Source organism: Carassius auratus, linkage group LG30F (genome assembly GCF_003368295.1).
Source record: "Carassius auratus strain Wakin linkage group LG30F, ASM336829v1, whole genome shotgun sequence".
Taxonomy (NCBI): domain Eukaryota; kingdom Metazoa; phylum Chordata; class Actinopteri; order Cypriniformes; family Cyprinidae; genus Carassius; species Carassius auratus.
In genome coordinates this window covers 1,982,481-2,034,045 of record NC_039294.1, presented here as the reverse complement: position 1 = coordinate 2,034,045, position 51,565 = coordinate 1,982,481, and the positions used below count along the sequence as shown (strand labels likewise).

The window sequence follows — 51,565 nt, the reverse complement described above, 5'->3', positions numbered from 1 at the left end:
CAAATGAGGGGTCGAGTGGAGGTCAGTGTGAAGCACTAATCAAATGCCCTTTACCACTGTGTGTAGATGTGACTAAAGCCAGGGTTACGTAAAAATAAAACAAGTAGGCAAGGCATCATTTCTCATTTAGTTTAACTTAAAATATTAAGATCAACATTACCTGCAATAAAAGAAAATCTAAAAAGAAATGATCAGGTGTGACCAAAAACAGGGGTTTTATTATAAGAAAAGAAAGCTAAAATGAAAACCATAAAAAATATTATTTTTACTTGAAATAAAATAAGCCTTAACTGAATGAAATATAAAAATCTTAAACTTATTTTATTTCATGGAGTAGCCAATGCATCATTCCTCAAGAATTCATAAAATCAAAAACCTAAAAAAAATAAAACCTTGAAATAAAATGTTAACTGAAATAAAATATAATCTAAAAAGAAATAAGACATGCATAAGATTAAGGCTATTATAATTAAAAAATTTAAAACTAAAACCATAAAAAGTAAAAGTAACTTGAAATAAAATAAACATATTTTTTTATTATTATTTTATTTCAGCTAGTTTCCAAGGAATTATTTCTAAAATAACTAAAACTAAAACTGAAAAAAATAAATATATAAATAAATAACTTAATAAATAACTTAAAAAATTAACATTAACTGAAATAAAATATAAAAAGAAATTACCCGATTAAGGGTTTATTCATATAATTATCACAAAATTCTAACTTCAGACTAAAAACATTAAAAAGTAATTACTTGACATCTTGTTACATCAAATAAAATCTTAAATTTTCAGCTAGTTACCAAAGGCAATTTTTCTCATTTTAAGACTGAAAAACTAAAACATAAAAATAAAAATTAATTTCTTTATCACATTATCACATTCATCACATTATCACTATAAAATTAAAATAAACATAAGAAAAATAAAATAAAATAAAAGTATTAACTGAAATAAAATGTAAAAATGTAACTAAAATTGCTCAAAAATTTGACAAATTAAACTGAAATAAAAAATAGAATAATAATGACTATTTCAAAATATGAAAGTAAATACAGAAGTAAATCAATGATTCTAAGATGTGTGGTGTAAAAAAGAAAAGAAAAGAACCACAGCTAAACATTGCAGCGCATGCTATGATCACAGTTTTACCTCATTATTTACAGTAACCAATTATCAGGATAGAAGGAGGATATGTGGAACAAAAATCTGTTGCAAATGGCAATAAAAACTTGTATTTTTAATGACCGTTTCTTTAGGACTACATTATTATATTAATATTATATATATATATATATATGCATGCATGTAGTGAAATAACACAGATTGAGTTGACAGGAGATAAAAAGAAAAGCCCACGGCTGGAGTCATCCCACACCCCGAGCAAATCCCCACCGCTCTCCTGGAACGCTCCTGATTAGCATAATCAGACAGCATTAATTATTCAGGAGGTGTGGTGAGCTGCTCCAGGGGTCAGGCTTTTGGTCCGTCTAATAACCCATGTTTAATATTAACGAGGCAGACAGGCAGTGTGATTTGCATAGCCTTTATGATGCCTGCTGGCTACAGGGCTGCTTTCCCTTACAGTTTCCCACTCTCCATTTTTATAGTCTGCCAATATCTTAGAAATGTAGAAGGACATCTTTTCTTTGGAATATGGGGAATATAAGTTCAGTAATATTAGTAGCAATGCTCGCCTTATCAGACATGACTGAGTTGTTAGTGAACATCATCATGTAAACGTTGCATGCTTCTGATGGCTACGAAAGCCTTTGGTGTTTGATCACCTTCATTTCCTCAATGTATGATGCAGATTTTTATAGCTCCTAGGGAAAGTGAAAAACGCCTGGTTTTTGTTTACTTTTAATGGTGTCATAAGCAGCATGGTGAGCACTAATGAGCAGCTACTCCCAGAGTCTGTGTCCTCAGGCTGGTGTGTGTGTGTGTGTGTGCGTGTAGCATCTCTATTCCACAGAGACTTTCCTTAGCCACAGGGTTGTACAGATAGTCCGCTAGATTTTTGACTGTACAGAAGGTGATCAGATCACTAGTGACAGTGTTGGTGAGTAGGGCCGATACACTGCAAACAGCATTTATATTTTACATATATTAATATTAAAAACCTTAAAACAAGATATATAGCCTATATTTTATTTGTTAACCTCTAAAATGTTGTTACTTTTTATTTTTGTTTGTCCTTTTAGTTATGGTGTTTTATAGTTGTTGTTTTTTTACGATAATAACATTTATTTTGTTTCAAGATCTTATAAATTTTTATTTCAGTTTTAGTTTTAATTATTTTAATATTTCAACACTTGTACCCTTTGAAATAGGTTATATATTTAAAACTAAAATTAATTTGTGACCATTTTTATTGGAACTCAGTTTTGGTCATTTTTGAAAATGTAGTTTTTTTTTATATTACTAAAACACCTGTTTAAAAATATATAACTATATTAACACATTGTGCCTTTGACATTTTTTTTATTTTTTTTTTTACATTTTTCATTTAGTTTCAATTTGTTAGCTTACAGTGGCCAACTAAGTTTCCAAAGAGCATCGTAGTTTAATGTTAGATAATGTTCATAACTCAGTCCCTTAATTCCTTAATTTTTCTGCATCAACAGTGATATTCAGCAATCATTTTTTGTCTTGTTTTGTTTGATTGTGTGGTAAAAGTGTCTCAATAGGACGAGTTGTTGGAAAAAACAAGGGAAATAGAGTCAGTTTTGTTATTATGTGTGGTTTTGCACTTGCAGCTATATCTTCCCCAACACTGCTGTGTGTAAATTTAGCTCAAATGTAGTCCTCTACTGGCAAAAGGTTATTGCTTGTCAAAACTGACGTATATAATTCTGCGAAGGCAACAACTTGAGCTCAATTCACGTCACAAACAAACAAATCTTTCACCCTAAATAGGCTGTTGAATTGCAATTAAGCTGTGCAAAAGATCATATGTGGTTGACGTTTCATCAATAGGCAATTCCAGCCTCCTCTGCTGTTTTGATCGCTATAAGCTGCGAGCGCTTGGGAAATTTTCATAGAAACTTCTCATTAACGCAGCGTTTCTGCCTGACCTCTCGTCTTCAGCCCTCAGCCCTTTAACTGACAGCAGAGGGTAAATAAATAATTAAAGGGCATTTTGCCGCTGTCAGTGAAATTGCATATTGCACCGTTGACATTTTGAAAACAAATCTCAGATTCATGAGCTATCACTGTGAGGGATCGGCAGAGGCTATTAGTTCGACTGACAGAAATAGACGTGAGATCGTGAAATATCGTCCTGTAATCTCACTGATTTATGAGCGTGTGTTGCCGCTTCATCGAGAACCACCGCAGATTTATTGCCACTCAGGTGGAATTATTAATGAAGCCCCGTTTGCCAAAGCTGACGATGCCGTCTGTGTCTTTGTGTGTGTGTGTGTGTGTGGAGGTTTATAGAGATGCTAACCAATCAAACTGAACTCAACACAAGCTTTTCAGAAACTTTCGACTCTGTTTAATCACTTGTACTTCATTTGTATTCTCATAAAAGGTTTTGCAAGCATCATTAGGCCTATATTGCTATTGTTCTTATTGTTTTGACACATTTTATCGCAGGGATTTGCACAACCCCCCTAAAACTAAGTATTAAACTTGAGTTTGAAAACATCATTGCATGATGAAAACAGACTTTCTAGCTATAGCTACCAACCTAAAAATAAAAGATTACAGAAAGAGCTATTCAGATATGATCGAGTAAATGTAAAATTCTAGTTTAGTTCATCTGAATTGCTTTTGTTTATTCACAGATGCTTCACTTGAATCACCTGTGCATCGTCCAGGCCTGCGTCCCAATTAAATATCTCTACAGTGCACTTCCTGCTTTGCTGGTGTACAAAAAAAAAAAAAAAAAGGTAACACTTTAGAATAGGTAACACTTGTTAACTATTAACTACAACATTTCTCTCAATAAATTCTAAATTTGCTGCTTATTAATAGTAAGTAAGGTAGTTGTTAGGTTTAGGTATTGGGTAAGATTAGGGATGTAGAATAAGGTCAAGTAGAATAAGGCATTAATATGTTCTTAATTATCACTAATACATGGTTAATAATCTAGTAATATGCATGCTAATAAGCAACTAATAGCTGTTACCTATTCTAAAGTGTTACCTTTTAATGTTTTTGAGCAAAGGCTGTTTTGCTCATCATGTTTAATAAAATAGCTATTGAAATTATACTGTAGCTGATATTAATTCTGGTTCAATTGTTGCTTGAAATGCCAAGGGTTTGTTTGTTAACATGGTTATATGACGTTAACTACACCATCTTGCTGCCATTTATGCATCTTTCTCCATTTATGCCATTCAAAGCAAACCAATCGATCGTCCTAAATATTGGATTTTGTTTCTGTTTTCTGTGAGGTGGAAAACACATTGACGTTTGTCTGGTACCATTTCCATCTGAATATTGGATAAAGCCAGATTCAGAATTCTTGTATTATTTTACTATATAAATCAATGTTAATGACATATTGACAAATCTCTCAGTAAAAACCATCAGAAAACTGTGAGTTTAGGTGTCTGTAAGTACTGCTTAAGTGGAGAAAGAAGCTCACAGCTTTTAAAGATACTGTATGTACTTTCACCCTGTGTTTTAGGAGTAAAATGTTAAAGAAATAAGCATGAATGATATATGCACAAACCCTTCAGTAAAAATCTCCAGAATATAGACAGGAATCAAACTGTAAGTTTAGGTATAAGTGCTGCTGATGTGGAGAAAGAAACTCACATGCTTTGAACATATGCATTTTCACTATGTTTTTAGGGGGAAATATGTTTATATAAATCAGCATGAATGACATATTAACAAACCCCTCAGTAAAAATCTTCAGTATAGAGACAGGAATAAAAGTGTAGGAAAAACTAATTTTGAGATAAAGAAATGTTACTGAAACGAAGTAGCCTAAAACTTCAAAATTGACCAGTGAATGAAAAAAAAACAAAAAAAAACAACAACATTGGTGTCTTGCCTTAAGATTCAGTCTCATTAGGTCTAAACTTAAAAAGGCAAGGAGATAAATAACAGCTGCTGACATACACTACAACATAAAAAAAAAAAAAAAAATACATATGAATATCGAACAAAGACAGTGCCATTTGTAATGCTTTAACAAGATCGAAAACCTCTGGGACATGTATGTGCAACTTACCCATTAAATAAGAATGAGAAATACACTCAAAAATTTGCATCCAATTAAATATTGTGCATGAGCCGGTAACAATTTCATTTCAAAATGTTTATTGAAACACTTTTTAGGAGGGGCCAGAAACACAAGTATTGCCTTTATCAAAAACAAATAACATTACATGAATTATCCTTCACAGAGCTGCTCAGTTTAAATTATGTTAATACATAAGAACACTTTAAATATTACAACCTCTCAAAACAGCAAACTATAAACTACCCAAATTAACTGGTGAATATAAAATTGAAGCAAAGTAATCAGTGTAGACTGTCATGCAGAGCATGGATGAATAATTCAAATGTGTTGAGTAAGAAAAGAATAACATTCAAAAATGCTTTTTTATGTACAGAACGAGTATGTTTGATGATTATGTCACAGAAGCATATAAAATCACTTCATACAGTACACATTTTCAACATTATTGCCAAAAATCTATTTCTTTATGACATCCACATCTGAATTTGAATATGCACGACTGCAGTGTTGATTTCATATGTAATCATTTGTTAAAGTCTTGGTAAAACCATAATGCCAGTGATATTTATGATGGATAACATTAATGATCAAGTTAAATTGTTAAAAATACAATTTAAAAATCAATGTTGTTGATCTGTACAAGAAAAATCAGCTTTAAGAATGAACAAACTGTACTGTGCAGTTACTGTTACACTTTTACAAATTTAAATCTTGATATATTTTAAAACCTATTCCAAAATTTTCGCAGAGATTATGACAAAAGCATCCATGTTGGACATGTTTATTGAGGTATCACCAGTTCTGGAAAGAAAGCTGGTAGCATCAATCCTCTCAGTTGATTTTTGCAACATGGTGCTGTTTTGGTCAAAGTGAGCGTTTTGTTTTGAGTCTGTTTCATCGTCAGCTCATCTGTCCGAGTTCTCATCTCAGATTTTATTGGGTGCTGTAGGTTGTCCTGTGGGTTAGTTAAAGTTCAGTTAGAGGTGTCCGAGTGAACGCTGTTTGCTCCCTCTATAGGAGACGTCACAGAAGATGGAGTGACAGCATCATGCCAGCCACCGTTACCCTGGAAAGAGGCACAGAAAACACCATTTGAGATGTTCAGTTAAAGTCAGAATGGAAACAATAGCTGCTATTGATTTTTGAGCGCATGATCAGATAAGACGCTCTGTTTGTATATAAACTGTTGAAACAAAATCCAGCTTAAACCACCCTTGTTTTTGCAGGGAAATCATTAGAAACCATTATTAGACCAGCAAGTAATCATTTGCTGGATTAAGCTTTTCGTTTTTGTTTGTTTTGTTAGTCCAAAAAGACATCTAATCTTACTAATATAAAACTAAAATGTTATTTAATTTTATTTTAAAATTATCTGGCTTACCACAAATTAATTAACATTATTTTACATACCCTTGAAAAAGTCATCTCGCTAGATTTTTACATTGAAAATATGGTGTGAAAATAGAATACACTGCAAAAAGTGACAATTATTTTGGTCTTATTTTAAGACATTTTTATTATTCTTTTTATTAGTAATTTATTTTTGGACTAATTGAACTGCACCCACTTTACTTGTTTACACTTAAAACAAGTAAAAAAAATAAAATAAAAAAAAAAACAATTCAAAAACAAGTCTAAAAAAACGGATGCAGTATTATGTACATTTATCAAATTTTTAGATATATTTTAACTGGAAAACAGCTCTTATTCAAAGAAACTGGTTCAGAAATCATTGCTTTTGAAGTGTGGCTAACATTATGTGATGGTTGTGAAAATGTTAAGATGAAATGTTAGTAAGTATCCCTGACATCTGAAGCTATCCGCACTGCCCTTTACTTCTCTTTGTGATATGACTGTTTTCAGTATAAGACAGTAGACATGGCTGCCTCAGTAGATAAATGAACCTTTAGTGCTGTGACTCCAGATCGACTCCATTATAAAGCGTGTCTTATCAGACCTCATCTGGGAAGACGCTATTCACATCTGTACAAAGCTGCAGGCAATTCCAGTTTCATATTTTATTATAGTGATAAGGAAATGGACTGCAAATTCTCTCAGAGAGAGCGAGAGAGAAAGCGTGGTTCAATAAGAAGGCAGATATATACTGCTAAGAGCCGTGCATGTCGTTGTGTTATTAGATGCATTTTGGAAAATGGAAAATGGAACGCATTTGCTTTCTATCCCAGCAAACAGCCCTGTGTGCATGTGTGAATATTAATCTGAATCCATACGTTTATCTTTGCCTTTTCACAGAAGTGCATCACCCCTCCCTGACTTAATCTCAGCTGTCGTCTTTGTCGCCTCATGGAGCGACGGTTTGATCATACAACGTCTGTCTGAATGACTCCAGGAGACCTGCTGAGAAGAGATTATTCCTTCCCGCCACATGAGACGACGGCATACATACTGTATGTGCATACTCAGACTATGCATTTTTGCACCAGTTTTTCATGCGGTTTTGAGTCTATTTGACGTCAGAATTTAGTTGAAAGTATCCAAGCATTCTCATCTACGATTCTGGCTAAAATGATTTTATTTTTCTCCGTCAAACTCACGTTCAAGCCATGCGGGCTGTAAAGCGGGTTTCCCCGCAGACCGTCGCTGTAACCCAACGACTGACCGATGGCGTGACGTATGGAGTCTCCCTGCAGAGAGAAAGACAAGAGATTCAGCGTAAGAGAGTCATGAACCGCTGTACACCATTAAAACCAAATCAGCATATTAGAATGATTTCTGAAGGATCACGTGACACTGAACTGGAGCGTGTGATACCTGTGTCTGTCCTGCGTTGGGGACCTGGGTCGACTGGTATGATCCGTTCAGACCAGACATGCTCATAAACATGTCTCCTGAACCCGGCAAACTATACAAACCTGAAGAACCTGAAGAGACACGGAGAGAAACAGAGACAGAGAGTCTGTGAAGATGATCAGTGACGTTTGATCTGAGAAAAACGGCATTAATTGTTTGCAGATGCAACTTGATTTGATATTCCACTGTATATGTACATACATAAACACACAAAGCTGAACAGTGCTTTTTAAATTAAATTAAATTTTTTAATTAAATTAAATTCTAAATTGTACTTATAAAATTGAATTAAAAAATACTAATTTTACAGACATATTTAAAAAAAGAAAATTAATAAAACTGACAAAAACACAACAATATTTCTAAATGAAAATGAAAATAGAAAACTGAGAAATAATATATTATTACCCAAAATACGAATACAACTATAATAGTATCCCAAATGACACTAAAACACTAAAGACCAGAACATACCAGTGAACATATTGTTTAACAGATTATTTTTATCTTCTGCCGCATCCAGCTGAAAGTCTTCATCTTTCATCTGGAAGCCTGTAGAGAAAACCACAGTACTGAACTCTTTTAAGCTCTTTAATGACTTCTTCCATTAATGCATGTTCATGACCAAACAATCACACTAGATCAACTCTATGTGCATTAAAAGGGAGACCGGGGCAAGTTGTCACATTTTCTATTCTTACAGTACGTCTACATTTCTACTGTTATTGCCTAGTAAACACAATACAGGTAATTTAACTCGGTCACTTAGGTCATTTCTCTGATGATGACTGGCTATTAATTTAATAATAATAACTGTTTTGGGTGACAAATGTTGATATTTGAAACCAGTGTTAAAGAAAACATCATAGTTGTTGAGATATAACCTTTGTGACAACTAGCCCCGGTGGTCTGGTCCCTAGTGTGTGTACCAGAGCTGGGTGTTGCGGGCGAGTTGGTCTGGCTGTTGTGTACAGCGGCCGCCACGGCTTGAGTCGCCGTCACTGCTGTCTTCGCTGCGTACAGGTTCGCCTCTTCCTGGAATTTACCGATGTTCTTCTTATAGCGAATACGTTTATTACCAAACCAGTTTGAAACCTGAGAGAGAGAGGCAAATGAGGAACTATTATAAAAAATATGATATTATACTTCATGAAATTATTATATATTATATATATTTTTAAACCTCTCAAAGGACCAATAATACTCTTGTATTGCAACATTATATTATTTAAATTAATTACCCCCCCCCCACATTGAAAAAGAAAAAGACAGAGGTTAATGTGGATGAATTTCTTTAGGAAATATTACACAAATATTATAGTGTATATTTTAAATTATTATTTTTTTCAAATAAAAGCCTAAATAAATACATGATATATTTGCATAAAGATACAATTAATTTTTATTAATCAAATTTTCCCCCATAATGAAAAAGGAAGAGGTGTGAGGCAACTGTGGCTGAATCTCATGAGAAAATATTATAACATACATTATAAAATGTTATAAAAATATTTTTACCCCAAAATCAAAAAAAAATAAAAAAAAAGAAATTACATTTTGCATGAGGAGAAAGATACATCTTTAACAAGTCGGACCGTTACCATTTTTTTATAGATATAAAATTAACTACATTTCCTCTTCCAAAATGAAAACGAAAGAGAGAAAGCAAATGTGGATGAATCTCATGAGGAGATATTATTGAAATATCCTAATATACATCATAAAATATTATATCTGTTTTTCCTGAGTTGGACAGTTACCACTTTTGCATTTTGACATTATTTTAACTAACCCCCCAACCCACCCACACTGGACAAAAAAACAACCTTTTATATAATTCATAAAGTCCAATGAAATATGTGCTGCAAACCAAACATTCATGCATGCAGTTTTATGTGTTTCACATTTGTAAGACATTATAAATGGACCAACCTTTTGCAAAAGAACATTAACGTTTCTACAAACCCAGACATATTAAAATTACATCCACCCCGAGCAATGGCTCCTTCATAAAATATTTCCAAACAGGCCTTAAACTGCCAATGGGAGGCGGGATAGTTCAAGAAGCGCTATAAAAACACCTCGCTGATGTCATAATCTCAGGATCCAATAAAGAGACAGCCGGAAGACACCATCAAGTGCAGGAAAGCTTGTAACTCTCAGCAGCTGTGAGGAAATGTATGCATGGTTGGCTGAGTGTGTGTGTCTTATGGCCATAAAGTATAATTCCAGCTGCTGGATAAATGACTATATGATGCATCGATTGTTGTTCAGCACACAGAGACACGGCTGCCACTGCAACCAACATCGACAGACAACAGAGCGGACGGACGGATGTTTTAGTGACATACCTGTGACACAGTGATGGTGCTTCCCTTCCCCTGAGGGCACAAAAAGAAGGGGCTTTTTTTTACAGTAACCACTTCCTGTACACACCCACCCGTTACACAAACATAAAACAGGCTGATTATTCATAATGTGTGTCCACCTCAGGCGAGCGCAACAGTCCGTTCTGGAAGTAAAAATTCCCCTTTTATTATTTATTTATTTAGTTTTACTTTTCATGAGCTTCCATGGGCTCTGAGGTTGTTATTGATTCTGCATAAATAAATAAATATAAATAAAATATTTTGCATAAATAAATGTAAAATTTTAATATGTTTAAGTTAAATTACTGAAATAAAAATAGAATAGAATGTTTTTTAAACAAACTAATAAAAAAAGACAAAAGCCAATAACAAAATTACTTAAAAAACTAAAAGTATATATATATATATATATATATATATAAATATAAATATTCATAATAAAAATTTATTTAAGCAAAAATAAGTGAAATATATTTAGAATTTTTTTTAAATGACAAGCACATATCAAAGAACTAAAACTTTAACTAAAATGAAACTGAAAATATAAAACTAAAAACTAATTTAAACTGAAAACTAAAAATACAAAATATTTAAATGAATATGAAAAAAATGAAAAGCACATAAATAACTAAACATTAAACTAAAAAAATAAAAAAATAAAAAAATAAAAGCTAATTCAAAACACTAAGGAAATACTATAATAGTATATAAATAATGTTAAAGTAAAACTACCCAGCAAGTCTCTAGCAACTAGTGTACAGTTATTTTATGTGTCATTTAGGGGTGGATTTTATCCAAAAATATGACTACTATTAGTAATAAACCTAGTAATAATTAGTTCAGTAAACAGAGAATATACAATTCCGCGCATTGTTATCTAACAGTTTATTTGTGACTAATGTAAATTGCTCAGAGGTGTGCAAACAGAGGCAGAGACTAACTAAATAGGTACTTAATGTTAGTTAATAAGGGAAATTGTAGCATTGGAGCATGAAAGACTGTAGTTGTGTTAACAACCAACTAAACTGATTCAGTTGTTTGCAATTCTTTATTGTGGTTGTTCTTTAATTCTTGCAAAAGTACATTTTTGCACATTTTTATACTAAACAGACCTTCTGTCCTTCGATTTTCACACATGGTTTTGCAAAACAAATCTTCCGATGCTGTGAGCCTTTTACTGAACTCGATTTGAACTTTATTGAGAAACTTTCTGAAGGAAAAAATCAATGGAAAAAATACTTCCAGGATCCATGCAGCAGAAAACTGGGCGCTCACTGTTGTGTTTCAGATCACTTCACACTCATGTTGGGATGCTACTGTTACTGAGCCAGATTCCCTGCACCTTCACAGTGTCACAGACCACTTTTAACAAATGTGTTAGTTATTTTGCTCAGATTGTGAATAGAGTCTCCTTGTTTGACAGCTGTAGGCTGGTGAGCGCAGTATCGTCCGAGATCTGGACTGACCTGTGACACAGTGATGGCACACTTCTTGGCCAGCTCCTCTTTGGCCTCCTCGCTGGGATACGGGTTACTGAGGTGAGAGTAGAAATACTCGTTCAGAATCTCTGTCGCCTGCTTGCTGAAGTTGCGCCTTTTCCTCCTGGAGAAAGAGGAAGCATGAGCACTGATAGATCCTCAGCCATTTCAATATTCTTAGGTTCTTACAGGTGGAGTGTGTATTTCCACAGCAACATCACTGCAAAAATGTCTATCTTATTCTGGATTTTTGTCTCATTTTCCAATACAAATATCTAACCATCTTAAATCAATATACAAGTACTTGATGAGCAAAATGACAAAAGATATTACATTTATAATATTATATTTACATTTACATTTAGTCATTTAGCAGACGCTTTTATCCAAAGCGACTTACAAATGAGGACAGTGGAAGCAATCAAAAACAACAAAAGAGCAATGATATATAACAAGTCTCAGTTAGCTTAAACGCAGTACATGTAGCATGGGCTTTTAAATTATATAATAAAAAAAAGAAAACAGATAGAATAGAAAAAGAATAGAGCAATCTAATGATAGAGGTCTTTTTGTAATTGGATAATAAATGAAAAGAAAATAGAATACAAAAAGATTAGAAAGGTAGTTAGATTTTTTAAGACTAGAATTAGAATAGTGAGTGTTAAAGTTAGAGGGTCAAAATAAAGATGGAAGAGATGTGTTTTAAGCCGATTCTTGAAGATGGCTAAGGACTCAGCTGCTTGGATTGAGTTGGGGAGGTCATTCCACCAGGAGGGAACATTTAATTTAAAAGTCCGTAAAAGTGACTTTGTGCTTCTTTGGGATGCACTAGCAGAACGCAAGCTTCTAGAGGGCACATAAGTCTGAAGTAACAAATTTAGGTAAATGGGTGCAGAGCCAGTGGTGTTTGTAGGCAAACATCAATGTCTTGAATTTTATGCGAGCAGCTATTGGAAGCCAGTGCAAATTGATAAACAGAGGTGTGACGTGTATTTTTTTTGGCTCATTAAAAATTAATCTTGCTGCTGTGTTCTGAAATAATTGTAAAGGTTTGATAGAATTGGCTGGAAGACCTGCCAAGAGGGCATTGCAACAGTCCAGCCTGGACAGAACAAGAGCTTGAACAAGGAGTTGTGCAGCATGTTCAGAAAGAAAGGGCTTGATCTTCTTGATGTTGAATAAAGCAAATCTGCAGGATCGTTTTAGCAATGTGGTCTGAGAAAGTCAGCTGATCACCAATCATAACTCCAAGGCTTCTAGCTGTTTTTGAAGGGTTGACGTGCCTAACTTGATGGTGAAACTGTGATGAAACGATGGGTTTGCTGGAATCAAAAGCAGTTCTGTCTTGGCAAAGTTGAGTTGAAGGTGATGGTCCATCATCCAGGAAGAAATGTCTGTTAGACAAGCTGTTGTGCAAGTAGCTACCGTTGGATCATCAGGATGGAATGAGAGGTAGAGTTGAGTGTCATCAGCATAGCAGTGGTATGAAAAGCCATGTTTCTGAATGACACAACCTAATGATGCCATGTAGACAGAGAAGAGAAGTGGTCCAAGAACTGAGCCCTGAGGCACCCCAGTAGTTAGATGTTGTGACTTGGACACCTCACCTCTCCAAGATACTTTGAAGGACCTATCTGATAGGTAATACTTAAACCATTGGAGTGCCGCCCTGAGATGCCCTTTGCCAGTAGGGTTGATAGGAGGATCTGGTGGTTAACCGTGTCAAAAGCAGCTGACAGTTCAAGCAGGATAAGTATTGAAGATTTGGATTCCACTCTTGCCAGTCATAGGGCTTCAACAACTGAGAGCAAGGCAATCTCAGTTGAATGTCCAGGTCTGAAGCATATTGAGTGTAGCTTTCTTAAAAAAAAGAGCAAAATTAAGTGTGTTTATGGTTAAAGCAAGAAAAATTATCTGTAAACAAGTGCAGAAAAATATTCTTGTTTTCTCTTTGAATTAAGTTTATTTTTATGACCCCACTGGTTGATATTTTTCCTGTTTTATCCATAAACTCATTTAATTTTAATCTTAGGTTTGATTTTGCGGATAATTTTGGCAATGTTCACTCAAAAACTGAGTTGCATAAGATTAGACCGATGAGGGCTATGCTCAATCAGATCCAAAAACAACTATAAAACCTGCATGTGCTACTGAAAGAGACGAGTTGAAATTGGAAAATATTGAATCCAATATTTGGTAAAAGTACAGCATAATGAGCATGAGTACAGCATCATTTCTTACTGACAACACCACTGGTGTAACAAAGACATAAGATAAAAATTCATGCATTAAAATATTATAAATAATACTGAACACCTTTTTTATTTAAATAAGGTTTATTAAAGATTCCACCTTATTCACATAATGAAACCTATACTGGCAAAATGCAAGCATTAAATGTTATGCCAAATGTTTTTTGTTGTTGTTGTTGTTGTTTTTTTTATTAAAAAGAAAAAAGAAAAACTTAAAACATAAATAGTAATATAAAAAAAATTAACTGATAAAACCAAAAAATAAATTTACTAAATAAAACATAACCGAAAATACTAAAATGAATGCTTATTTAAAATATGAGTAATTGCCCCCCCCCCCCCCCCCCCCCAAAAAAAAAAAAGATTAATAAAAATGACCTTGTATTTTCGGGAAAAAGAAAATCCTTTCTGGCTCAAACTTTATGAAACACAACATAAAGGTTAAAAATGTTTAGATATTTGTACTAGAAAACAAAACAAAATTGTCAAGTATGAAAATAGTTTTTAAAGCAAAAAAGGTTTATCTGATCAGCATGATCCAACCCATCATGGTATGCAGTAACTATGCCACAATATATAAAGTATAAATTATTGCATGTATATATTATTGGGTATATATTATAGGTCAGATAACTATTAGGATGTATCCAATAAACAGTCCCTGATGTGGCATAAAATCTTATTTTTGGACTAGATTAAATCTGAGTTTAGCAGCCAATCTCTCACGCTCTCTTTATGATGTCATCACTGAGCCCACCAATTGATGTCTGCTTCATTTGCATTCCATCAGCTGAATAACTTTCTGATGAGCAGATCTACAGTATGCATCATTTACTCTTGGATTTAAGTAACTTGTGTCCTTGCTAGCAAACTGGCACTTACTGGCAAATTTCCTTCTGCTAGTTTAAGAGAAACACTCACAAGACCTTAAAATATTACCAAATCACCCACTCGTTCACACACGCCTCGCTCTCAGCACATCCAATACACTCAGAAACAAACCGTAAAAACACAGACTCATCATCAATAACAATTATTCTTTATTAAAAAAAGCAGCTTTATCTAAAACTATGAAAATGAAATTTAATTTTTTTTTACCTAAATAGTAATATAAAAATTAGAATACTGACAAAAGCATATAACAAAAGTACTAAAAAATAACTAAGTTGTAAATATAAAAATAGACCAATTCAGAACATTAATAAAAACTTTAATAATATATAAGTAATAAATACTAAATATTAATACTAAATACCATTTCTATTCAAACGAGGTGTATTGTAGATTACACCTCATTCAAAGAAGCACATACAGTATACTCGCAAAATGCATGCATTAAATGTTTTGATAAAAAAAACTAAATCTGAAAAAAATAAACTGACAAAAGCATATAACAAAATTAATAAACATTAAATATTAAAATGAAAGCTCATGCTAAATATTAATAGCATGTAATGTTATATATGTTATAATAAAAATTCTAAACATATACTGCAAGATGCATGTAATGCATATTATCCATGATGTTTTGGATAACATTGTCTCCCAGATGCATGAGTGTGAATGTGTTTCTGACCTGGCGTCGAGGAAGCGGGACCTGAGGATCATGACGGCCTCGCAGGTGCTCTGCTTGAGCTGCATCTGGATGGAGCTGAACTTGCGGTGGATGATGTTGACCATGCGCTCGATCTCTTTGGGTGAGATGGGCCGCGTGCGAGACTGTTCCCTCAACAGGTTCATCACATGGGTAGTGAACTCATTGCATGCCTGTGGACCAATCAAATTACTCATAACTGATCATGCAAAGTCATGAACTAAAACTAACAGTAAACTATTTTTGGTAACTGAAATTAAGCTGAAATAAATTAAAATATAAATATTCAATGAAAAACTTTGAATGAAAGTTAGAAATGCTGCATTGGCAACTAACCGAAATGTTTAATTTTAATCAATAAAATATTATCTTGAAATAAAATAAATAAATAAATAAATAAATAAAATCAACCTTGTAAAGTTCTTTAAAGTTACTATATAAATAAAAATTATTATTTTTATTAGTATTATTAAACCTAAATTTAATGTTAAAAAAGAGAAAACTAATGCACATAACAAATTTTCAAAAACTCGAACTTAAATGCTAATTCAAAGTTAAATAAAAATTATAATAGAATATAAGTTATACTAAAATAACAAAATGTATGTGCTTTCAGTACACAAAATAACTTACTAACTTAGTGAAAAAAAGACTACAAACGTGATAATAAATAGCAAAATTACTAAAATTTGCTAAAACTAAAGCTTTATTTGTTATTTGAAATAAAGATGAAATAAAGTAGAATCTTAGCTATGTTTTTCCAAGGTACTTCAGATGTGAAGTGTGATTTTTTTTTTTTCAGTAACAAGCTACTTTTCAAAGCAGCAGTGCCAGGATGGCCGATTTATTTTAGCGATACTTATTTTTCTGACACAGCCGAATATTCCTGATGGATTTCTGGTTGTTTCTCAGTGTACAGACCTGCTCGTATTTCTCCAGCTCGGTGTGGTAGATCTGTCTGATCTGGCTGAGTTTGGCTCTGTAGTCCGAGTGCTCGATGGAGTTATCAGATCCCACTCCCACTGCTGCTGTTGCCGTAGCAACCACCGCTGCCCCGCCCCCTTTCTCCGGTCCGGACACGCCCTCTGCCAGCAGCATGTTATCCAGACGCATGAGCTGAGGATCCGGAGGATCTTCATCCTGACTGCCTCGGATACTGAGACCTGACACAACACAAACGGGAAAGCAGGCCATTTAAATATATAGATATGCAATAGACAAGAACTACATCTTAATATTCAGTTATTTTCAGGTGCTTGAAAAGGTTCATATACAGTATATATTCATATGAAGTGGATCAAAACGTTTAATCAAAGTTGTCCTAAAACCGAAACAATATCTGTTCTTGTCTTTGATGAAACTTTCTTTGAAAAGGTTTTGTTTATATAACACACACACACACACATATATATAAAACCAAACAAAGCTGCATACATTTGCATTTTTACATTGCATTATTAAAATGCAATTCAGCATTTTCACAGTAAACTTTTCATCAAAATAAATAAATCCTGAAAAAGACAAAGCATGCTTGCTGAATAAAAAGTATATTTTAATTATAACATTTCTAGAATTATAATATCAATAAAATGTAAATTACAATTGTATATATAATTGTATAAAAATTCAATAATATAAAACACACACACATACTATTATTTTCTAAACTTTATATATATATATATATATATATATATATATATATATTGGTCAGTATGAACTGGGTAAAGTTTTTATTTCTTCTTTGTGTTTCACCCAAAAAAATTCCAGCGCACTGGTTTGGAACAAAAACTATTTTAACAGAAAAAAAAACAACATTCAGTTTAACTAGATATAAAAATGCAGAAATAAGATGAGCAATGTAAACAATGTATTACACCAAGAAAAAAAGGTGCGAGGCAGAGCTGGAGTAAAAACACTATCAGACATGAAAAAGACAATTTCTTGAACACCTGGACCTCCCAGAGCAGGTTTCAGATGGTTATTTCTTCTTATCACTCCACAGTGAACAAGAGACTAGACAGGCCCACGGCAGAACTGCAAGCCCCTCACGTCCTCCACCATTAACACACGGCGCCGCACTAGTCTGCTACGACACGCTGTTTATCAGAGGTCGAGGTGTGTTTGTGCCAGCGAGAGAATGATTGACAGTGGCAGGTCTCTTCACTGAGGTGGGTGGAAGAAAAGCACCGCGAGCCGTAAAGATGTGCTTCAGCAGCCTCCTTTAATTCCACACCAAAGACTTTTTTGGCACTTCACATTTGATTTTTGATTTCAGAATGGATGGTCATGTCAGCACAGGAGATAAAAATATAATATATACTGCATATGACATGTTTATGGATTTACAGTATATATATATATATGATATTTATACAATTTTTATGGATGTTTTTAATTGACATTTTGCAGGAAGTGGAGTGGATGCTTACATGAGCGCAGGAGAAAAAATGCACTATGCTGATATAATGTGTTTAATTTTTATGGATTTTTTATTTTTCACATGTTTTTGTCATTCTGCATTTTAACTCTGCTGATATAACTGATATATTTTTAAATAATAATAAAAAAATACTACTACTAATAATAATACTGTTCCAGGTAGCAGGGTGAATGTTTGTGTGACCCCAGATATAACATACATTTTTATGGAATCTTTTAATTTTTATTTAATTTCTTTATAACTCTTATAGCTTATTTGTATCTATATATTTTTTTATGGTATCTGTGGGATTGTTTTGTTACCTGTTTTCTGGACCAGCAGGTGAAAATGTATGTTTGTTTAAGTAAAGTAAGTAAAGTAACATCACACTTCTCTTATTATTCATGTTGTGAATTGTACAGTAATACTAAATTTGGATTAACAGTGGTGTTTGATTTTCTTATTGCTCTGTTCACTCAAAGAGCTTTCTACAAGTAAAACACTCAAGATATTTTTAGACAGACCCATGGAAAAGAAAACATTTTGGCCTAAATTTCAAATATATGTATTTGAATGGCATAAAATTAATCATTTGCATTGCACATAAACTGAACGTGGTGCATATTTGTCAGTCATCCATAAAAGAAAGTTTCAATAATGGTATTAATATACTGAATGTTTTAAACACACAATAAGCAGATTTATATATTTAGCACCAATAAATCCAATTTTTTCAATCTCATACATGATTGATTATTACTTGTTCGGCAGCTAGCCATATTTGAATCATGTTCATACTTTATAGCTGAATAATTTAAGCTGTTTTCACAGACAGATTTATGCTGATTCCAAGCAATTTAAATCAATGCAATCAAAAGTCACAGATCTCAATATGAACTCAGACATTTCTCAATAAATTCACTCAGGGGTAGGTAATCTGAGCTGCAACATTAATTTTACAGCTCTACTAGATGTTAGCTATTGATTCATTGGTGTCTGTTTTTCTCACAAGGAGTTTTAGACCATGTTGACAAGCTTTAGACAAGCTATGATAGAGCAATCTGCTAAGGAAACATTAAGTGCAATGCCATTATTCTGCAGTTTTTGTGATTTTAAAGATGAAAACCTGAGGACAAGATTGTAGATACACCACAGCTGCTCAGAATGACTAGAATAAGGTCCACACACACACACACACACACACTGCCCTCCAGAAACACACACACACAGTATTCATGAGGTCAATGCAAGATGACATTTAAAGCACAGCAGACAAAGGCAAACAAACGCAAGGAGTGAAGGAGTGAATATGAGAGAAGTCTTGAACATTTGCTCTGCTCTTAATCTAATTTCCGTTCCATCTCATTCTTTGGTGCCGCTTTCATTTTTAATGGCAACAAAACAGTAAAGGTAGCCACATTCCCAATTCAGACCTCAGGCACAGAAATGCTAATTCAGCACAGAGCACATCTCATGAAATGCATCTCTCAGACAGCGGCTCTCAGTTTAAGCAGACGTCTAATTAGTTAACAGTGACTGATCAGGAACAGGATCGACAGAAGGGTGCATGTATATAGACAGACGAAAGTGTTCATGACTGTAGTGATGTTTTAATTATTCTATATATCTGCAGATAGTCATTTAGCAGACGCTTTTATTCAAAGCGACTTAAAAATGAGAACAATGGAAGCAATCAAAATCAACAAAAGAGCACGTCTCAGTTAGCTTAATGCAGTACATGTAGCAAGTTTTTTTTTAAATGATATAATAAATAAAAAGAAAACAGATAGAATAGAAAAGGAATAGAGCAAGCTAGAGTAAGAGGTATTTTTACTTTTGTAAAAGACAGAAGATATATGTCCATAGAAAACAACTACTGTGGCGATATCTTGGTTCAGATGAAGAGACGTGCTGTCACTTTACAAATAATCAGAATTAAACATTTTCACCTTTCCAAAGCTAAATTGGGCAATATACTGAATCCAATTATACATGTAATTTTTTAATCCAGTTTATATATACATAAAATATTAAAATAAAAATATATATTTTTTAATCCTACACACATATACATTTAAAAATATATGTAATATATATTAATATTTATATAATATAAATCACATTTGAATATGAATATGTGTGTGTGTGCGTGTGTGTGATGTACAGTACAGACCAAAAGTTTGGACACACCTTCTCATTCAAAGAGTTTTCTTTATTTTCATGACTATGAAAATAGTAGATTCACACTAAAGCATCAAAACTATGAATTAACACATGTGGAATTATATATTATATACATTACAAAAAAGTGTGAAACAACTGAAAATATGTCATATTGTAGGTTCTTCAAAGTAGCCATCTTTGGCTTTGATTACTGCTTTGCACACTCTTGGCATTCTCTTGATGAGCTTCAAGAGGTCGTCACCTGAAATGGTCTTCCAACAGTCTTGAAGGAGTTCCCCGAGAGATGCTTAGCACTTGTTGGCCCTTTTGCCTTCTGTCTGCGCTCCAGCTCACCCCTAAACCATCTGGATTGGGTTCAGGTCCGGTGACTGTGGAGGCCAGGTCATCTGGAGCAGCACCCCATCACTCTCCTTCTTGCTCAAATAGCCCTTGATGCCTTCAGTGTGACTCTACAATTTTCATAGTCATGAAAATAAAGAAAACTCTTTGAATGAGAAGGTGTGTCCAAACTTTTGGTTTGTACTGTATATGTAAAACAAACTGGAAATTAAGCTTCAACTTTAAAAGCACACTCAGGTCTTCATTAAATACAGTATTCCCAGTGTTATCAATCATAAAAGCGACAGAAGTTGCTATGGTGCTAATCCTCTGTTTGCCTGTGTAATTAGCTGCTGATGACAGACTGAGGTCTGATTGTGAGTAAACAGCTGTGTGCTGTTGAAGCGGCTGCCAATTTAACTTCTCCACCTGACACACAGGCTAATACTGTTTGTTTGGAAAAAAACACAGATTACTGTGCACGAGGACTGTACAGTGATGCACATATTATACATGTATGCATGCTTTTTGATCGTTTTAAAAAATGCATACTTTATTTTAGTGTCTTATTTAGGTTCATTTGACTTGATTGTCAAATCTAGAACCATATTTTATTAGATATTATTACAATTTGGTACCAATCCTAAAAGGATCAAATAATAACCAAGTAAACAACAAATAAGCTCCTACAAGATAAACTGAAAATCCAATTTGTTTAGAATTAAGGGTTTTATTAATGGTTCACTTTTAATTGTTGTTTGAGGTTTAATTTGAATTAGAAATCTATTAGCAGTGTTACAGGATTTTGGAAATGCCCAATTTTTATTTTTTTTATTTATTTTTTACTAGTTGCATGATATTCATAAACATCACTACTGTGTGTTTGTGTGTGTGTGTGTGTGTGTGTGTGTGTGTGTGTGAATATATATATATATATATATATTCACACACACACACACACACACACACACACACACACACACACACACACACACACACACAGTGTATATATTGAATCCAAGTGCATGTATTACATTTTAAAGTCTTTTTTATCTGTGTGGTTGCATATTTTTCATATTTTTCCATTTTCTTTCAAAAAATTTTAATCATCTAAGCTTTTGTACTGAAAAACTGCACAAGAAAACTTTTTCTTGAATCATGCCATATTAAAATGCTGTAAATGAGGAGATGAATGGCAGGTTTTGGGCCTGTGGTGTGTTTTTATCAGAGGATTGCTGTAGATTAGGAAGGTCTTGTTAAAACCTCAGCTACCCTGGGAGAGATTTTACAGAATTAATCCCTGACCTTCATGACCTCACACTACCTTTGTGATGTTTATGTTCTTTTGCAGGATCTACTGACTGCGGGAAGCTCTGACTGGTCACATGAGTTCAAGCACAAGTGCATTAATCTGGATTAGTCAAACAAAGACTTCCGATAGGCATCTTTAATCACTCTTGGAAGTTGCCTGGGCATGTCAGGAATACATCAGCGTCTGTGATTTGATGCTGCGGGGGATATGAGGTATTTCTCTGAGCTGTTTTTCAGTCAGAGAGTTCTGAAGAGACATTCCTGCGGTGTTATGCTTTAGAGACACGCATGGCCAAAACAAAGACTTCAGTATTATTAGTTATACTGTATTATTTATACTATTATAGTAATATTTTGAATTACCTTTTATTTTTACATTGTCGGTTTTGATTTCAGTTTATGTTTTACTAGTTTTGGAATGTGCTTTTGTCATTTTTTTTAATAGTCATTTTAGTACCTAAACTTATTTCAGTTCAATGCCAGAGCAACATTTCTAATTTGTTCTGTATGTTTAAGTTTTAAGAATTATGTTTAAGAATTATTTAAGTTTAGTTTGGTTGAGTTGAGTTTAATTACTAAACATTTTTAGTTTTAGTTCAGACAGGAACCACTTTGGCAAGTTTACTTGAGTTTAATTGAACACAATTTATCTTTGGCGGTATGGTTCCTTATGGGGGTTCTTACTCCCAGAATAATTGACATATGAGAGCTTTAACATTAACCCCCTGGAACCATGAATTTAGAAATACATAACAATTAAGACTTTTAATAAAGTCTTTAAAGCAAACAGTGATAATCATATAGATGTGGCAGTGGTACATCTATCCTGCCTGGTTATGAAGATGGGTGTCTCTCAGCAGTGAGGTCCATACCAGCTAAGATTTTGGAAGCCTTAGTGATCTGAAACAAAGAAGACGACAGCCAGAAGGTGCGCAGTAATGTGCTCATGCTTATAATGGGGAGGGAGGGAGGGTTGTGAGCCGTTGAGCATACTTACAGAGCAGTAGTGCCACGTATAGTATATATGGCTTGTGTCTAATAGGAGAGTGGTAGTGATTGGAGCAATTTGCCTGACTGAACTAACGCTGTGCTCGATTTAAGGATGTGAATCTTTGGGTAGACAGCAAAATTATTTGATTAATGATTCATTGGTTTTTGATTCAAATCAGGAACAAGTTTTGCTAATTCAGAATGATTCGGTTTGATATGATTCCCAATATGATTTAAGTTTGATTTATGGTTATTCTGCAGCATTCATAGGATTATATACATTTTCTACTAATTTGTGTTTACTACTTGCCCGCTTGATCCTATTCTATCTCATCTTCTTCAAGCCATTAATTAACACTTTAAGCCTTTATTTAACACATGCTCCACACTGGTGTTTTTCCCTCATCATTTAGACAGGCTCGTATAACCCCACTCTCTAAGTAACCCACCCTCTACCCATCTCTCTTAGAGAACTACAGACCAGTTTCCCTTCTTCCTTTCATTGCTAAAACACTTAAACTAATTGTGTTCAACCAAGTCTCTGCATTTCTCACACAGAACAACCTCCTTTACAGTAACCAATCTGGCTTCAGAAGTGGACATTCAACTGAGACTGCCTTGCTCTCAGTTGTTGAAGCTCTAAAACTGGCAAGAGTGGAATCCAAATCTTCAATACTTATCCTGCTTGATCAGTCTGCTGACATTTTTTCAAAATTCAGTTTCAATTTTGATATTTTTAGGTCAAACTGTTCTTGTCTGTGACTCATATAATGCAGGTCTTTGGTCACCACCTCAAAGAGGATGCACAGAGAAGTCCATGGTTTACATGGTTTATGGTTTACACACAGATTTCGGAGGTGTTACCTTTCACTGTGAAGATCTAAACATATTTAGACGTACAGGAAATTGATCTCAAAATTTTTATCAGTTCTACATAATGTATAACTACAGAAGACTTGAAATTAAGTGTATAAATACTGTTATGCAATGTAAAAAAAAAAAAAGTAAGTTGTAAATTATGATTATTGGAGTATGTTTTACTAGAAAAATATTATTTCAGTCTTTCTTCAAAATGTTCTGTTTGATTCAATGTGTTACTTGCCATTTCTTTGTTTCTTTGCGATTTTGCAAAGTTAATCCAACACTAGTTTTTTTTTTTTTTGTTTGGATATTGACTTCCGTTCTTATTGACTTTCACTGTAGGAAAAACAAGCCAGGATTTTCTGCTAAACAAAGAAAGTAAGTCATACAGGGGCTGGAATGACATGGGGGGGAATAAATGATAGATTTTTCATTTTGGGGTGAATTATTTCTTTAACAGACCCCCGAAATACATCATAAGACCACTAACTTGGATAAGCCTTCACTAGCGGGGTCCCTCTCTAAAATAAACATAATCCAGAGCTCTGAAATCTTCATAACCCCACATTTACAAGTCTAATTTAATCTGCTCAAAGCCGGTCTCATCGCTGAGCAATGACAGTTTTAAATAAGAGTTTTAAACCCGAGTTACTGTACAGCTGGAGGGAGCGGTGGGTGGTTTTGGATTTCTTCAGAGAGCAAAACCAATCACTGAAATGCATTTTTGATATATAAAGACTCTAATAGACGGCGTTCCCTCTCCCACGACGCGCTCAGAAAATCTTCTCAAAGCCACAGCCTGCTCTTCTGTTCCTAATTAGCACCGGGATCAAAAATAAGTTGGCTTATACCAACGGCAACAGAAGAAAATGAGAGTTTTTCCACATTAAAACTCCTTATGTCAGAAAATAGACGCCCGCTGGGTAGTTTCAAGCATTTAATGTGGTTTTCTAGAGAGCAGTATGGATGTCTTGTCCTGATTTATTCACACTTTGTTACTAAAACATGCTTGTGTGGGTTTAAGCTTCATAATTTGCTAATTAGAATTTGTATTCTAATTAGTCTTTCAGTCATACTGGTTCATTTGGATGAATATAGCTTGAAAATACACTCAGATTAAAGCTTTAATTGCTGCTGCCGAACACCAGCTATATTAACAAATCCTGCGGCAAACTGAGAGTAAGAAGCTGAACACTTGACCAAATCACAGGCTCTGCCAGGAAACAAGTTTGTGTTTACAGCTTTTCTGAGAAAACCAATCGCTGAAAGTTTGCCAGGGCAGTCGAATCAAATCTTTTAATAATATTAACAGTTTTCTTTAAGGCTCTTAACAGAAGAAAACTTAATATCTACTATCATAAACACACATTCAGATGTGTTATGTGACAGAGGGCCCTATCTTGCACCCAGCGCAATTGACTTTGTACACCGACGCATGTGTCATTCCTATTTTGCACCCGCGCAAAGCGCGCTTTTCCCTCCACAGAAGCACGTCGCTAAACTAGTGAATGAACTTGCGCTCCCTGGGCGGTTCAGCGCAAAAAAGTAGGCGTGTTCCGGCGCAAACAATCCCTGGTGCTATTTTGCTGTTCCATTAATCAATTGCGCCACTGACCAGAAAAAACCTAGTCTAAAGTCAGTGGCGCGTTGCGCGTTGTTCATTATGCTATTTTAAGGGCGCAAGCTTGACCATAATGTATAGCGTGCACAACGCGCATACACTTTGCTCATGTAATCTACACAGATGCAACAGTTATTTTTGCAAATCATAAATTGTTACACTAAAAAAATATTAACACATGAGATGACGGAAATCATTGTGAAATCTTGCTTACAAATTATTCAGGCTAATTGTAGTAATTAAGGATCAGACCTGTTTGCCCGATAGTGGCAAGACATATATGTATATAAGGACATCTGACAAATTTGTTTGTCCGTCAAGAACCAGGAAAAAAAAAATCGATGAAACAATTGTGGCTATTTCCTCCCACGCCTGTTTAACCGACGCTATTTTGGGTGGGTTTCTCCCATCCCCATACAACACAACTTCTCTGTCTTTCACTGCTCTTACAAGAACATCAGTCTCCTCGGCTGTGAACCGCTCCTGGTAAATACGCCATAATAATAGCAATCCATAATGGAACTTGCGCACCTGCTTTTAAAGGGAATGTTGGATGACGCTCCGATTGGTTTATTTCACGTTACGCCCAAACCACACCTATGAATAATGAAGCTACTTCAGACCAACCCATTTTAGATTTGCGCCGGGCGCAAGAGCCATTTATCCCGCCGGGAAAATAGCAACAGCGCCGAGACCCGCCCACAAAGTTACTTGCGCTTCGCGCTTTGACACTTGCGTTTCAGATCGTTTAAATAGGGCCCACAGTGTTACAACAAAATCTTAACTTTTTTTTTTTTTTTTAGTTAGTTTGAAAAACTATTTGCCAACTGAGAAAGACAGAAAATTGTCTTAAATTGCACTTGAAAATTTTCTTCTTTGTTCATTCATCATTGTTCATTGTTCATCAAGATTTATTATTATTATTATTATTATTTTAGTTTTATATATGTTTGTTAAATAAATTTTTTTGCTATTTATGGGTAAGAAAAATATATTCCATCACGTCTTAATAGCTTTCATAATGTTGAAAAAGATTACAGAATAAAAGGACAAAAAGTTAATTATATATATATATATATATATATATATATATATATATATATATATATGTGTGTGTGTGTGTGTGTGTGTGTGTGTGTGTGTGTGTGTGTGTGTGTGTGTGTGTGTGTGTACCGCGATTTATTCAAGTAATTAATAAAATAATTAATCAATTTTTTTACTATTATATTAAACAACATTCTTTATCTTTTTATATTTAATGTAAATTTTATACAAAATAATGTAAATTAAATTAAATAAGCGCTTGTCAAGTTCTCCATTCATTAGACTGGATTTTAAAAAAAAATTATGACCAGAGCTGAATTAATAATAATCTATATTTCTCATTTTTACCATTTTACCCACATTTATGGGTCAGTTTATTATACACACACACACACACACACACACACATGTTTGTTTTTGTGAAAAGTGGGGACATCCCATAGGTGTAATGGTTTTTATTCTGTAGAAACTGTATATTCTATGGCCCTTCACCAACCCTACCCCTAACCCTAACCCTCACAGGAAACTTTGTGCATTTTTACTTTCTCAAAAAAAAACTCATTCTGTATGATTTATAAGCGTTTTGAAAAATGGGGACATGGGTTATGTTCTCATAAGTCACCCTCTCCTTGTAATACCTGTGTCATACCCATGTCATTATACAGAGATGTGTCCTGATATGACACAAAAACAAAAGCACACAGACACATGTGCACACACACACACACACACACACAGACATAGACACAAACACACACAGACATAGACACAAACACTGTGGCGACTTTAACCATTTAAAGCGCATCAGTTTCTCTCTTCACTACAGGATGAGGATCCTACAGCTGCAGCTCTAATCACTGTAATTAAGAGATAATTGGCATTAATTATTCTCACATAAGCTCATCACAAATCAACAGGAAAATGGCTACTGCTGGTTTTCACAGGCGACACACCGTGGTTAAACTCTCAAAGATGCTTCGAAGCGTGTGAATTTACATCACAATGCATGTCTTCTTACTGAAGTGTAAATCATCTGTCTATCAAATGCAAGAGTGATCGTTTATATTCACTTCAAACTGGTTTAATATTGGCACACTTGGATGAAATTTGAGCTGCTTGAATCAATCAATTCTATGCATTTATTTTTGACTGTTAGTCAAGCATCAACATTTCTATTGCTCAAACTGAAGGGTAGTCATTTTACACAAATCCTTGGTTACAGAGACTTAAGAATGCAGGACATAGCAACACCCTACAAAACCTTAGCAATCTGGAAGCTCTGTAGCAACCCAGAACACCACAGCAACCACATAGCAACACCCTATAAACAAATCAGAACACCATAGCAACCACAAAGAAATACTGTTTAAACAACCCATAATACCCTAGCAACAACCAGGAACACCATAGCAACACCCTAGAAATAAACTATTTCGTCTAGTTTTAATCAACGAAGACTGATGACATTTAGTCTAGTTTTAGTCAATTAAAATTGTATTTTAGCCTCTCTTTAGTAATGCAATTTCATTTAACCCAGTCAGTAAACTATAAGTACCTAGTAGTATAGACAAAACCAAAATTAGCCAAACCCATTTTAAAAAAGGTTATTTTATTATATTATTGTTGCATTTTAGACTCAATAATACATCCATTCCAGACACGGAAGACTCTCTGATTTGAATTTACAACATTTATTTTACCAACCAAACATGTTAGAAGTACACACATCCGTCCCTTTCTCTGTGTCAGACTTATCTTTGTTCGTTGTCGTCTTCTAAATAATGCCACGAGTGGGGTTTGAGGAAGTGATGTCGCCTGCGTCTGCTGAAGTGAGACACGAGAAACAAAAATACTGCAAAATAATAATGCGACTAACGAGATGAAATAACATTATAACATTTCGTTTCGTCTCCTTTTGGCCAACGGAAGTGAAGATACGTTTTAGCATAGTTTTTATATTGTAAACCACATTTAGGCTAATTTTTATTCATCAACAATATTGCATTATACATTTAATTAAAGCCATAGTCACATGACCAGCATTTACGTTGCATGTCATCACGTTTTCGTCACATGATAAAGGTTCGTTGACGATGATATTTAGTCATAATTTTGGGTGACGAAAGCAACACTGTCAGCATCACACCAGCCTCACGCAGGGACTCAATGCAGCAGCAGCTCAGATAACTGGGCTAATGATGGTTTGTGTGTTAATTGGAGTGCATGGAGAGACTGTAGAGCAGTCAGTGTGTCACGGCTGATTAACAGCAGGACAAGAACAGCATCCTGGGAAGAGACGCATGTTTTTAACAGCAGGCTGGTGCTTCAGATCTTCCAATGAAAAGTTGGACAAACGCAGGAAAGTCCCAGAGTTTACAATTTTCAGAATCGACCAATAAATGGTACACAGTAATAAAAAAATGAAAAAGAGATGACCAAAGTACACTTAACTAGAAAACTGATTCAGTCTAATTCAGTTCTACTCTTTCAAATTTTCACTTTATTTCAGTGCTTTACTTGCCAATTATCTGTGAAATTAAACAGTGAATTTGGATGATTTTTAAATTAATACTTCATTTTAATATTTTTAATTTTATTTTAAAGTCTTTTATGGAAGCCCATTTTCACCACTAAAAAATTGTTAATTGCAACTCCAATTTAGAGTAGTAGACAAAATTATTTTAATAATAGTTCATTCTTTATTAATAATTCAGTAATTACTTCTGAAATATCCCAAACAGGCAATTTTGTAGAAATATTGCTGTGAAATGTTTATAAACCTTACATGATCCTAAGATTTGATTAAAACATTTGAACTAAAACTTTTTCCTTTTAACTTTACCTACCAATCAAATGCAGTACAGTTTTTGATAAATAAAAAAATATGTTATCAGCAACAATGTGAATAAATCTTAATAAAATGTACATTAATGTAAGTCTGGGCAAAGGCAACAAATCAATATCTATATTTAAGTGACCTAGAAATAACAAAGAAACTTTGTTTTTCATTGGGCAAAAGTTGCATAAGTTTAATTAGATTTGTGTGTTTGTAAATCTTAAACCTTTGTTTCTTTCCAGGTGTTAAATGAAAAAATCCCAGCTTCTCAATGCCGTCTCAGACGTTTGGACCTGCTGTGCAAAACAACGTGAATAATGACCAGCTCACAGGCAGCAGGGCATTTTGTCGATAGCGACAGATCAATTTGAAAGTCGCTTTCGCCTCCAAAGTCATTTCGTCTTTGAGGAGTCATTTCATGGCTAAAGCATGTGACCGCTTGTTATCACTGCAGGCAAAAGACCCACAGAAACCTTTCCAAAGGGGTTTGCAGAGATATTATATGTTGTCAAAACACAGCCTGGTGAGAGAAACAGCAGGTTTAGCACTGCAATGATTTTGTGTCACTGAAAGCACGCTTCACTGGAACACATATGCCATGATTATTGAAGCCTGATCTTGCAATTCTGACGTTAGATTTGGCAATTCTAACTTCAGATGTCAAAATTCTAACGATACATTTCACAAATCTAACTTTACATATCTTAATTCTGACTTTAGATCTCGTAATTCTGACTTTAAATCACACAATTTATACTATACATTTTGCAATTCTGATGTTACATCTCGCAATTATATGAAGACTTTATACCTTGTAATTTAGTTTATATAACACTCTTTTACCTTTGCATCTCGCAGTTCTGATTTCACATCTTGACATTTTGACTTTACATCTTGCAATTCTGACTTTGTCTCACAATTTTTACTTTATATCTTGCAATTCTGACTTTAAATCTTAAAATGTTAACTTCACATCTCGCAATTCTGACTTTGTCTCACAATTTTTACTTTACACTTTGCAATTCTGACTTTATATCTTGTAATTCAGACTTTATATAACACAATTGTAACTTTACATCTCACATTTTTGACTTCTTGCAATTCTGATGTTACTTCTCAGAATTCTGACTTTACATCTAAATAAACAAAGACCTCATAATTATTAGTATTATTTATCTTTATTATTATGATTCATTCAGAATCATAATTCAGAATATGTTCAAGATTGTGATGTAAACATTAGTTCACTTTGATAGATGAGAATAAACGAGTCAGTAAAATGATCAGATCTTCCCATCACTACTCTCTTTCTGTTTTAAAAACACATGGGAACTGTTCACAGAAATTAGCTTCCAAAAAAAAAAATCTTGCTTTAGTAAAATCCAATTTATGTATTGATTTACACTCCATAAAGAAACACCGAAATGGGTGGGAAAATGAGGAAGCCGCCAAAGATGGATCTTCATACAGTGCATGAATCATTATGACTAACCTGTGCACACACACCAGCCAATCAGATCCCTGATATAAGCTCATTCATTCAGCCTCATTAGCCAGCTATACCTCGTTAACAACAGCAGACTCTCAGTGGAATGCACGTTAATTATGCTAATCAGGAGAGCACCGCTTAAAGTATTGTGTTAATGTCCCGTTTAGGAAGCATAAATCCAAGAAAAAGAGACACCAGTGTCAGGGTAATGAGGAGGCGCTAATCGTGACGTGTTGGTTTGCTGCATGTTAGAAGCTGTTCATACTGGACATGTTCTTACTGAACAGAAAAGAAACGTTTTTTCCTGATGCAATGATCAAACTACCATAATACACCTCTGACGGGGTCATATGATGGGATTTAAATTTTTCCTTTCTCTTTGGAGTGTTACAACCTCTTGGTGTATAAAGAGGATCTCTAAAGTTGTAAAGACTAAAGTCTCAAATCCAAAGAGATATTCTATATAAAGGTTAACAGTCAACCACACCCCCATAAAACGGCTCTTTCTAACATGTCTACATCACTGTGTGGGAAGATTTGTATTACACTGCCCAAATGTTCACGCAAAGAAAGAAGGCGTAACTTATTCTCTATAAATGTAAATAATTTGTCAATGATGATTTAAACACGAGTTTTGAGCAGTATAGAGCAGTGTTAATTTTGACACGAAATTTTAATTTAGTTTTAGTCTTAGTCTTTTGACTATAATTCTTTTTAGTTTTAGTCAAGTTTTAGTCATCTGATTTGTTTTAATTTTAGTCTTATTTTAGTCGACTAAAATTGCTTGGTATTTTAGTCGACTAAAATAAGACTAAAATCAATAACAGGTTTACTAGACAATTTTTTACAGCTGGTATAGGAAACAAACTTAACCAAAATATATAAAACACAAATTCAACTTTATTTCAACACAACTGTGTCTTTATTTCGATTCAAAAGCTTTTATGCAGCAACAAACACTGTCATGATAATGTAAACAATAACTAGCTGCCAATTGACCATCAATAAAAGAAAAATAAAGTTAGATCCAGGACCTTTAAGCTTACAGCTGAGCTGAACAATAAGTGCAAACATTTAAAGTAAATATTTAATAAGTTGGCAGCTAGGTGGATACAAAAATTAACAAGATTTTATAAGGTATTCATTTGTCTAGCAATATTGTATGTTTTAAATACTACAATATTGCTAGATTTGTATGTATAATGATAGGATGTGAACATTCATGTTTCACATGACTAATATAGAAATATTTGTGATATTGTCAACAAGTAGAACATTATAAAATATACTAAACATTAGTATTAATCAAATGTATTTATCATGATATTACGTATTAGTATTGTGCTCTCATCTAACTTGAAGAAGGGGCTATTTTACAGTACTTTTCAGTTCGTAATATTTAATGCTACAACATCTACGCACTGCAGTCTTCCAATTTTGCTTAGCTCAATAAACAAAAGAACATCGTTGTGAAATTACATTTGAGAAAATGTCCGGGTGGCTCGTCTGTAAATGTCTTTTCAAATTGGTTGTGTTCTTGCCACGAATGAGCTCTCCGCGTGCTTTACACTTTGTTTTGTTTTGTTCGTTGTCAAACGTGAAGTGAGCTGTGGACATTTTGTCACTCTTTTAGACATCACCTCTTCGAATGCCGTCTTCCCGGGAGCTCATTTAAAAACTGAAAACCTTCGCTTCACATCTCAATAAGTCAGGCTCTGATTGGTTCTCTTCTCTCATGCAGTCTCGCCTGTTCCGTTTTGCCGGTTCTTTTGTTCATTCCTCGCATCTCTCCCATCTGCTGATTTGATTTTCGTCACAGTCTATTTTCGTCTCGTCCTTTATTCGTTGACGATAATGTCAATCAATTTAGTCGTAGTTTTAGTCTCCATCAGTGCCTTCTATTTTAGTTTTCGTTTCGTTTTCGTCTGCAAAAATATATTCGTGACGAAAATAATGACGAAAATATTTAGTCAACGAAATTAACACTGGTATAGAGTAGCAACGCAATGTGTAAAAAGAACATATAAGTCATTATAATCAGCAACAAATGCCTCGTTTGTAATGGGTTTTATTGGTTTTGTCTCGTTTAGTTATTTCCGGATCGTGAAGTAATCTTTCAACTGGATCTTCTTAGTGAACCGGTCGAACCAGTTCACCAAATCGATCTGAATCGTTTGAAATGGTTTGCGTCTCCAGTACACACTAATTCACAAATTACTTAAGTTATTCGGTTTATAAACGTGCCTTACACTCCCTCTGACGCTAAATAAACCAACATCAAGAGTTATTGATTACTCCTAACAATACATTAATTGAACTGCTAAAAGAGAACCGATGATGGGATGTGCACGAGCAGAGTAGCTGGACTGAGTCTCTTGCCGCTGGCCTGGGAGACATCATATGTTAATGGACGTAACCTTTCCAACACAAGCTTGAGGCATTCGGCCAATCACAACACACTGGATAGCTGGCCAATCAGAGCATACCTTGCTTTTTCAGAACAATGAGCCTTGTAAAAATCGACACATTTCAGAAGGCAGGGCATAGAGGGGAAACAATAACGTGCATTATGGACATAATAGAAAATAATGTGTTTTTTGAATCTTAAACCACATAAACATAAACACATTAAACCAAATACACAAAATAATGTTATTTTTAGCAGCATTATATGACCCCTTTGGACTTCTTCTTCCTGTCATTCTAGTGCATTTTCTTATATGTTTTAGCCAATTTGATGCAAATTGCACCAATGGGATCTTCAATTCTCAATTCTGCACAACCCTGTTGCCGTCATGTGGCCAGTTTTTAGCCAGCATTTTTCTAAGAACATTGCATGATCACATTTCAAAACATTTCCTTAATCATAACCAGATTAACTGGTAAATGTGGAGTGGTCATTCCCGAAGAAAGGCCAAGCCATGAAGCTTGGTGGAAGCCAGTGTGAACTGTAATTCACCTCTGACACTCATGCTTAGTCATGAAGATTTATTGATGGAAACTGTAAATGAAGGCCACTGAGAACGTCCATCGCCCGTTAGTGTGTGTGCAGCAATCTTTCTTGAACAGGGACTATCGATCGATATGATTTCCCAAGACTCCTCTGAGTTGCACGTAGGAGGGGAATGAAGGTTTATTTATGTTCTCTCAAGGACCCTCTGAATACTATAGCTTTCCACTGTGTAAATGCAAACTCTAACACAGTCTGTTGTAGAATCTACAATGTAGATATATTTACAAAGAGGTCATTCCAAACCTGTATGAATTTCTTCAATATCGAAGGCAATCTCTGAACTGGTCTTTTCCATACAGTGAAAACATGATGTGCATTTCAATATCACTGTATATGAAGCATCCATTTGGTGATGTAGAAGTAAAATATTCTGTGTCTGGGGTGGAAAGGGTAAATCAGCCCCAAATTTTAGAGAATAATGTATTAGATCAATGGAGATTATTCCTGTGCATATTAAAACTATCATGTTTGGTAATGTAAAAAAAATGACATTGACATTAAACCTGGTCAAATGCACTGTTAATAGATAACTTGTATTTGCACATCTGATGCTGTAACATTTAAAAAAAACTAAAAAAAATTAAATAAATGTTAAACTATTGTACTAGGTAGACTTAATTTTAACATCTCCAACAACCCAATTAAGGGAAGAGATGAAGACGCATAAAAACACTATTATTTGTAAATCAGCAGGTGGTAAAGATAACATTTTCATTGAGACTTTTTGATATCTTATGTAAGCAACCATATAACTGCTTTAGCTTCTTAAAAATTGTGTCTTTTATTGGTAAAATTCAGCTGCAAAAACTCCCGCTGCGTTCGACTTCTGCAGCAAACACAAATAAAAACAGTGTCATCCCTGAAGCGAACTGTCTTGGTTTCTCTTGTTGTTGTCTCACCTGTATGGTAGCTGTCAGGGATTGATTCTTTCATCTAGAACAAGGAACAAAGACTGCTTTTAGGTGATGCCAAGAAATGCACCAGAGCCAAGGTGAAGTATTGCGTGCCTTGTCTCCAGTGGAGCATAAGGCTTTGATCAGACGTACACAACGGTTTTGGCATACAAGAGCTTGAAAAGCCCAAACACACCATATAATGGGTATGTGTGTGCTTGAAGCACACCTGACTCCTCTGCCCTCATCTGAATGAACCGCATGTGTTTGAATAACAATGTGCTCTTAAAACATCCTCATGAAAACACTGAATCGTGCATTTGCACCTTTTTAAAGGGATAGTTTAACCAAATCAAAATCAATCAATTAAAAATTTGGAAAAAAGATTTTCTTGTTCTGTATTTTAGAGAAAGTTTTTTTTTGGTCAAATTTTTGGTCAATAATTTCAAACTTTGTTTTCTTTCGGACAGCCGCAAGGGAAAAAATTCCCCTTTTCAATAAAATTAAAAAAAAAACTTTTTTAGGTTATGTTAAATATCATTACACCAAATCTGAAAATGAAAGATTTTGAAGAATGTTAGTAATCTAACATTTGATGGTCCCCATTGACTTCCACAGTATTTCTTGTGCTACAAGTCAATGGGGACCAACAACTGTTTGGTTCTTCAAAATTATTTTGTGTTTAACATAAGAAAGAAATGTATACATTTGGAATGACATGATGGTGAGTAAATGATGGCCAAATTTAGTGAACTATTCCATTAGGTTAAATGTACTTCATTTATTCTATATTACGCTGCAAGATTAAAGGTGCAATAGGTGATTGTGACATTTTTTGTTATACTGGTTAAAAGTCTCCTCCTCCTATCACATCCTGATAGTAATCATTAAGTTAAGTGGTTTAAATGTATTTATCTGTTTTTATATATTCTGTGGAAGGCCTAGGACCAAGAAATGTACGTCCAATCAAAACGATTGGTCTGAACATTTTAAATAGCTTTCCTACCTACCTGCTCATCCTGTTCGTGCAGACAGAATACGTCATTAGCGCATTCATGCATGCTGTGCAGACAGAGCTAGAATGGCAGACAAACATCAACATGGTCTTCCTTCCTGGTATTGAATTTTAAAAAGTTTTCTTGCTGGTTAAAAACACATGATGTAGCCCAACGGTTCCCAATTCCAGTGCTCATGCACATATTTTACATGTCTCGCTTAATTAACACACCCGATTCAGATGACCAACTCGAGCTACGTGAATTAACTGTGTTCCAATCAATATGACCCCTACACTGTGTTCATTGCTCCCTACTCCCTGAGCAGGGGTTTACTTCACTTCAGAACATGGACTAGAAATGGAAACCACTGATGAAGCCTATTGTAGTAATGTTGTCTCTGGTATTCTGGTCTGTGAGCATAACTGTGTTCAGGGGCATGGCTTTGGACGGCGATTGCAAGGAGGGTGGGACATTTGCTTTCAGTGCTATCAGGCTAACGTTAGCATTTTCAATGATCTGCTATTTTACCTTGAAGAAGATATTAATTTATTTATTTTGCAGGTTTTTGAACACAATTTTGAGTCAATAGTTAAATCTACTTAACTTTATAATGAAAGTGTTTCCATAGTTTTTTTTATATTATATAATTAATGTAATTTTATTGTAAAATACAGTTAAAAATACGTTTTTTGGAACTAGAAAAGAAAAAGTAATTGTATAATTTACAGTGACAAACAGTAAATTGACACTCCCAGAATTCCCTTCATGTCACTTCATATTTGAAGTTTTTTTTATTTTTATAACACGTTTCTTCTTAGTTTTTGTCTTATCATTTGTGTATATTAGGGTTCACTCTTACATCTAATGTTGTTAAATGAATGTTTATTGAATTATTTAAGTTTCATGTATGTCACCATGATGGGGTTTAGTGTTTGTGAATGAAAGTGTGTACCTTCTATATACAGGTCCTTCTCAATAAATTATCATATTGTGATAAAGTTCATTATTTTCCATAATGTAATGATAAACATTGAACTTTCATATATTTTAGATTCATTGCACACCAACTGAAATATTTCAGGTCTTTTATTGTTTTAATACTGATGATTTTGGCATACAGCTCATGAAAACCCAAAATTCCTATATAAAAAAAATTAGCATATTTCATCCGACCAATAAAAGAAAAGTGTTTTTAATACAAAAAAGTCAACCTTCAAATAATTATGTTCAGTTATGCACACAATACTTGGTCGGGAATCCTTTTGCAGAAATGACTGCTTCAATGCGGCGTGGCATGGAGGCAATCAGCCTGTGGCACTGCTGAGGTGTTATGGAGGCCCAGGATGCTTCGATAGTGGCCTTAAGCTCATCCAGAGTGTTGGGTCTTGCGTCTCTCAACTTTCTCTTCACAATATCCCACAGATTCTCTATGGGGTTCAGGTCAGGAGAGTTGGCAGGCCAATTGAGCACAGTAATACCATGGTCAGTAAACCATTTACCAGTGGTTTTGGCACTGTGAGCAGGTGCCAGGTCGTGCTGAAAAACGAAATCTTCATCTCCATAAAGCTTTTCAGCAGATGGAAGCATGAAGTGCTCCAAAATCTCATGATAGCTAGCTGCATTGACCCTGCCCTTGATAAAACACAGTGGACCAACACCAGCAGCTGACATGGCACCCCAGACCAACACTGACTGTCGGTACTTGACACTTGTCTTCAGGCATTTTGGCATTTCCTTCTCCCCAGTCTTCTTCCAGACTCTGGCACCTTGATTTCCGAATGACATGCAAAATTTGCTTTCATCCGAAAAAAGTATTTTGGACCACTGAGCAACAGTCCAGTGCTGCTTCTCTGTAGCCCAGGTCAGGCGTTTCTGCCGCTGTTTCTGGTTCAAAAGTGGTTTAACCTGGGGAATGCGGCACCTGTAGCCCATTTCCTGCACACGCCTGTGTACGGTGGCTCTGGATGTTTCTACTCCAACCTACAATCTTCCTCAGGGTCCGGTCACCTCTTCTCGTTGTACAGCATTTTTGGCCACACTTTTTCCTTCCCACAGAGGTGCCTTGATACAGCACTCTGGGAACAGCCTATTCATTCAGAAATTTCTTTCTGTGTCTTACCCTCTCGCTTGAGGGTGTCAATGATGGCCTTCTGGTCAGCAGTCAGGTCGGCAGTCTTACCCATGATTGCGGTTTTGGGTAATGAACCAGGCTGGGAGATTTTAAAAGCCTCAGAAATCTTTTTCAGGTGTTTAGAGTTAATTCGTTGATTCAGATGATTAGGTTAATTGATCGTTTAGAGAACCTTTTCATGATATGCAAATTTTTTGAGATATGAATTTTGGGTTTTCATGAGCTGTATGCCAAAATCATCAGTATTAAAACAATAAAAGACCTGAAATATTTCAGTTGGTGTGCAATGAATCTAAAATATATGAAAGTTTAATTTGTATCATTACATTATGGAAAATAATGAACTTTATCACAATATGCTAATTTTTTGAGAAGGACCTGTATAAGTATTGCCCTCCTCAGCTCGTTGAAGTTGTTTGTGATGAACTTTGGTTCATCATGTGATTATTTTTTATCTCCATCAGTTTTTGGTGGTTATCAGTGCATTACAATTGTTCAAAACAGATACTAATACTACAATATGCTGGTTTATTAACATTACATCCGTTAATGAAATACAGTATTTTATTGTGAATTTAACTTAAGTCTGTATAACCTAAAATATTGCTGCCATATTGTTTGTGAAGTGAAGGTTTTTCTTTTTTTTCTTTTTCTTTTTTTATACAGTGTAGGCATTTCATATGAATCCAGTTTCCAAAGAGGGGTTTTTAATCAGGGACTGTATTATTGCATTAATAAAGCAAGATGCCTTCAAGCACTTGATATTACATTCAATAAACATTTTGCTTTATTAATAAACATAATCAGGTTAAATAACTCCAATAAAAATAAGTTTAAAACTTCCAGATTGCACTTGGCTTATGACTAGAGAATGTTTATGCACAGGTTTTCCATTGAATGCAGCTCGCCCAGAATTAATAGTTTGGCAAGTTTGAAAAGATTTTTTGCAAAAGTTGCATTACCTACAGCCGTAGCCTAAAGCTTCAGTCGGTTTTTGGATAACATTTATTTTCCCTGCATACATCCATACATCCATACATCCATACATCCTCGTCTGGTCTTTCTCAACTCCCGTCTATGAGGTGTCATTAATTAAGACAGGTCGTTTCTCCAGAGCATTATCTATCATATAGAAATATGCTGTGTGTGAAGTGGACTAATTCATTATGACTGTGTGTGATATATAACAGCCCCTCAAGAGGGTCAAGAGTACAGAAGAGCAATTAAAGCAGTAGAGCAGACATCAGCATCTTAAAACAAACACTAGTATGAGCCAAAGATTTACTGCTACTCTTCATTACCCAAATCAAAACTGGACACAAACTGCTGTAAGTCATGCATGTGACTCTTCCATAAGCATAGTATCAATCATATTACACATTCCCATGAACATCATAGAGTGAGAATGGCATTTTTACCATCACTGTTTAAATGTAATTAAACCTGTATCATTTTCCATGAACCTTGCATTTTCCAAGTGCCAGTGTTTTCTGTTAATGAATATTAAAGTAACAGTTTATTTTCATATTCATTAATTTCATCCTTCTTTCTTAAGAATATACAAGAAATTCCTGAACTATCATACAGAATATCATTTCATGTTTAAAATATTGAATTACATCAGTCTTTCTTAAGTGACATATAAGAAATTCTTGGAATATCATGAAGAAGATTGTGCATTTGTTAAAATCATTCAGTTTCCTCCTTCTTTCTTAAGTGGTAAATAAGAAATTACTGGAATGTCATGTGGAATATCATGCGTTTGTTCAAAATTATTCTGCCATTTCTGCCAAAAAATGGCTACATTCCTATTTTCAAATTAAACAAAATTGGCTTTTCAATGTTACTTTAATTAATAATCTGAAAATAAATCTAAATTACTCACTCATTTTCAATATCATGTTGCGAAGTCGTGTAGATTTTCTTTAATATTATACCAAAGAAATTACTAAATCTTGCATGTAAAAACTTGCAAAAGGAAACCTTTCTTTTTTCAGTTCTTCAGTAATGTTAACAGAACATTTCTTCAAAGTCAATAATGTTCTCAAAACATTAGCAACCTTTTTTTTTTTATTTACATATCATTCCCTGAACATTTTTTTTTCTGAAACGTTTTAGTTGGGTGTAGAGAACATTCAAAAGTAACTTTCCCATAATGTTTACAAATGGAACGTCCCCTTGCTGTTTCTTAAACATTCTCATAACCAAGGAAACAAGTTTTTTTTTTTTACACATTTAAAAAAACTAGATGTTTTGAACGTTTAGAGAACGAACATTCAGATTTTTTTTTTTACATGTTTAAGAAGGACATCTTAAAATAAAGTGTTACCAACATTTTCATAACGGGAACATTGGGAAAACATTATTGGAATATATTTTTTGTCAGTTGGTTCACAAACCATTGAAGTAACATTCCTATAAAAATAATTTTCAAAATACTGAAATGGAACCATAAATGGAACGTTCATACAACCATTTTAAAAATATGACTTTTGAACATTCTGAAAACAAACAACTCATGCATATCTTAATGGTGGTGTTGTTAGCCGAGACGAGTAGAGGTCATAGTTGTGTGATCCAATTGTCTTTAACCATATTTAATGTGCAGTACCCTACAATACAATCGCCCTATATATATGTGGGCACAAGCGCGTGTCCATTGATTACTGTAATCTATCACATTACAGTACAACTATAGGACATATTTGAGCAAGGAAACATTCAAATCGTGTTGGTCTGACGACAGCAGCCACTTTATCACGTTAAGATGTTCAAATGGGAGTCTGAGCAGATGGGAGCAGATGCACCGTCCAGCCGTACCGCAAGTCGGTCACTCTGAGTTGTCAGGTCTGATAAACGAGAGCCGAGCTGTTCAATTTCACATTTTGTCCTCGTCATATCCAGCGCTTGGTGATCATGCGCCACTGACCCGTGGAGGGCGGGCAGGAGGATATTGATAAAACAATTATCTGCTCGCCGCTCATTTGATTTTCTATTTCAATTACCGCCAGTGAGACGGGAACAGGGAGGATTGCACTATTGATTTTTTTCCCTGTGACAGGAGAATGCGAGACTCCTTCCCAGGCCGCTGTGATGACACCACAGCCGTGTAACAGCATGCTGTCTGTGTCCTTGTCTGCTTCAAATCTCACTTGTTGCAGTTATGTGTTTGGGGTAAAAAAGGATGTTAAATTACTGTGTTAAGGCAAGGCACTAGAGGCAAAACCATTGTTTTTTTTCTGCTATTTTTCTTGTTTTTAGAAAACATCTATAATACACATTTAGGTTCTTATTTTTTTTTTATCTATTTTGCATTTGTTTTTGGTTTTTTATCTCCAGTTCAGTATAGCATTTAGCCTACAAACACCAAATGTAACAGTTTTATTCCCGGGGGGTGGGGTGGTGGTATATTGTTTTATTTTTTACAATGTAATTGTATTCCCTTAAAGGTGAAAATGATTTAATTAACTCTAATATGTCAACCAAATTAATACAAGAATTTAAAACATGGCTTTATCTTGTTAATGCATGCAAATTTCCAGAGCAGTTAATATTGAAAATTAAATAAAATATATATATTTTATGATAAGATATGATATATACTGTATATAAGATTATGAAGACATCTAAAAGAGACAACAACATCAAACAATTTTAAAGAAATATTTTAAAAGACTAGTAATTTAAAAAAGCCATTAGACTAACTTGTTGGATATGAGCAATAATGATTGATCATTGCAAAAACTAACAAATAAAAATATGCTCAAATAGTCACATAATCATCTGAATAGTCTATTAATCTGCATAAGCACAGGTTGTAGTGTATGCTATCATGTTGTAGCACCATGCATATCAGTTAAAAGCCCTTAAACTTTATCTAATCAACTCCAACTATGAGATTCCCATGAGACTCTATTGACACGACTGATAGACAGTCATAAACCCAACCTGCTGAACAGCAATATAAACGAGCTGCAATGATAAAAGAGAAGGGAAAAGAAGAAGTGCACTGTGGGAAAATCAAGCCCAGTGCAAAGATTTTATTAGCTCCTCCTTTTAACAAACCACTGTGATCTCAATCATATTCATAAACAATATCGATACATTGGCCTGAACTGGACCTGCAAACCAACACAGGTGACCAACTTCAACTCAGACTCAAACACCGTTTCTCAGTAAATGAAGAAACTCTCAAATACATTTTTATTGCAAACTACTTCTTCTAAATTGTGCATTAAACCAAACAAGTACCAAATATAAGTGAAATTTTGATATGACAGTGAAATAGGCTATATACTAAATTCTTTGAATACAAAGGTTTGTGTTATTGCATCTATAATAAATGTATTTTCTCCATTACATAACATGGTTAATGCACTTACCTGATGTATCATATTGCATATGCATTGCAATATAATATTATTCAGTAAATCTTGAAGAATTTGTAAATTGCAGAACATATGAGGTTTTAGGCTGTTGTGCTTTGCAGCAAAGTTTCAAGCTTCCATTTGTTGCCTTATTTTTTCACCTCAGAATTTTTTTTAGTTTATGGATATGAATAAAATATCAGTTTCTTCTCCTCAGCAGCAAATGAGGGTTACTTGCCTTGTTAAGGCAAAGAAAATGCTGATTAAATTTTCATTTCACTGCAGTCTTTTTGCACCAGACTTTCTATCTATCTATCTATCTATCTATCTATCTATCTATCTATCTATCTATCTATCTATCTATCTATCTATCTATCTATCTATCTATCTATCTATCTATCTATCTATCTAAAAGTCCACTTTTCAAGGTCATGTGATGCAAAATAATTAGAGATGAAAAATCTGAAGTTTCATATTTCAAGTTGTCAAAAGTTGATCTAATTGAAGAATTACCAATATCCAACTTCACAAATATGAACATTTTCTCTTAAAAATGGAAAATTCGGCAAATGTAACACTTCCATTTTCAATAAGTTCCATTATTAATAAGTCATAAATAATGGCCCGAGATTTAATTAAAGTGAAATGAAAGGTATTCTTTATTGATTGAACATAATTTCTGTTTTGCACCTAAAATTAATTAATTAATTAATTAAAAGCACACCTGCGTTGCTATGAATGCAAAAAACACACAACCTGGTGATGCGTGACAAAAAGAGGAAACAGCCTTGTGTGAAAGTCACACACGTGTGATGTCTCGAGCAGCCCGACTCTTGTTATATTTACGCTCTATAAAATATATGACCCTTCCCTCTCAGGCTTTTATCCCATGTGGAAAAATTATGGACGGCTGCAGATCACAAATGGCACTCATATCGCATGCACGTCACAGGGGAAATGTAAAATATTCAAATACACGAGGTGAGGTGTGTAGCGTTTACTTTAGGGAAATGAAATATGAATGAAGTGATACTTTAGCTCAACCTGTCGAGAGTGTGAGGTTGTGCTGACAGAACACAATCAGTGTCTTTCAGGTCGTCTTGACAGCAGACTTCATCATTTTTTATGTCTTTTAAATGATGCTTTGGTGATTGTAAGTGAACGTATAAAAACAGTTCTCCTCAAGTTCATCGCATTAACTATGAAAATGTTCCATTACTCAGCTTACAGGGAATGTTCTCAGAATGTTCTGGCAAGGTTCTCTCAGAGTTTTTAGAACATTCTTCCAGTAACATTGACAGAATAAGCTGTGTTTCCCAAAAGCTTAAGCTTAATTCATAAAAATGCTCGTACGACTGATCTTAATATTACAGTCTGTTTCCAAAAAGCATTGTAACTTAAATAGCACTAGAAAATCATTGTAGATCTACGAGTGCTCTCGAGTAATGTAAAGACATAAGTGCATCGAGAAAAGACAGATTTCTTCGTGCACCTGCAGTACAATCAGAAGATTGCACCTTTAATTTTATTCAAGTGCAATGTGATTATAATACAGGCTAATTATTTGATTGTACACTTTATTACTCTTTTAAAAATGAATTTATAAATGAAATAATTAAAAAAGGCAGAAAAAATATAAATACTAGAAAATATAAATACTATACAAATCTAAATTAAATGACTGAACAAAAAAAAAATGATTGTAAGAAATATGCGTCAAAGACTGAGGGAAAAAATCTTCAATGATTTAAGTAGGCTATAATATAATATGATATAATATCTGAGTCTGGAACGCAGCATTAGGTTAACATTTCTAAAGTAGCACTTAAAGCACAGCTACGTGTGATTGCTTTAAGTGCATTTTTGGGTAACGCACGTGAAACAATAATGAACAATCGTAAAATTACTCATAGAAAAAAAACCCATTAAGCGTCAGTTTCAGATGGTTCAGGGAACTTTTAAAAGTAACTTTCTCATAATGTTTGGTAAATGATAAAATGGAACATTAATTCCCCTAAAGGAATAGTTGATCCAAAAATTAATATTCTGTCATTATTTACTCACCCTCAATTTGTTCCACACATTACATTTTTTTTTTTCATCTGTTGAACACACACAAAAATAAGATATTCTGAAGAATGTTGGTAAACAGACATTTGGTGGTAGCCGTTGGCTTTCATAATACTTCTATGGAAGTCAATGGCTACCGGCAACTGCTTGCACAGTCTTCAGAATATCTTCTTTTGTGTTCAGCAAGAAAAAAGAAACAACTTGAGGGTGAGTAAATGATGACAGAATTGTCCTTTTTTTGTGAGATATCCCTTTAATGTATTTTGTAATGTTCAAATTACCGAGAAAAAAAAATGTTTTTTTAAACATTAAAAAGACTGGATGTTTTGAACATTCAGAGAACATTTTAGAAAATGTTAGTACTTATTACTTTCAGATGGTTCTGAGAATATTCAAGAGCAACCTTATCATAAACTTTCTTGGTTATTGGAATTTTAGAGTAACATTAAGGGAACGTTCAAGGAAACTGGGCGTGTTTCAGAACATTCAGAGAACATTTGGAGGTTATGTTTCCATAACTTAACAAGAACATCAGCATAACATTCTTATTATTGTTAGCTTGGCTTTAATGCTTCAGAAACAAAGCTGCATAATCTTATTTATCTTTATTTTCAACACTAGATCACTTTTTTTACTAGATCTAATCCATTTTCCTTTTGTTTAGCTATTTTCTTTATAAAGCACTCCAAATGCATTGACATTAGTTGAATTCTTTTGGTTCTACTACTCAGCGAGCACCGTAAACATTTGCTCAAGAAATGTACATTGTGCTTTTAGCTCTACACCGACATAGAAGTACATAAACAGGGAAGGAACGCCAGGGATTTAAATCAATTATTCTCCATTCTCGTGTCCATTTTCCAGGCCACTGATCCATGCTGCCCGTCTCTGACAGTCCTCCACAGCTGAACACAAGCCGCCTGGGCCGAGAGAGTGTAATGATCCACCCACCACAGTCAAGTGCATCTTAACCACTGAGCAGCCCAGTTAATTGCACAACTCACTGCTATAGTCAAAACCAACAGGGAATGTGTACTATATGCATACATATACTGATATTTCAGATGCATGTCTGCAATCATACTTAGGTCACATTTTAGTCATGTTCATGGTTTTGTAATGCCACTATGCTAGAAATATTAAAATTGTGATCATGGTAATATCATATGTAGTGGTGATGGAGAGAGCATTATTACGGACAGAGAACTTGTATGTTAGCTGAAAGCAATGGTTTGCAGTTGAAAACGCATTACTGATGGATATGTTTCATGTAATGTTTTTTTTTTTTTTTTTTTTTTTGATTATTGTGATGTTTTTGTCAGTGGTTTGGACTCTCATTCTGATGGCATCCATTCACTGCAAGTGATGAAATACTATATTTCTTCAAATTTGTTTCCATGAAGAAACAAACTCATATACATCTTGGATGACCTGAAAGTGAGTAAATTATTATTATTATTATTATTATTTAGCAATTTTTTATTTTGGGTGAACTATTCAATGCAAAAATGTAACTACTGCTTGACTAGTGAATCACTTTATGCATGAATATTATATATATTGATAACAAAACAGCCAGCATCAATGTTTATGTTGATATTTATTTATTTGTTATGCTTTAAAGTCTCTTCTAATTAAATTGTATTGCCCAAATAAATATATAATATTCAGCGTGATTGATTTGACTCATTAGCTCTGTCAGATTGTGTCAATACTAAAATGCCCCAAGCAGACTTCAGAAGTGCTTACTTAATATAAAGCACGACTCTAATCAACATAATGAATCCAAAGCAACTGCTTTGCTGTACTTCAATCTGACAATTGATTTTACAGAATGAGAGATGCATATTTACAAATATGCATGCACTGCAAAAATAGTTTTGTGAGTGTATACAGCTTGCTGAGTTACTCTCTCCCATGGTGATGTCTGAATGTTTACTGCACTGGCGCTAGAGTGCACTGTCATGACTAAATAATGATTTATACTCAATTTACACAACCAATTGCCCCATAGAGCCAATGGATTTCCATGACTTTCCAAAGCATTTGATTACTTACAAAGCAGTTTAATTAGAAAGCAATATTAAGTCAATAAAATATTATTAAGCTGAGCCTACACAAAAAAAAAAAAAAATTAGCCATTTGACTTTTCCATGACTGATTTGACCTATTTGACCTTTCCAGGCCTGACATTTTCTGACATTAAGTGCACACTTCTGCATAAATCGATGATTTTAAATCGAGATTAAGTTTCTGGACCAAACAATTTATTTCAGATTTACAAACATGATCATTATAGGCTAATAAACAAAATTATATGTAATTAATCATACTACCTTACAATGATAAGCTAAATATTTTATTCAGAATTTGAATTATTTAATAATATATATATATATATATATATATATATATATATATATATATATATATATATATATATATATATATATATATATATATATATATATATAAAATTGTAAAATGTATTAAATAATTAAAATTGTGAATAAAATATTTAGCTTAAATCATTGTAAGGTAGTATGACAGACCTATATAAAGAAAAAAACATCACTCTTCACTGAGGGAAAAAAAAAAGTTTTAACATACAGATATTTATTAATTCATTTATGTAGATGATGATGTTACTTAGTTAATATTATAACTAAATCATTGTCATTTATAAATAGGAAAGGGTGTGAATTGAGATTGCACCTAAGTTGCACAAATCTGCAGAAATGATTACAATACGATGGATGCAAATGTGTGTGTTTTTCTCTTTCCAGGCAGGACAATACATTGAAAATACATGCTGTGATTTAATTGAATCTTCTTATTTTAGAAACACAACAAAGCATGTTGACATATGAAAAACTATCTTTCTTTTCCAAACTCAAGTCAGTGAGGCCCATCAAAAGATTTCAACTTCAAAAAATCCAAACTATACCAAAATAAATAAATAAATAAATAGGATTTGGGCCATGTATCTGACATGTCTCCAAAAAGATCAGGTGAACTTTCCTTCTCATAATAACATCGTGCACTAAAATTTCTGAAATGCATTCAAAACTTACTGCATCTACTAAAATGCACATTTCCAAACTTCTGTGTTTCTGCTATGCCATTAAAAAAATGTCCAGCCCACTTGCAATCAAAATGCAGGTGTCAACCACAACTTTCTAAAATGCGTCATCAGAAAACAGTACAAACAGCTCATTCACACTTTGGTAAGGAAGCATCTGTCAGTGTCAAACACACTATTGTCTGTAATAAACACGAGCTTCTGCAGGACTGCTGGTGGCTATTGTGAATGTAACAGCAGTCTGTATTGAAGAGCATCATCCGTGCAGGTGTATTATGGCAGCGTATTGTGTGGGGCATAAAGGAGCACTTACCTGTTTTCTCTTTGATTTCACAGAGCACGGTGAACAGAGCCGGTTTCATTCTGTGACAGTTCAGCCCATGCTTTCTTTCAAGGAAAAACAGGAAGGATACAGAATAACCGATCATTCATACATGCCATATTAACACAGTGTTTTACATTAATAGTTCCTCTGCTGTGCTACTATATGTATCGTCTTGATTCCACTTGATTGCACCTCACAGCACCATGTGAGTTCAACCAAGGTTTCACATTAAGATTTAGGAACATCATTATGTTTCACATGCATTTATGGAGTACTATTCTTTAATTGTTTTAAAGACATTTTTTATAAAACCATATTGTTATGTTTAAACCAACATCAATGTGGTAAATGTATCATGTTGCACTGGTCTCTGCAAAAGAGGTCTGCAACAAATGACACTGTATATAAGCTATAGAATATTTTCTACACAAACTTACTGAAACATACAACAGATAAATGAATTAAGGTTTTTATATTTTAGCAGCAAATAGTGTTTTTGTTTCTTCTAAATAAACACAGACTATTTTTTGTATCCACAAAAGTTGTGTTTTATCATTTTAATTTTTTTAGGCCATATTTTTATATACTTTAAAAAATATAAAAAAAAAAATTTTATGTAATTAATTTATTTTTGTGTAATATTATATATTTTTATATTATATTATATTATATATTTTTTCCAAATATATTTCTTCATGTTATATATATATATATATATATATATATATATATATATATATATATATATATATATATTTTGCTTTACTTAGTTTTTTTGTTCGTTTTAAAAATACAATTTAAAATACAATTTAATTTGTATTTTTTATATGATATTATTATAACGTTTTTAATTACATGTTACATTTAACAATTTTCTTGTCTCATGTATTATTTTGTTGTTTTATCTATTTATTTTTAAACATTTATTTTATTTTATTAAATAATTATAATGAATTTATTAAAGATTTTGCATGTTACTTTCTACATTCTTTCCTGTTTACCGAGTTGTTTTGTTGTTCGTAATTATGTTACTGTTTACATTTCCCTGAAAAGCCTACAATTGGCTGTTTAATGTCACACTGTGATAACTTACCCCATATCGTGTGACAACATGCCCCGCTATTTGAAGCGTGGCGTGTTAAAATAATAATTATAATTATTTTTTATTTTTTATTTTTCTGGACAACAGCAGTGCACTTTTTGTAATCAATACTGTAGAAATAGACCTTTAAAACCACACAAAAAGTGTGTCGTTGTAAATGCACCTTATTGTTATTTATAAATTGCGCTACCATAGACAGCATTGTAAAGTGTCGATGTAAAACTAACTTTGCCTGAGCCTCGTCCAGGCTCTGGTCGGTGATGGTCATGATCTGATGCAGAATGTCTCCGATGTCCTGCTTGTTTCTCGGGTCGGTTCCGTCATGAGACACCGGTAAAGCCACCGGGTGTCCGGCGAGGGTCACGCCGCCCAGGGTCTGCATCAGATGACTCTGCTCCTCCATCCTCTGACTCAAAGAGCTCTGGTTTCTTTTAAAATCCACACAAGAGAGATGCTGATGCCGTCCTGAATCAATGCAATGGAAATTACGGATGCGCAAAAGTGCGCGGAAACAAAAAGTGCTTTAATAAAACGATCCGCTGATGTCCAGAATCAAAAACCGTCTTGTGGCTTGCACTTTGATGCTTTTACTGTTCGTCATTTAGTTTGTCCACACTATTATTCCATGCAGTCCAGAGGCAGCTTCTGCAAAACTTCAGAAACCCCCCCCCCCTATGTTTTGATTTTCATCCTCGAGTAGAAAATAAATTAGTGACAGAAATGGGATGCATAAAAGCTGCAGTAAACCATTGGCCTTCCAGTGTTCTTCTTCCTGTTGATGAGCTGTGGAATAACGCAGACAGGTTGTTAAACGCGCCTCGCGCTCTTCTGGATGATCTACAGCAGATGTAATGGGTTGTGAGATTCCTGCGTGCGTCTCGTGCGCAGCAGCTCCTCCTGATGATGTTCCCAGTGTTGCACGAGAGCCTGCAGACAGGCGGCTCCGCCCACCCGGGGTCTGCAAGTGTGCACCCGTGCTCACCATTACATCCATATTTATGTCCAAAGTCTGGATGAGGCTCGGGCAAAGTTAGATTTAAAATTATACTTTACATTGCTGTCCATGTTAATGCAACTTAATGATTTATTAATACGCATCTTTTCATTACACATTTTTTAACTCAGGCGAATATTAATCAGTGTGGTTTTAAAAGTCCATCTTTACACGGTTTTGCATAGCAACAAAAATAATTTAGAATCTGGACATTGCACTGTTGCTGTCTAGAAAAATGAATGAATGAATGAACACGCCACACATCCACACAACTTACACACACAGGGCCACACGCTTCCATTCAGCGAAATGTGAACAGTAACACAATTATGAAAAAACAATCAGAAAAAATGTACAAAGACAGTATGCAAAAATATAAAATCAATATAATATTGAATAATATAATAAATTAAAACAATACCTAAATGGCAAGCATCTAAAATACTGTATGCAAAAATATTTAGTTATATTATAATAATTATAAAAAAGTTACATATTTTTTAAAGAGATAGAAACAAATTATATTTAAAATATATATTTTTAGATAAAATATGGTCTACAGAAATTTAGAACTATTAAACACAACTTACCCCTACCTAAAATATGGACAGTGTTTATTTAAAACAAACAAAGTTTTTTTTTTTTTTTTTATTATTTTAACAATGCAGAAAATATTATAGCCTATACAGTGCCATTTGCTACCACTTACCAAAAAATAAAAAAATAAGCAATCAATCAAGAAAATAAATAAAAAATAATGTCATTGACAAGAAATAAATAGGTAAACAAGCATATAAATTCATAAATATTTTTTTTACAGGTAACCTCAAATATATTCTTCATGTGAAAACATGATCTGAATCAATCGAACTGCAACAGTTAAAACTAATATATCTATAGATCTGTTCAGGTCAAACACAAAATTATAAATAACTACAAAATAATTTAATAAACAAATAGGTGTAAATATATAAACAAACAAATAAAAACAAACAAACAAATGTAAACAGTAATATTGTAAAAAGGCGGTCTAATCAATCTAACAGGTTAAACTAATTTTCTGATCATTACAGTAACTACATTTATTTAATTTTTTTTACAGTTGTATCCATGGTGCATTAAATTAGATTTCATCATCGTCATAAAAACATAATATTATACACAGCTACAAAATAACTTTCATTTTGTATACAATTATATATAAATTTGTATGCTCTAAAACAAACAAACAAAACAAACAAATAGATAAATAAACAAACAAACAAATAAATGTTAGTTATGTAATTAAAAAGCATAGTTGATTTGGTAACATCTAAGGTATCAGATTTGATTCCAGTCAAAGATATGTACAACTGAATCAGTCTGATTAAAATCTAATTAAAATGGCACATTAAAAATAAAATAAAATAAAATAAAATAAAATAAAATAAAATAAAATAAAATAAAATAAAAATCATTGCATTTACAATGGTGGGAGATTTCTTTAATTTAGTAAACATTATTCAATTTTTCCTATACACTGTGATTTTACAAGGTCTGGTGTAAATAGAGTATCTTGGATGTTGAGAAATGTCATAGCCTATTATTAAAAAAACTTCATAACAAACAGTATTTCTCTCTTTCTGTTTGTTTAACAAGCTATGCAAAATGTTTGAATTATAAGATCAAGTTGTGTAGGATTTTTGTGAACTGTTACAAACCTGATGCATGGTTTAGTCTTGAATGTTAGCTCTGTCCATTATTTCTTATTGATAGTCTTTGTTATACTTACAAAGCAAAGTTAATTAATTGTAGATATTGTATAATG

The 51,565-nt window shown here is 33.9% G+C and overlaps 1 protein-coding gene across 2 annotated transcripts; it reads right to left on the bottom strand.

Annotated features, from left to right (window-relative positions):
- Positions 1–5,269: 5,269 nt before the first annotated feature.
- On the bottom strand, positions 5,270–49,770 carry pbx3a (pre-B-cell leukemia homeobox 3a). 2 transcript variants are annotated; one of them, XM_026240562.1, is made up of 11 exons: positions 48,992–49,167; positions 47,651–47,724; positions 16,629–16,870; positions 15,690–15,880; positions 11,850–11,985; positions 10,366–10,395; positions 8,944–9,109; positions 8,489–8,566; positions 7,976–8,085; positions 7,759–7,848; positions 5,270–6,269 (listed from the first exon to the last, which is right to left on the bottom strand). In XM_026240562.1, the coding sequence occupies exons 1-11, from the start codon at positions 49,165–49,167 to the stop codon at positions 6,177–6,179; spliced, it is 1,386 nt and encodes a 461-aa protein (XP_026096347.1). In that variant the 3' UTR covers positions 5,270–6,176. The 2 variants fall into 2 exon arrangements, with proteins under 2 accessions (XP_026096347.1, XP_026096348.1); XM_026240563.1 differs by lacking the exon at positions 10,366–10,395 and having other exon boundaries at positions 6,177–6,269; positions 48,992–49,770.
- Between the last annotated feature and the right edge of the window lie 1,795 nt (positions 49,771–51,565).

What these genes read in the sequence shown, in the direction of transcription:
- pbx3a (XM_026240562.1), bottom strand. Translation starts at nt 49,167, where the DNA reads ATGGAGGAGCAGAGTCATCTGATGCAGACCCTGGGCGGCGTGACCCTC. An exon ending in GCACCATCACTGTGTCACAG is followed by an intron (nt 9,110 to 10,365) that starts GTATGTCACTAA and finishes TCTCTCTCTCAG; the next exon opens with GTTTCAAACTGGTTTGGTAA. An exon ending in ACAGCCCGCATGGCTTGAAC is followed by an intron (nt 6,270 to 7,758) that starts GTGAGTTTGACG and finishes GCCTCTTTCCAG; the next exon opens with GGTAACGGTGGCTGGCATGA.